Source organism: Opisthocomus hoazin, chromosome 28 (genome assembly GCF_030867145.1).
Source record: "Opisthocomus hoazin isolate bOpiHoa1 chromosome 28, bOpiHoa1.hap1, whole genome shotgun sequence".
NCBI lineage: Eukaryota > Metazoa > Chordata > Aves > Opisthocomiformes > Opisthocomidae > Opisthocomus > Opisthocomus hoazin.
The window spans coordinates 92,734-162,893 of record NC_134441.1 but is presented as its reverse complement, the minus strand read 5'-3'; the positions used below and the strand labels follow the sequence as shown (position 1 = coordinate 162,893).

The 70,160-nt window shown below is 52.5% G+C and overlaps 2 protein-coding genes across 2 annotated transcripts; one reads left to right on the top strand and one right to left on the bottom strand.

Moving 5' to 3' along the window:
- Nucleotides 1-13,908: 13,908 nt before the first annotated feature.
- Nucleotides 13,909-21,714, bottom strand: LOC142364631 (MAP kinase-interacting serine/threonine-protein kinase 2-like). Its single transcript, XM_075444544.1, is given in 14 exon segments — nt 13,909-14,027; nt 14,030-14,178; nt 14,448-14,491; nt 14,597-14,761; nt 14,855-15,055; nt 16,576-16,671; nt 16,823-16,878; nt 17,207-17,311; nt 17,401-17,474; nt 18,001-18,080; nt 19,063-19,160; nt 19,306-19,453; nt 19,547-19,585; nt 21,667-21,714. Coding segments are annotated over 14 exon segments (1,422 nt in total).
- A 21,381-nt stretch (nt 21,715-43,095) lies between these two features.
- On the top strand, nt 43,096-57,361 carry LOC142364630 (E3 ubiquitin-protein ligase RBBP6-like). The gene is made up of 7 exons (XM_075444543.1): nt 43,096-43,261; nt 48,680-48,779; nt 49,571-49,607; nt 54,027-54,071; nt 56,169-56,257; nt 56,375-56,471; nt 57,299-57,361. Exons 1-7 carry the CDS (start codon nt 43,096-43,098, stop codon nt 57,359-57,361), a joined length of 597 nt encoding a protein of 198 aa, XP_075300658.1.
- Nucleotides 57,362-70,160: the final 12,799 nt, after the last annotated feature.

Below are 70,160 nucleotides of genomic sequence, written 5' to 3'. Positions count from 1 at the left end.
GCGCTGCGCCAGCGGCTCTTCCCATCTCCTGCCAGGGGAGAGAACAGGCACAGGCAGCAGAAATAACGGGGTCAAGAAAACTACAGATCACAGCCTTGCCTGCACCATCCTCACAAACACCTGGGGAGAGAAAGGGTCTCTTTTATCCCTACAAGAACATTGGTACAAAGACCAGAAGAGGCACCCCAGGGCACAGCCAGCGAGCCAGGGGCAGAGCAGAGGCACGGCAGGACAAAACGACGGTCACTCAGCTCCAGCGCAGGAGGCCGAAGTTCAAGTCCTGCCCAAGCTACAACAAAAGCTGTCATCGTTTTAGAATTGTGTATCGCGCACAAAATATTTCTGGCGGCTGTAACCCAGAGAACCTAAGAGAAAACTTGTGAAGGCACAACTGCAACTCACGATTTTAATGCTGTTAGGGCATCCAGAAAGCTCTGAACACCTTCAGAGCAGGAGAGCTCTTCGAGTAAGAGAAATCTGCATAAATTGCAGACACACAGGGTTTCTTTTCGATTTTTTTTTCCTTTTCCTCACAGTAGAATGATACTGTAGGTGGGTGAAGTGCTGCATGGAAAGGGCCCCTGGAGGTGTCTGTGCCACCACCCTCTCCCAGCCACTAATGCCATCTGGCCCCCAGGGCACCTCCCAGGGCTGCACCACCCTCCTGGGGAACAAGTTCTCCCCAACACCCACCCAGAGCACAGCGAAGCTGCACATTCTGCCTTTTGCCCCATCTTCTCCACTGTCTGCCACAACTGAGAGGAATCCGGCTCCATTGTCCTCGCAATGGCCCTTTAAGCACCTGCAAACCACCATCAGATCACTCCTCAGGCTCCACGAGCCCGGCCACCCCAACCTCTTGCCTTTACTTGTCCACAATAACAGGCATTGATTGGAAACAAATTCAGGGTAACAGTGCCCACAAATTAACAACAGCCCTTGGATTTCTACTTGTTTAAGGTAAATGCAGGTTAAGGGCTTTTCTGAGAAAATGCAGAAAAAGCTCCAATCCGCTTGCTGTTCTAAAACAGACAACACACAGCTGAAATGACAAATGAACTACACATCTCTCTTCCCCTTCGCTACCTCCTTCTAACACGCAGACACTTTAGCATAGAGCGTACCTGTGAAGGAAGTATTCTGGCAATCGCCCCGCGACAGCCACGAGAAACTCCGAAACTGCTGCCAAGCTGCTCATTCGCAGCAGGTTTCTCCCCTCTGCTTCTGGAAGGGTCTCCTAAGGAAGCCTGGCTTGCAGCCCAGCAGCCCTGAGGGCTCTTTCTCTCCGGTCCCACACACCTCTCTCCAGCTTCCACTCGACCCTCCTCAGGCACGGGCTCTCTCACCTGTTCCGTTTGCTGCCTTTTCGCTGCAGGATTTGTCTCTTCTGCCGATTTCCTCTGCAGAGGCAAGCGGTCTTCTGGAGAGACGCTGTCTTTCTTCCCCTCACACCCGTGAAGGTTTCTCCAGGTGGAGAGAACATCCAGCCAATACCTTGGCTCCTCAGTGACAAGGCTTTGAACCTCATGCTGCATTTTCCCTGGAAGAAAAAGCAGCTTCAGGTTCAGTAGTTCAGGCTCAGCATTTGGTTTTCCTGCAGACCGAGAACAGCTGTTAGCAGAGACCGTGTTCAGATTTCATTGATGTGTGAGCCCAGGAACCGCAGCAGCAGCCATCACAGGCACAGCTGAGCTCTCAGCGCCCACCTACCCCCCAGCAGAGACCCAGCCCTCCCTCTGGTTACGAGCTCTGCAGAACCAAGAGTAAATCGTGCAGGGGTCGAACTCTGCACAAGAATTCAGCAGCCCTAGAAACCAGCCCAGCCCTGAGAGTCACTCCCAGGGACGGAGGACCAGCCTAACGCACCATCCTCCCCGAAAGCCCTTGGTCCAGGATGAGAGATGTGGGGCACTTTCCAGGGCTGAAACACAGACACGAACGGGAATCGCACTGATCCAGCCGGGGCCTCCCGCGCCCGCCCTGCCCGCAGCCCGGGGGGGCCGGGCCGCGCCTCCGCTCCCGGCCCCCGCCCGCGGCGCCGGCCCCGCAGCAGCGGAACAGCCGCTGCCCGCAGCCGGGTCTCCGCCGCTCCCCCGCCGCCCCGCGCTGGACAAGACCTTTCCCGGCCGCAGCCCGCCCCGCAGAGCCGCACACCCAGCCCCGCCGCCGAGGCGTTTCGGGCGGGCCCCTCCCGCAGCCCCGCAGCCCGCGGGGAGGGGGGCGGCGCGGCCCCGCGGCTCGGCCGAGCGGAGACGGCCCGGCCCTGGGGGGCCCTTCCTGCCCCGGCCCCGGCCCGACCCGCGGGACCCCCGCAGGCGGCGGCACCGCCCGCGCCGCGCCCGCCCGGCTCCGGGGCGCCCGGCGAACGGGGCCGCGCTCCCCGCCGCTCCGCTCCGCTCCGCACCGCAACGGGCCGGGCGGGCCCCGGCGCCCGCGGCCCCCGCGCCGGGAGAGGCTCCGGCCCCCCCCGCCGCCATCTCGGCCCCCCCGCCGGGACCGGGCCTTGACGGGCGGCAGCGGCCCCGGGGCGCGGAAGCGGTGTCCGCACCCAGGCGGCGGGGGAGGGCGATCCGCAGGCACCCCCACCCCCCCCGGGAGCGGGTCAGCAGCCGCGGCCCGGGGGAAGCGCCGGGAGGGCGGGGGGGCCGTCAGCTGCCCCCCACGGGCGACCTTCTGCGGCCCCGCAGGCACCTGCGGGGGTTTGACCGGGGGCAGGCGGGGGCTGGAAACCCGACGGGACAGCCGCTGGGACAGAGAAGGGGGGGACGGGCCGGCGGGGCGAGCACCGGCACCGCCGGCAGCAGCAGCTGAGCCCCGCGAGCGGCAGCAGGAGCAGCCTCCTGTACGGGGGGGGGGGGGGGGGGGGGGGGAAGCCCCCATCCCTGGGGCCAAACCCCTCCGGCTGCTGCGGCAGAGCGGCCGAGGAACAAACTCAGCTCCCTCGGCCAGCGGGGGAGATGGGGGGAGGCTGCGCGCTGGCTCGCTCCTCCTCTCCTGTCCTCAGTGCACAAATTTCACTGCCTTCCCGGCACCCAGCTCCGCCTGAACTTCACCAGAGCTCTGTCACAGCAATTCAATATCTCGTTTTTGAGGCGGGAGGTGGTAATTTTTTTGTGCTGGGTTTTTTTTGTTTTTGACAGCCTTTCCCCCCCCACCCCTTTTTTCCTCCTCTCTACTTCCAGTGACAGAACTTAACAGATGTAAATTCTGAACAAAAGCCTGAAGGTAATTCTTAGTTTCCTCCCACTGTTTTTGTTGCTGAACTTTTGCACTGAGGCTCATTATTTAATAGCCACAAAACATACCGAGAAATTGAAAACCTAACCATTAAGTACAGGATTTTTACCATGATTTGTAACAGAAGTCAGTACTGAGCTTTGATCTACTGATAACACAAGCCAATGGTTCTCTAATCAAGCTAACAGATTCCCTTCTGAAAGTCACTCCTCAAATGCGACATCAGAAATGCTCCCGGGGCCCGCGGGCCTCTGACGGCACGCTGATTAACCCAGCAGGCTTGTCCGTGCTGCCAAACACCCACCGGACTCACGGCAGCACTGGGCCAGAGGCTTCACCTCCATCCGAACACCACAAGCTTTGATTCAAGCTTCAGAACCCTCCACTCTTCAGTCTGCCAGCAAGAGACCCCGAGGGGGGGCAGAGTAACAGATACAGCGTTAGCACTGCGGAACAGACACCAATCTCAACACAAAAGTGCGGCAATTTCCAGGCACATTCACCTCATTGCTCACTCAAATCCCGCTGGAAGGTTACATTAGCATTTATTAAGCAAGTTCCATGGGGAGGGAAGGCCACGAGGCTCTGGGAGAACCCTGTACAATGTGAAAGCCGCGCAATCATACTACGTAAATATTCTACAAGTAAAAAGTCGGGGGAGGGGGGGGGTGTCCCCGCAAACCCACAATATCACATTTTTCTTACCACTATGAGCAGTCCACCATTTTGTTCCACTTCAGCTGTTTCCACAAGCAGTTCAATAGCTTTTCTCTTCCCAATTATTTTCACTACTCGGGCAATTAAATCTTTCTTTGGCTCACAAAGCCTGAGAGGAGGGGAAAAAAAAGATACACTTATTGTCAGCATAATTTCTTGAGTAAAACTGACCATGGAACTTCCATAATGAGTAGTTCATTCTGTGGGAGATAAAACTGTGCTAAAATGACAGAGTCCATACATTTCAATGTGTTTCAATGGCTCCTTGAACCAGATTTCTTTTTCTAAAGCATGCATTTTAAAAATTTGTTTCCATTAAAATGCACTGAGTGATTATTATTTTCTATTGATGTGTGAAAGATTAAACCAAATGAGAAACTCTAAAGACCTGTATAAATCTCTGAAATTGAACTATAAAAGTCTGCTGTGCATTTAGCAGTTGACAGTACAGCACCTTTTATAGTTAAATCTACACTTGCTGTAGTCTGTAGCTAGTTGTTGAAGTTCTCCTGTATCGTGTGCCATTCAGACAAACATACAGAATAAAAATTAAACCATTCTGTTGACTGATCTATGACAACCTACAAAATGCAAACAAGAACAAAACACTGCAATATGACCGAGTTAAATTGGGTTCTTTTGTTAGCAACAACGTCCTCGTACAAAAGTTCTCATCCTCAGTCTGCATGAAGGGAGAGGCTCTCACAGCATCAATTCATTGTGCCGAAGCACGTGCTCCCACTGGAAAACATCATCACCCCACACACCAACACCTCCTGTCCAGAGCAAGAGTTCAGATGCTAAAGTCTCATGTTCTCAGTGGCAAAGCTCCTCACTAAGCACAGTCCCGAGCACGACAGCTCAGTGGTTTTACACTTCAGGGACCAACAGGCCACCACCACCTCCTAAGTTTCTTGAAGACTGCTGTCTGGCCTCCTTGCTTCCGATGACATTGCCATGCTCTACAGCTGCATACATTACAGTGACTGCATAACAGAAGGGATCTGACCGCAGATGTGAACAACCAGCCTAGCTTCAACCGTATGATTGAAGTTACCTGAAATTAAATGTTAAAACTCACATTTTAGTGACAATTGTCCTCATCACAAAAGGATTACCCAACCCGCTCAACTTTACACTTTGTGTTTAGTCTCACCGAGTTCAATGAATGATCAGGCACCAGCATGTACATGCTTTCTTAAATATTTATAGGATTGAGTTCTAAATTATGAATTATTGGAAGAGATGGAAGCATTTCTCAAAGATGGAGAGAACTTTAAGATAACCAGGAGTCCTCAGAGAGCTGGTGAAATAGACCTTCTGTTAGTAGCAGCAGCAGCTTAAACAGTCAAATCCCCACCCTGCGCTCATTCTGGCCCTGCGCAACCCTCCCGTACGCTGCTTTAAACAAGCAGCTGTGCACTGCAACAGGAAAACAAGAGAAAGGGCAAAACATTGCAACAGACAGTCAGAAAACCCCTTTGATTTCAGTTCACTGTGTGGGCCACCACAACAAAAGGTCAGGAATCCAGGCACAGACGGTGCAGCACAGATCAAGCAACAGTGCCGTGATGCCTATAAACACAATCCTACTGATGCTATTCAGTGCCACTACTGCGATAAACAATCAGAAAAAAAGAGCCTTCTGCCCTATTTTGATGAAGCTCAATACAACAAAGAAGAGTTTATTACAAGAGACATACTCAAACTTTCCAAATCCATAAAGGAGAAGCTACCGAGAACTGATAACAGCATCAATAATTCAATAATGGTCTAATTGCTGTATTTCAGCATCTGGCAATACTATGTATCCCATGTAAGAAATCAACAATGATCAATAAACCCAGCTTTCATCTAAACATCAAACTTAGGGTCAGTAAATCCTGTAACTGCTTTTCCCCTGTTTAACATCATTTTCTTCCCCTGAACCACCGAAAAAGGATTGCGTGGCTGTTTAAGTCAATCTAAGGAAGAACGACTGCAGTCAGGTGCCCTCTCTCACACCACCAGCGCTGCCAGTGCCAGCTCTAAGGAAACTGTACAGCAAATTGGGTAAGGGAACAAATCTCTCTCCAAACTAACTCCTTAAAAAAAGCAACAGGCTTTTGGACAGTCAGTTTTCTGACTCAGCTCAGTGTACAACAACTCAATAGCAGGACTGTGAAAAAGAATTGGAGCGCGGCAAGCGCGCACACGGCTGGAGCTTGGTAACCCCAACAGCGGCTTCCATGACCTAGCACAGAACTGCAGCTCAGCTTCTCAACAGAGCAGAGGCAAGGCTGGATTTCAGTTCTGCTGTCTCATCCTGGTGCAGCCCTTCATTACTACAGCAGCAAAACATTTTGTTCAGACAAGCAGGTTCCACGTAAAGAACAGGGATTTCAGAAGCTGTGCTCTCCAAAACAGTACACAGGCCCAGTCACCTACAGTTCCAAAGGTTTATAACTTAGCCAGACTTTCATGGTGACCACTGCAGGTGTTCACTGGTGTCCAACTCCAAACACACATCTTTACTCACGGGGTGTTTCCTAAAAATGTCACTACTAAATCTGTATCGTGACAAACAATGTTTTTCCTTGCCACTGTTCTCAAATAACAAACTATCTGGTGGATCTTTAAAAAAAAAAAGAAATTAGAACAGTACTATTGGATGCTTCTACAAGGTACCAGCCCTAATGCTGCATTTTAATCCCAGATTTTGGAAATACACACAAGGCACTCACACTTTTTGTAATCTGGTAAGACACCTTACATATTTAGCAGAAAGAAAGCTTTTTTCCCCCAAGAGGGGGAAAACTACTACTCCATCAGCAGCTTACCAGTACTTAAGGAAGTGAAGATATGGGGTTACTAAACTTACCGATAAGCCATCTGCCACTTTTTCCTCTGAATCTTCTTCTGTTGTGTCATACCTTCCTTTATATTTCATTTCTTGTCTTTCACCCAGTCTATCTTTCACAGGCCGCTCCCGTTTGAGAAAGCCTTGCCCATTTTCCTCTTCCACTGGCAATGTTGTCTTGTCATCGTGCATGTATTCATCCAGTTCTTTACCTAAAGTGTCTGCCTCCTTTTGCTGAGCTTCCTTCATCAGCTTTTTAGCCAAGAAATAACTGTAAGTCTCAGGCTGCCTGCTTCTGTCAATACTACCATCCATGCCTAGAATCCCAAGCTCAGTAGCCACTGCATCCCGATTCTGCTCCTGGAGCACCACACCCACCGAGAGCAGTTTGGTTTTGGTGCTTCTGGCCAAGCTGAAAAGGCTCAGATTTCGCAGGAGGAAAGCTGAAACATTTCTGCCGTTTTCCTTTCCACAAACAGCTGTCATCAGCAGATTCAGAAAAGCTTTCATCACTTGAATCCACGCTTTTGGTTGTCCGATGAGCAACACTCGGTGCACACGACGAAATGCTGCTCTGGAATGGTCTGCCGGAATCATGGCCATCATGCGATTGCTGAAATGAAGAAGTAAACGTCCATTAATTTAATCACTCCCGTAAACTACAAGAGCTATGAAGTGAAGCCAGAGATTTGATTAGCTAGTAAACTTAATTTGGACTCATGCGATGGTTTGGGCAGTCCTCCACGAGCATCTTTTGGACTGCAGTCGACAGCAGCACGCTGTGAAACTTGTGTGTTTTGAATGCTTGTACACGAAAGGCAGCACGGCTGCTACAGAAAACACACAGTGACACGAGTCACTAATCTACTTCACACACCCTTTGCTAACTGAAATTACAATTATTACCAGACCAGAAAAGCTATTAAAATTCCCAAATCAGACAAAGACACAACATGCACAGCAGTTCTAAGAAAGATTAAAAAAACAAAACACCACGGCCACTTACCAGGAGGTTTTTCTAACAGCACAGAAACTCATATTCTCTCCGGAGTCTAAAAGGGGTCAAGACTAGTGGCTTGCAACCACAGTAGCGTTCCCAGAGACTCAACCGAGAAGAAAAAATGATGAAAAACCACAAAAACCAAGCGCACAAAACTGGGATGCAGCTCAAACTTTGAAAAGCTAACGGTGTATTGGGATTCTGGTTCAATCCAGACAGCACATGAGCAGCTTTAAACCCAGAAGACATCACGGACTCACTACGGCTTCTCATTAATTAGGACAAAAACCCTAAAGGCTTCAACGTGCCTTACAAAAAAAAGTCCCACTGATATAAAAATATTCAAGAAATACTGTTTCCCGTGCACTGACAGATAAACTACAACACGAAAGCCAGACCTGCTCAGCTGTACATAACCTACAAAAGCACCACGGGGAACTGAACCCCGAATTCTTCCTCCCAATTGCTGGAAACTTCTGGCCGTGCTGTCTGTGCCGACCTGCGGGAAGCATTTTCTATACTCGCAATTCCAGCTTCTCCCCCACTAATCTGCTATCGTTACGTTACCTTATCCTCTGATCTTTAAAAATAAGATCTCTTCCTCCAGTTTCAGGTGAAATAAGAATCCTTTCTTCAACCGCACAGCTTTCACCGCCATTATGGCACCATTTCTTCTTCCTCCTATCAGCAAACAGAAAACAGAAATCTTCATTTTGCTGCATTACGGAGTACAAATTTTTAATTTAAAATGCATTCCGTAACGCTAAACACTAACAACTCCATGAATTTAAACAATCCCCCCACGCCTGCCGTCACTTATTTTGCCCTACACACCCCAGGACCGCACCGCAGATCAATCACCATAACTCGAGAGCCCCGCCAACCCTCGCCCCTGCGGCGCCCACCCCGAACCATCTCAGTTCGAAACCTTTTCCCGCCCCCCCGCACCGCAGACGCCCCGCGCCCCGCACGCCGGCGGGAACCGAACCCCCCGCGGCAGCGCGCGGGGCCGGAAGCCGCGGGGCAGCGCCCGTCGCCGCTCGCCGCCTTCCCGCGCTCCCGCAGCCGCCGGCCGCACCGGCGAGCGCTCCCCCCCCTCACCAAGCCCCGGGCCCGGCGGCAGCGAACGCCTCCCCCGCCCCGCCCCGCCCGCGGCCTCCCCAGGCGAACGGGCCCCGGAGGAACACGCCGGGCCCGGGGCACGGAGCCCCCGCCGGGGAAGGGCCCCCCGGCCCGGCCGCCCGGCCCTCGCCGGGACCCGCTCCCGCAGGCGCCGCGCACCGCCCCGGCTCGGCCGCCCTCGCTCCCCGCCGGGCCCTCCGGCCGCCAGCCGGGCCCTCTCGCCGCGCGGCTCCGGCCGGAGCCCGGGCCGCCCCTCCCTCACCCGCCGCGGGCCCCGGGGCAGCCGGCGCCGGGCAGCCGCGGGCCGAGGCGCAGCGCCCGCCGCCCGGTGCTATTCACGATGGCACCAGCGCTGCTCCCGCCCCCTCTTCCCGGTGCTGCGGTCTCCAGTGACCTGAACAACAGGCTTCAGCCTGCGGCCAGCCCTGCAGCGGTCAGGCAGCCGCGTCAGATGATGGTTTCAGCTTCCTTTCCAGCCGGAATTATTCGATTATATTCTATTTCGAACTTTTGTAGGGGGTTGCGGGAAGATCCTGGTGATTTCACTCTTAGCAATTTCTTGGACAGGGACAAGAGTCCTTAGACATCACACAATCATAGAACCTTTTGGGTTGGAAGGAGCCTTTAAAGCTCATCAAGTCCAAACTCCTGCAATGAGCGGGGACATCTTCAGCTGGAGAAGTTTGCTCAGAGCCCAGTCCAACCCAGCCTTAACGGGTCCATGTCCTTCTTGTGCTGGGGCTCCAGAGCTGGATGCAGGATTCCAGGTGAGGTCTCACCAGGGCAGAGTAGAGGGGCAGAATCCCCTCCCTCACCCTGCTGGCCACCCTTTTTTGATGCAGCCCAGGACACGGTTGGCCTTCTGGGCTGCCAGCGCACACTGCCAGATCACGTCCAGCTTTTCATCCATCAGGACCCCCAAGTCCTTCTCCACAGGGCTGCTCTCAATTCCTTCATCCCCCAGCCCGTGTTGATAGCGGGGACTTGCCCTGGCCCAGGTGCGGGACCTTGCAATTGGCCTTCTTGAACCTCATGAGGTTCACACAGGCCCACTTCTCCAGCTTGTCCAGGTCCCTCTGGACGGCATCCCGTCCTTGTGCCGTGTCAGCTGCACCACTCAGCTTAGTGCTGTCTGCAACCTTGCTCAGTGAGAACTCGGTCTCTCTAAGTCATTGATGAAAATATTAAACAGTGCCGGTCCCCGTGCAGACCCCTGAGGGACACCACTTGTCACCACTGTGCATTTGGACATCGAGCCATTGACCACCACCCTCTGGTTGCAACCTTCCAACCAACTCCTTATTTACCTGAACGGTCTACCCGTCAAATCCATACCTCCCCGATTTAGAGAGAAGGATGTTGTGGGGGACCGTGTCGAAGGCTTTACAGAAACCCAGGTAGATGACATCCCCTTGTCCGCTGATGCAGTCGCTCCACCATAGAAAGACCAACCACTAGGTTGGTGAGGCAGGACCTGCCCTTGGTGAAGCCATGCTGGCTGTCTCAAATCACCTCCCTGACCCCACCTGCCTTAGCATAGCTGCTAGGAGGATCTGTTCCATGATCTTCCCAGGCACAGAGGCGAGGCCAACAGGTCAGTAGTTCCCAGGGTCCTCCTTTCTACCCTTTTCAAAAAAGGGCACCATGTTTCCCATCCTCCAGTCACCAGGGACTTCATGTGATTGTCATCACCTTGCAAATATGATGGAGAGTGGCTTGGTAACTACAGCAGCCAATTTCCTCAGGACTCTGGGATGCATCTCATCAGGTCCCATAGACTTATGTCTGTTCAGGTTCCTCAGGTAGTCACGAACCTTTCCTCAGAGTGGGGGGGGCTTTGCCCCTCCGGTCCCCGTCTTGCAGTCCATGGACTCAGGACAGGCAAGGAGAGAGGCTGCCAGTGAAGACTGAGCCAAAAAAGTTGCTGAGTACCTCAGTCGTCTCCTCGTCTGTTGATACGGGGTCACCACTCTTGTTCATCAGGGGGGTACGCTTTCTTTAACCTTCCTTTTCTGGCTGGCGTACCTGTAGAAGCCCTTCTGGTTATTCTGTGCATCCCTTGCCAAGTTCAGCTCCAGCCACACCCTGGCCCTCCTGACCCCGTCCCTGCACAACCGGGCAGCATCCCTATACTCTTCCCAAGACACCTGTCCCTGCTTCCACTGCCAGGGCAGTTCCCTCTTGCCCTTTGGTCTGACCAGACGGTCTTGGCTCAGCCATGCCGGTCCCTTCCCTTCCTTAAAACTTCTCTAGAGATGCCGACCCTGGCCCGCACGCCGGAGCTGCCAGGAGCTCGCCAGCCCCGCGGCACAGGTCCCCTCCAGACCCCGAGTGCCACGCCAGGAGCGCCGGGTCCAAAACCGACCCCCCCGAGCCGCAACGCAAAGCCAAGCCTGGGCCGAGCGACCAGCGAAGAGCTCGGATGCTCGCCGGCACGTCCACCGCCTCGCCGCAAAGACCCGGCCGAGGATGCCCACGCGTGGGCAACGCGCCCACGGGGACGAGCTCCGGCCCAGCGCGCGGCCCCCCGGCCACGCACCCGCCGCAGGCAGAGCGTGTACTGCATTTCTCTGTGGAAGAGCTCGGCCTTACGCACGGGAAGAGAGGGAAATTCAGTCTGCCAACACCAGCACGGGGGCCAAAAAAACATGGGAGAGACTTCCCCCTGCCATCCCCTTCCCGAGATTTTTTTCTTTTTTAAAAAAGGCTGCGGCGTGCAGCATTAACAACAGCTTCCACAACACCAGCTCAAGGCACCGCGTACTGTACAGCGTTCGGTATTTCTTACTATAAGACAATAAGGAATTATCGACAACTGATAAGACAAAATAAGCTATAAAAAGTAACAATGTACAATCAAGATGGATTTCTTTTTTTTCCTTTAAAGGAGGCTTCTCTGGGGTGTCGCGGTGCCTGTGCTGGGGGTCTCCCCTCGCCGCTGCCCTGCTCCTCCCCACCCTGTGTGGTGGGACCGGGGGCACCCAGGGGAGAAGGCAGAGGCGGTTTTGGGGGGAGCACCCTCCCAACCCACCGACGCCGCTCGGCAGAAGGGCCGGGAAGGGCCAGAAAAGACGGTCCCTGCCCCAAGCTCCATCAACACCCGAGATCACCATGTCCCAAGCTCACTCACACACACCTCCCTGAAACAAAAAACAACAGATATTGCATAGTTTTGCTGTCAGCAGTCTTCAAACAAAAAGGAGAACTTTGTTTTGCTTTCAGAGACAGTGACTGTCCTCGGCTGAAGACCTGGGGGGAGTCTCTTCCCCGGCTCACAGCAAGCTCCCAAAGCCTTCCCCTGTGCACGCCATGGGCCGAGGCTGCTTTTTCAGAGTATACAGCTCAAAGCATTCAGCTGGAAGGGAGAGGAGATCGCTAATGAAGGGGCACCCTCCCTCCCGGTGAGGCGCGGGGACGGCGGCGGGCGCAGCTCGGTGGCACGACGCGCGGCAGGCAGCGGGGCTTTGCCCCTCCGGCGTGGTGCCAGGGGGGGTTCGGACGAGCTGGAGGCCAGCCCGGCCCCCAGCACGGGCGCTGCTGGCTCACCCGGACAGATCCGGCCCCGCTCCGCAGAAACCAGCCAAGGGCCTCGTCCCAGTTCAGCACCCCCAGGCCCTCCCCCGCGAGCATTCCCTCCCTTCCCCAAAGCAAGCTCCGAGGAAAGCGTGACTCCATGCATGAACACACATGAACACGGATGCACACACATGAACACGCATGCCCAGCTCTCCCCAGCCACCCGTCCCACCCTGCACTGCCGCCGCGACCCCAAACCCTCCGGCCCCGCATCCCGAGCCCTTCCCAAGCTGCTCCCCAGTGCCGTGGCCCTCGGGTGCTGCCACCAGCCCGGCCGCTCGCCCACCGGCACATCCTGGGGCACTCGGCACCCTCGGCACCCCCAGACCCTCCGGCCACGGCAGCCTCGGGGACAGCTCGAAGCCACGCCAGGTCACACTGCCCTGCAACGAGTCCCAGTGCTCTTTAAAGGGGGGTCCTTCCCTTCCCACAGAGCACCCCGCTATTCCCGCAGGGGTAATATTTTCTGGCTGCTCCAGCCCCCCTGGAGACCTCATCCTGCCCTGCACCTCCACCAGCCACTGGTGAGCCCCCCCCTCCACAAACAGGGGTGCAACGCCCGACCCAGCGCAAGAGCACGGCCCCAGGCGCCTGAGCATCCCCCCGGCTCTGACCTTACCCCCGGGGAGCCGCCGGCCGGAGCGCGGGGGGAAAGGAAGACATTTCTCCATGCCCTGCAGAAAAGCACAGCTAGCAGTTTAAAAACATTAAAAAAAAAAAAAAAAAAAAAAAAAGAAAAAAAAGGGGTGCACAGCTTACTCTGAAAGCAGGCTGCCGAGGAGAGAGGGCGGCTCAGTGGGACGGGGAGCTGCTCCCTCGCTGGCACCGTCTCTCCCCGGCCCGAGCTGCTCCCTGCCCGCCGCAGCCCCTCGAAGCGCAGCCGCGGATGCCCCCGAGCACGGGACGGCGGGGGTCCCTGCGCCCGGGAGATGCCTCCCAGACCCCCGGGAGGGGGGGTTTGTGGGATCGACCCCAACATCGGAGAAAGACCCGCAGCTCCGAAGGGAGGGACGAGGTTAAAACGCAACTCCCGTTGTCGAAAACGCGACCGAGGGCCTTTTGTTCACAGCATGAAATGAGCTGAACTCGGCAAAGCGGCCGCGGATACAAAGAGTCCTTTGGTGTCAGGGAGGGAGGAAAAAATCTCAGAGGAGAAACCAAGAGTCGGGGAAACAAAAGTCCGTGTGTCAGTCAGATGTCCTGGGTGAAGCAACCTTAATGATTTAATACCTTAAAAAACAGATCTTCAAGAAACCCTCCCAACCCCAGACCTACAAGATCAGCAAAACCCTGGAAACCAGCCACAGGGACGAGTCCTGATCTTGTCACTAGCCAGAAATGGTGGGGGCTGGGGGGGGAGGGAAGAAAGAAGGAGGATGGGGGGGACGTGGGGTACAGCAGGTCCGAGGGGTGCAGCTCACGCTTGGTCAGCCACCAGGACCACGGGGGCTACCAGGTGCTGCCCAGCAGCCACCGCCTTGACCAGGTTGCACTTCTGCCACTGCTTGGCCACCAGCTTGGACTCAGGAGGGGGTAGAGCTGCATGGCCCATGAGGTAGCACTGATGGTGACGGGCCGTGCTTCCTCCTCCGCCTCCTCTTCCTCATCCTTGTCACACCATGTCAGCTGGCGGCTGACGGCGACGGCCTCTGCGGCGAAGGAGGTGAGCTCTTTGGCACTGCTCTTCCTGCGGGGAGAAAGCGGCTCAGGGTGGGATGCGGGGGGCTGGAGGGAGGTTGGGGGGCAAATATCGGGGTGTCCCCTCACGCGCATGCCACGCCAGATGGGTCAGGCACCAAAAACACGGCTCCAGCCCGAATCACGTGCTGCAACCGCTGCCCAGATGGCGAGAGCCGCAGCCAAGCAGAGCTGAGAGCAGCTCACTGGGGAGAGGAGCCAGGATTTGGGGGGCTGGAATGTGTCCCCCACCCCCACCCCAGGGCCACCCACGCTCACCTCTGCAAGATGATGGGGGTCAGCAGGGTGTTATCCAGGGCACACTGCAACGAAACGCAGCCAGGTCAGAGCCAAGCACCCCGCAATGGGGTGTCCCCCCACCCCGGCATTGGGGAGTGGAGGGGGGGAGGGGGGGCAGCAGCACTCACCCCCTGCACCCAGGGGTGCTCCAGGACCTGGGCCGCACTGAGCCGCTTCTTGGCATCTGTCACCAGCAGCCTGGAAATGAGATCTTTGGCCCCAGAGGAGATGTGCGCCCAGTCCTTGTCGGGAAACTCGTACTTCCCTTCCTGGATGCTCTCCAAGAGCATCACCTGGGTGGGGGGGTAAATAAAAAAGGGGCTGAGCTGGGAGGGGTGCTGCCAAACCAGCGGCGGGTTTCGGCACTGCCGGGGTCCGCCACGCACCTCGCAGGTGTAGCACGACTTGCCGCTGTCCCAGTCGCAGCTGGAGCTGCAGCGGCCCACGAAGGGGGGGTACCCGCTCAGCATGAAGTACAGGACGACGCCCAGGCTCCACAGGTCGCAGCGCTTGTCGTAGGTGGGCGCATTCTTGTTCCTGTAAAAATTTTCCACCACCTCCGGGGCCATGTACTCGGGGGTGCCGCACTGCGGGGAGAGGCGGGGGTGAGCCCCAAAGGACAGGGGAGCGATGGGGCAGAGCTGAGAGACAGGGACGGGGGGGTGTCTGCCAGAACTAAGGGGCTACCCCCTCCAAAATGAGGGTGCAGACACGGCCGCTTCCCGGGTTTGGTCCTGGCAGGGCAGATCATCCCGGCCAGGTTTCCCATCGCCACGCGGGGGATGTCACAGCCCTGCCACCCCGAAAAAAATAAAACCCTAAAGGGGTGCAACACCCCCCCGGACTGCCCCCCAGCACTGCCGCCACCGGGCCGGCTCAGCGGGGCAGCGTCCGTCCCATCGCCCGGGACATGGCGGGCGGGCGGCGGGGACGGAGCCGGCTCTGCCTGTTCCCCCGCCTGACGCGGGCAGGGCCGCCGCAGCGGGCGCCGGATCCGGTGCCGGAGGAGTTAACGCTGGCGCGAGGAGAGAGCCAGCAGTCCCGTTCCCCCATGGTTCCCCCACAGCTCCCGGGGCTCTGGGGCTTTCCAGCGCACGTGACCCGACCCGCAGCCCGCACCACCTCGTGACCAGGGGAGAGCAGAGCTGCAGCCAGCAGATAATCACCCCGTAACATAACGAGAGGCCTCCAAACGAGACGCCTCGCCGGCCTCGGCAGCTGATGCCACCGCAAGAAGAAGAAAAACACCCACGCAAGCCCAACCCGCAGCACCCTGCATGGGCTTCCACCCGGCAGGGACCACAGCACCCACCCCCCTCTGCCCCCGCTGCTGAGAACGGGAAACTCGGGACACCTCAGAAATTCAGGTCCTCCCCCTGGGGGAGGGGAAACGCGGAGGAACGGGGGGGGGGGGGTGTTTTGGCCCCCCCTCTGCTGTTGGGCACCCCGCGTGGGCCAGGGTCTGCCCCCCCCCAGCACGTGAGCACCCTGGAAACACCGTGAGCACCCCGAAAACAGCGGGGCACAGGGCAACACCTGCGCGGGGGGGGGCCCTGCTGCTGGTGATAAGGGGAGCAGGGCTTTCTGCAGGGGGAGGCAGGCTTGGTATGTGCCCCCCCCCAAATGTGAGACAGCTCCTTGCAACGCAGGGGCACCCCAGAAGCTTTCGGGGTGCCCACCCTGCAGGGGCTGCACCGCACGCAAGCAGCCCCAGCCCCCTCTCACCCACAACCGGAGTGGGGGGGATCACAGTGGCCCCCCCAGCCCCTCACCTGACCCACTTCTCCCCGAAAGCGCAGCCTCTGCACAGCTGCCTCCGCCGGGGCCGGCAGTTGCTAAGGCTCACGGCAGCCCGGGCTCTGCGCCAGCCCCCCCTGCGCTGCCCGGCCCCCCCGCGTTACAGAACCGCATCTCGCCCACCGCCGCCGAGGGGGGTCCCGCAGCGACGGGAGCGATGAGCAGCGGGGGGCTGCACGCAGCCCCAAAGCCTGGGGGAGCCCCACCAGGGACATTCCCCCCTCCATGGACATTCCACAACACCCACCCCTCCCCCAGCACCCCCCCCATCAACATTATACCCCCCCTGCCCCATGGTCTGCACGCTTACCGGCGAGAGCAGCTCCGGGGTGGAAATGGGGGAGCAATTCCCCTTCAGTTTGATGCCACTTGCCAGGCCGAAGTCACAGATCTTCACCGGGGAGACCTGGGGAGGGGGGGAGCAGCGGTCAGTGACCCCCCCCAGCAGCCCCCGGGTACCCTCAGCCCCGCGTTCGCGCCCCAGCTGCCGCAGCAGCATCCCCCGCGGGGAACCAGGGCCCCCCCAGCCCCGGCACCACCCCCTGCTCCCCGCTCACCTGGTCCAGGCGCTCGCACAGAATATTTCCCGGTTTTAGATCCCTGTGAGCAATTCCTGGGAGGGGGGAGAAGAGCCGATGAGTGGAAAAGCCTGCCCCCCCCCCTCCAAGATTTCCACAGCAGAAGGTCTGGGGGTGGCGCAGGGACCCCTCCCTCCCCACCCCAAATCACCGCCCGCGTCATGGCGAAGGGCACAAATTGCTGCTGGCCCAGAGTCCCGGCCAAACCGGAGGAGCAGACTCCGCACCACGACAACACGACGCAGCCGGGCCTGACCCTGCGCGCCCGCGGCCTGCACCGGCCCCTGCTCCCTGGGCAGGAGGGGGGGGCAGCACCCCCCGGCTGGGGGGGGCACGGCTGCACCCCGGGGTGGCTCGGCTCACCTCTGCTGTGCAAAAAGTGCAGGGCGCTGGCGATGTCCCGCACCACCGTGCTGGCCTCCAGCTCGTTCAAGCGGCTTCTCTGTTGGATGTGGGTCAGGATGGAGCCTGCGGCCGGGCGAGAGCGGAGTGGGGGCTCGTGGGTGTTGGGGGGGCTCCTGCCGCCCCCGCTCCCCCCGCCCCGGCACCGCACTCACCTCCCCTCATCTTCTCAAGCACCAGGTAAAACCTCTCCTCCTCCTCGAAGAACTCGATCAGCTGCAGGATGTTCCTGCGGGGACAGCGGCGTCAGCCTGGCATCCCCCCAAAAAGATCGCGGGGTCCCCCCCTCCCCGCAGCCCCCCACCCCACACGGCTCCCCGGGGCAGGGCCAACGGAGGAGAAAATCGGGTTTCCAGCGACTGAAACCACGCGGCTGGGGCCCCCAGCCACATTCCAGTGGGGAGAGGGGCTTCCAGCGCCGGGCCCCGCTCCCTAATTGCTCGCAGACCCTCCTGGCTCGCTCGCCCCGCTCCAGAAACAGCCCCGCTCAGCCGCTCTCCGCGGCGGGACGGCGAACGCCGCGGCGGCAGCTCGGCTCGCCCCTCGGCACCGCTCCAACTCGGCCGCCGCGGCCCCGTCGTCATGGCAAGCGGCTCCACGTCGCCTCGGGATGCTCCCGGCGAGGCCACGCGGAGGGAGAGCCGCGCAGGAGGGCGGCCTGCCTGCCGCCCATGGGTGTCTCGAGCGCCAGCCCGGTCTCAGCCCGCGCCCTGTGCCCACGGTGGGGGATGGGGACGGCGGCTGCCCTGCGGTACCTGTGTCCCTGGCACAGATTCAGCATCGCCACCTCCCGTAAGACCCCGCCGCAGACGTCGAACTGGTGCTTCTTGATGATCTGCAAGGCAAAGCAGGCGAGACTCAGGGAGAGGCACCGCTGCTGGGGAGGGACCGGGGCCAGCAACCACCGCGCCCCAACCCACCCGGCGCTGGGGACCCCCGGGGCCAGGCAGAGGCAGGCGGGGGATGCCCGAAGGGGTTAAAGAAGCAGAACAGGCTGTTCCCGGCAGCGGGGCCAAGCCGCTCCCTCCCGGGGCCCGCAGCCAAGGCGAGCTCTGCGGCCGAGCCCCGGCGCAGCCGCCCCGGCAGCGGAGCACGGCCCTTCGCCCCGCTGGGCGCTGGCACAGTGGGTGCCTGGTGGACGTGCCATGGGGTGAGCAGGGGGTCTCCACCCACGGGGGAGAGCTGGGTGGTCCCACTGACCCCCAGCCCTTTGGGGCACACTGAACACCCAACCACCATGCAGCCCTCCCCCTGCCTCAGTTTCCCTCCTTGGGCACCCAAAAGGGGAAGCCAAGTGCCCCTTGCGTTTGGACACAGGGCCTGTCCCAGCCCCCCCACGCCGTGACTGGGAGCCTGTGGGGTGCAGGGATGCGGCACCACCATCCCCAACCCCAAAAGCAGCTGGCTCACCCCCTGACCCCTCCATTGTTCGCGGGGGCACGAAGACCTCCCTGAGGCGAGCGGGGGCTGGCCACCCTGCCGCACCACATGCCCCTGCTTGCCCCAAGTCCCTAGACGCGGCGCAAGCGTTAATTTAATCTCGCGTCTGCCCTAATTTACAGGGATAGGAGCGTGGCTAAGGGGGTTGACCAAGGTCCTGCAGCTGGGCGGTGGCAGAGGACAGCGTGCCACCTGCGTGGCCTGGCCCTGCCCCGCTCCTGCCCCTCTCCATCCCCTCTACCCCGTGAAACCGTCGTCCTGTGCCAGCTCCGCACAGCCAGGAGAGCCAGGAGCCCAGGATGTGGAGGGCAGAAGGGGAAACTGAGACAGGGGGTGGGCAGGAGCCGGCTCTGCAGCCCCAAGCCGCAGAGCTTTACCTTCACTGCGTACTCCTTGTTGGTGACGAGGTTAACGCAGGACTGGACTCTGCCTTGGGCCCCTTCTCCCAGCACCTCGTCGTGCAGCCAGTAAACATCTGGCAGGAGAGAGGGCGCCTGAGCTGCCGGCCCCACCGCGGCACGGGACACCACAGCTGTCCCCGAGCCTGGGGACACCAGGAGGGCCCCAGCCCTGCCGCAGCCCGGGGGGGACCCCTGGGGTCCCTGGGCAGCCCCGCTCACCTTCGAACCTGCCGGAGAAGCTGTCGGTGGCTCTGCAGTGCTGCTTCTTGTTCCTTTTCTTGGTGCTGGGGATGTCGATGGGCTGACTCAAAGGCACATCTGCGCCGGAGCAAAGCCACTGGCCTGAGTCACCCCCAGCCACCCTGCGCTCCCCCCAGCATCGCCACCCCTGGGACAGCCCCTCAACGCCTTCGGGGGAATGCAGAGGGCCGACATCCCGAGGTCCAGGGCACTCGAAGACGGGCTCCAGGTCAAACGCCAGCTCGAAGGGGTTTTGTTCCTGCAAGGGCCAAGAACACGAGTGAGACGGCAGTCGCTGGACCAGCCGCCGCCGCCCGCCCGGCCCAGGCACGCCGCTGGCCTTGGCACACGCTCTGCTCGTGCAGGGCACCGGCTCACGGCACTGCTGCCAGAGGGATGCAGCAGAGCCGGAGGAAGAGGAGGAGGAGGAGGAGGAGGAGGAAGGGTTTGACCACGTCTCCTGCCGGGGATGTTGCCGCGGGGTCATGCCTCTGTGCCAGCAGCCCCAGGCCGGCACGCGGGCGATGATGAGAGGGACTGGGGCTGCGCGTACCAACCCAGCCCCGAACATCCACCCTGACCTGAACTACAGCGAGGGGGGGAGGACGAAGAGCCACAGGGCAGGACGGGCTCTGGAGCCACTGCACCGCGTCCTCCCACCTCCCCGCAAGGTCACGGGGGGCCGGAGCCCACTCAGCGCCGCTCCGGTGAGCGCCGTGCCCGTGGCTGCGTGATGCCTGTGACCTGGCAGGATCGGGCCCCGCTCCCAACCCTCCCTGCACCCCGCATGGGTGATGGGTGTGGGAACCACTGCCTCCCCCACCCCAAACCCAGCGCCTCCGCCCCCAGCACCCCAAAGGGGACATGGGGAACTTCAGCCCCCCCCGAGCCACCCCACCGCGGGACGGGGCAGTGCTGGGGGCACCCGGCCGCGAGGCGAAAGGGCCCCGTCCTCCGCGGGGTTACGAAATCTGTTTGGGTGGAGGCAGCAGCTCCCGGCGGCGTTCCCCAACCCGCCCCGGTGCCCCGGTGCCCGGGCCGGCTGCCAGCCCCAGCGCGGCGCGGGAGCAGCCAGCCCCGGCCACCGCCGCCAGAAACAGCCCGAGAGCGCCTGTTTGCTGCCGGGGCGGCTCTCGAGGGGCCGGGGGGTCCCCATCGCGGTGCAGGGATGCCACGAGCATCTCCCCCCAACCAAGCACCACTCCTGATGCCTGAAAACGCTCCTGCGCAGCGTTTGGCCAGATTCCCCCCTCACCCCCCTAAAAAAAGTCAGTATCAGGGTTTGCGGAGTGCGGTGTCACCCTCCAGCCCCCCCCAAGGCCCCCATGTCATGGCGGGGATGAGCGGCTCGGGCCCAAGTCCCTGCACCACGGGCAGGATGAGGCCTCCCGGGGGGGGGCACCAGGGGTGTACACGGGGGACAGGGGGCCCTGCCCGCTGCCGCAGCACCGGCGCACAAAAGGTTTGGGGGATGGGACACACAGGGCAGACGCTGCGCGGCGGCTCCGGCAGCGCATCCGAGGTGTCCCCCGTGTCCCCCCCGTCCTGGTCCCCAACCACCCGGGGTGGGGGAACGGAGGGGGGGATGGAGGGGGGGATGGAGGGGGGGCCCAAACCCCAGCCAGAAGTCCTCAGAGCAGGATTAGGTGTCAGCTAAAATAAGCCGGGCAGGTTTCGGGTGAGGTCCCAGCATCCCTCGCAGCCCCGGGAGCCAAACTAAACAAAGCTCCCACGAAGGTGCCCGGCTGACGAGAGCGTTTGGGGGACCCAGACCCCCCCCTCGCACCCCCCTCGCCTGACAGTGACCGGGAGGCACGGGGGTCCTGGTGCCCTGGCTGCAGACCCCCTGCCAGGATCTGGCCCTCGCACAACAGGTCCCGGGCTGGGCCCGGCAGCCCCCCACCCCCTGCTCGCAGACGTGCGGTGAATGAGTGCAGCTGGGGGGGGGGGGGGGAACATGCAGCCCACCCTCTGACCCACCCCACGGGGGACACCCGTGGGAGCTGCAGCGGGGTGAGCAAAGCCTTGCTGTGGGGGGGGGGGGGGTGTGTGGAGTGTCTGACCCCCCCTCGGGGAGCACCCCGACCCCCGGGCCGGCGGGACATGGGGGTCCTGCGGCCCGGGTTGGGTGGCATCACCCTGGGCGCTCCCCTCTCTCCTCGGGGGGGGGGGGGAAAGGGGAGGTCGCTGATGTGTGTCCGTGCCCCCCCCCCCACCCCGGGCAGGGGATCCAGCCGCCGCGGACCCGCACCCCAACCCCGCACCCTCCCATCCCCCCCCGGAGCACCCCAAACCCCTACCCCCTCCGGAGCATCACGGGGGCGGGGAGCACCCCCTTACCTTGAAGGAGCGGTGGAAACCGGGGATCTCAGATTCCTTCTGCACCATCTTGCTGCGGGCAGGGGGAAGGGAGAAACAAGGGAGGGGCGCGGGGTAGGAAAAAGCCCAACCAACCAACCAACAAAAACAGGAAAATAAACCGGGAGGGGGGGGAGGGATGCAGAGGGGCGGGCAGAGCCATCGGGGGGGGGCCGAGGGTAGGCCGAGACCTGTGGAGAGAGGAGACCGGGGGGGGCGGGTGTCAGGGGGCTGTGGCCCGCACGGGGCCCGCACGGAGCCCCCCTGGTCCCAAAACCCCCCCGGCGCTCACCGGCCCCGCAGAGCCGCCGCTGCCGGGGGTACCGCAGCCCGCTCCGCTCCGCATCGCTCCGCACCGCCGGGAGGGGACGTGCCCCCGCCCCCCCCCCGCAGCTTTATGGCGGCGGCTCCGCCCCCACGCCCCGCCCCCGCCGTGTGACACCGCCCCCCCGCGGGGACACACCCCCACCCCACCCCCCACGCTGCGCCCAGGGGCGGGGACCCCCACAGCCCCCCCCTGGCTGCACCAGGCGGGGTGCGGGGAGCCCCACGGACACCCCCTGGGTTCCCCCCCCCCCACAGCCCACACATGTCACGAGCGGGGCGGTGCTCAGCCGCGAGGCCTGCGCGCGGCAGGGGGTCACAGCACAGCCCCCCCCACCCCGGCCCCACCCCGGCTGGGTGGCACCGTGGGAGCCTGTCACGGCGCGGGTGTCCCCCCCTCCCCTCCCCCCACCCCACGTATCGCTTGACGCCGACCCGGGCTCAGAACGCACGCGCCGAGCGGCGGCGCCTCGGCCAATGGCTGCGCATGACGTCACCGCCTGCACCGCCTATTGGCTGCTCGCCCCCTCCCGAGCCGCCATCGCCCCGCCCCCCCATGCCCCGCCCCTCCCGGGCACGGCGTCACGCTCCGCCCCCCTCCCCGCAGTTCGGGTGTGCCCCCCCCCCCCCAGAGTGCCAGTGGGGCCAGAGCGGGGGGGTCGGGACCCCCCAAGCCCCCCCAAATCCCGCGCCCCTCGCAGCCGGGGCAATCAGCGCCCTGCTCTACATTAGCGCTGCTAACGAGGGCGCCCCAATTAGCGACACTCCTGCTAATGCACCCCAGGATGCCATTGGCCTTCTTGGCAGCCAGGGCACGCTGCTGGCTCATGGTCAGCCTGTCGTCCACCAGGACACCCAGGTCCCTCTCCGCAGAGCTGCTCTCCAGCAGGGCCGCCCCAGCCTGTACTGGTGCCTGGGGCTGTTCCTCCCCAGGGGCAGGACCCTGCATTTGCCTTTGTTGAACCTCATCAGGTTCCTCTCTGCCCACCTCTCCAGCCTGTCCAGGTCACGCTGAATGGCAGCACAGCCTGCTGGTGTACCCACCACTCCTCCCAGTTTGGTGTCATCAGCAAACTTGCTGAGGGTACACTCTAACTCTTCATCCGGGTCACTGATGAAGAAGTTAAACAAGGCCGGGCCCAGTACTGACCCCCGGGGCACACCGCTAGTTACCGGCCTCCAACCAGACTCAGCGCCGCTGATGACAACCCCCTGAACTCTGCCATTCAGCCAGTTCTCAATCCACCTCACCAACCACTCGTCCAGCCCACACTGCCTGAGCTTCCCTAGGAGGATGTGATGGGAGACCGTGTCGAAAGCCTTGCTGAAGTCGAGGCAGACATCACCCACGGCTCTCCCCTCCTCTACCCAACCAGTCGTGCCATCGTAGAAAGCTCCCTGCACGCTCCTGGCCTGTCTGCACACTCACTGCACGCTTAATGCACACTTACCGCATGCTCCTTGCATGGTCACTGCTCACGCTCCACGCTCACGACTTGCTCCCTGTGCACGCCTGGCCTCTCTGCACACTCCCTGCACGCTCCCTGCACACTCAACTGAACCACGGAACCACGGAATGTTTGGGGGTTGCCAGGGCGCTCTGTGAGTCACGGAATCACGGAATGTTCGGGGTTGGAAGGGACCTCTGTGGGTCACGGAATCACGGAATGTTCGGGGTTGGAAGGGACCTCTGTGGGTCACGGAATCACGGAATGTTCGGGGTTGGAAGGGACCTCTGTGGGTCACCCAGTCCAACCCCCTGCCCAAGCAGGGTCACCCAGAGCAGGCTGCTCAGCATCACGTCCAGGCGGGTCTGGAATATCTCCAGAGAAGGAGACTCCACAACCTCCCTGGGCAGCCTGGGCCAGGGCTCTGTCACCCTCAGAGGCAAGAAGTTCTTCCTCGTGTTCAGCTGGAGCTTCCTCTGCTCCAGTTTGTGCCCGTTGCCCCTTGTCCTATCGCTGGGCACCACTGAACGGAGTTGGGCCCTGTCCTCCTGACCCCCACCCTGCAGATATTTAGAGGCATTTCTAAGGTCCCCTCTCAGCCTTCTCTTCTCCAGGCTGAACAAGCCCAGCTCCCTCAGCCTTTCCTCGTAGGAGAGATGCTGCAGTCCCCTCATCATCCTCCTAACCCTCCTCTGGACTCTCTCCAGTAGCTCCTCATCTTTCTTGAACTGGGGAGCCCAGAACTGAACAGATCACTCCAGATGAGGCCTAACTAGGGTGTAGAGGGGAAGGAGAACCTCCCTCGTCCTGCTGGCCACACTCCTGCTAATGCACCCCAGGATGCCATTGGCCTTCTTGGCAGCCAGGGCACGCTGCTGGCTCATGGTCAGCCTGTCGTCCACCAAGACACCCAGGTCCCTCTCCGCAGAGCTGCTCTACAGCAGGGCCGCCCCAGCCTGTACTGGTGCCTGGGGGAGTTTCACAAACCAAGACAGAATGTCTACAACAGAAAGGAAGACCAAAAAGTGAATGTCAAAAAGTGAAAAACCGACAGAGATTAAAGAAACAAAGGAAAAATATAGAACAATACAAGTAAGTACTAAGGAATGACACAAAACTCTTGAAGAAAACCAGATTTGAAATCCTCACACTTCACACAAACATTAAAATAAGGAAGGAGATTAAGGAAGTAAAGGGCAAAACTTATAACCCATGGCAGCAAAGTAAATCCGCTGCAGAAACGCAATGTAGAAAGCAAGGGCACTCTGGAAACCCTTCGACTTAGAAAGAAACTTAACTAGGGAGGAAGATTAAGGAAGTGAAGGCAAAACCTAAAAACCTGAGGGCAGCACACGAACACAGACATAGCAAGGCTATGCAAAAAGCTAGAGATCTACAGCAAAACAAGCAATACCCACAAATACAGGCAATGATTTCAAAAACTTAGCCTTCAACAAGATCTCAGTAGGGAGGAGGATGAAGGAAGTGAAGGGACAAACGAAACAAAAGAGTGGCAGCAAACTAAAATGAGATATAGAAAGACAATGTAAAAGCCAAGGTTCTTAAGGTCCCAGTATTTAATGTCAATGTCTCTGTATTTCAAGGTCAGGACTGCAACAGTTCTGCTGTCTGTGGACACCAGTGAGAGATGACCTGCTTTTCATTCGTTCAGGCACTGCACCTACACTTAGTCACAGATCTGATTTTTTTTTATGTTTTCCTCTCCAAGATGTAATAGACAACAGGGCACTCTTTAAGTGAAGTTAAATAGCAGTTCTACTGATTTAAATACAAAAAGTTTTCGCCTGTGGTACATTCATCCACAAGAACTTTAACACCTCTTGATAGAAGGAATAATAAGAAACATGACACTTTACCAAACTAGCTGCAGTGGTATTTTCTAGTTTTAAACAAAGCACCTGTGTGGAAGTTGCAAGCTCTCCTTATAGATTAGCAAACTTAGCAAGGACAAGACTGTGACAAGAGCAGGAGCTGCGACCAAGAACCAGCGAAAAGCAGCTTTGCAGTTTTGCAACGAGATAGAACGAACCGAGCATGCGCAGCGCCCCGGATGTAACTCACGGGCAAATGAGGAAGACTACTGAAAGAGATGAAGTAACGACCTAAGACCACCAGAGACTACCCAGGAGCTCTAATACACCTGCTAAAGGAGAATTGGAATAGATTCATACGCTCTCGGAAATATAACGATTAATATGCATATTGTAGTTCTATTTAACCTGAAATTAAAGGGTGTTTGGCGCACACGTTTGGAGGAGAGATCCCCCCTGTGCCCGGCGCCGTAATAAAGGACACCTGGTTAACAGCATACATTGTACTGTTAGGTTATTACCGGATCTGTGAATCACTCTAACCAGCGTTTTCCCTCTTGACTAGAAAATGAAAATCTTCAACAGCAGATAGCCCTGAAATAAGCTTCAGTCAAATCTGGACCCAATACAGGGTGTGCGTTATGATATGCCACAGATCGGGACTTGACTCTTCAAAACAATCATGCACTAAGGAAAATTTTAGGTTGTTATGCAGAGTTTTAACTCGAGTCTTGGCAACCGCATTTGGGACATGAAAGGTATCAGCACTACAGTACTACGTGCAGTAGAGAAAACTGCTCTTGCAGTTCAATCCCAACACCGCATCCTCAAACAAACTGAAGCTGCTGTGTTTGAGCAACATGGGTGGAAATCTCACCTGCCACGCTGAAGTGACGCTGGGGTATTTCTTCACCTTGTAGTCTCTTTCCTCAGGCTTAGTGAATCTCTCCCAGAGTCTGAGGCAAAGCCCATGGATTTCTCCTGTTTGCAACAGGGGATGTCTGAGCCGTCACATGGTGGTTTGTTGTGGGGTACCACTTGTACCCTGGATTTGCCTTCATAAATGCATCCCTGTACTAGAAAGAAAAGGAAAACTTCCAGTCAGGTCACTCATGAGAATGCAGTATCCACAGGGCAACACAGTGCACTGCTTGTAATGGGATTTAAGACAGTAAAGAATCCTTAAATAGCTTGATTTTTAACAGTTTAATCACATGTTTAGAGTCTGACTGCCAACACAACCGAACAAAAGAAATACCATGATAGGAAGAGTTGTATTTCAAAAAGCGAGGTTTCTCTTTACCCACCTGAGGGTCTATCACCCAGAGCAGGCTGAAGTTCTGATCCTGCAAACTGCTCTCCACTGCTTCTCTGCTCACCTTGGCGAACAAGGACAGCTGTTCCCATTCTTTTGCAGGTACAATATTTCCAGTTTTACACTGCAGTTTCAATGAAATGAAGACATACATTTAGCAATACATGCAGAATGATGCTCCCAGAACAGGCAAAGAAATAAAACCTATGACCAGGATTACCTCATTTTCAGCAACTTCGGATACATCATCCCCGTGTTCCCACCAAAATGTACCACGCTGCATCAAATCAACCAGGAAAAAAAATCTTCAGGTAACGCTGACCCACACACACGCTGTATCTTCAGAACCGGGCGTCTGTATGAAACTTGCACACTCAGGGCTGCGACCCCTCCCCCCTCACCCCTTTTCTCTCTCCCTCAGCCCGGGCTGGGAGCTCACCTCACCAGGGAAGGACACCAGGGAAGGACACCAGCCTCACCGAGGGACAGGGAGGGGAGAAGGGAGCAGAGAGAAAGGCAACACACAGGGAGGGGAGAAGGGAGCAGAGGGAAAGGCAACACACAGAGAAGCAGCTCTGCCTTCCCTTGCTCAGCCCACAGCCCGCTGGTGCCTGTGCCCGGGGGCTCCGTCTCCGTCCCCTGCCCCTCCCCAGCTCTGGGCTCCCCCCCGGGGCTGCCCCGGCCGGGCCCGGCTCCAGCGGGGAGCTCCCCCCCGCCCCCCTCGCGTGGCCAGCAGGCAGCACAGCCCCCAGTGCCCGCCCCACGGCCCCGCTCCCCTCACGGGCAGCCCCACCCCTCACCTCAGCCGGGGCCTGGAGTGGATCCTGTCCCCGCCACACCAACATGGCCACCCAGCAGCCCCTGCCCCGGGCCTGCAGCTCCCAGCATGCCCCGGGAACCAACATGGCCACCCAGCAGCCCCTGCCCCGGGCCTACAGCTCCCAGCATGCCCCGGGAACCAACATGGCCACCCAGCAGCCCCTGCCCCGGGCCTGCAGCTCCCAGCATGCCCCGGGAACCAACATTGCCACCCAGCAGCCCCTGCCCCGGGCCTACAGCTCCCAGCATGCCCCGGGAACCAACATGGCCAGCAGCAGCCCCTGCCCCAGGGCAGGCCCCAGGACTACAGCTCCCAGCATGGCCCGGGGCGCCCCCCCACACCCTGCCTTCCACCCTCTGGAAGCCTTTTCTTTCTTTCCTAACAGCTGAGCATTTAACTGACTAAATCTCAGAGGTACTCTTGTTTCTTCTCAACAAAGCAGCCATCTCCATCTGCTCACATCTGCCAAGCACACATCCAGGCAGGCCAGGAGAGCACGGGGTCCCATCTGCTCCCTGTCCCTCACACAGCAAGGAGGGTGACAGCCACCAGCCCCTGTGAGCTGGCAGCTCGCCAACAGCCACCGCGCGAAGGGACACAGCCCCTGCTCAGACACCATGGGCCTCTGGAATGGCTTTCCAGAAAGGTACCCAGGAGAGGGACAAAGAAGGACCGAGCTTCTGCAAGATCAGAGCAGAATGAGAAAGCCCAGAGTGTAACTTGGCAACACTCCAAAAGTGAGAAAAGACACCAAACTCTTCTGAGGATGTCACATCATCTTGGCAGACCAGTGCCCTTGCCCACATGCCGACAGGACCCACCAAAGTCGTACTCCTGAGATTTTCACCATCTGTGGTGGAAAGCCACTGGGTTTAACTGACGCCTCCAGCCCTTGGGACAGACAGACAGACAGATGAGACGCTGTAAGGAAGAAAGAACCCCATGCTACGTCTACATCACCAAACGTCTCCAGGCACGTCAGACCTCAGCACGCTTCCCAGTTCCTCACAGCTCTACTTGGCTACTGCAGAAATAACTACTCCATAGCACTGCCCATGGCCGACAGCAGCCTGCTGCAAACTCCTTCCCGTAATTCCGCCCACTGAATACAGTCGTGTGTGCACACAGACAGGACCCAGGAAGGAGTGGCACAGCCAGGAACGGGATTTTTGCCAAACTTGACAAAGACACCCTGTGAAAATGACAGCCCTTCTGTCTGAAAGAGCAACAGCAGCTTTAGTAGCGGGGTGGGGAGGAGGGGAAGCTGAAAGAGATTCTGTAGCATTTTTCAGTACTTTCCCTTGGAACAGCTTGAATGAAATCAAGGTGCAATCATGCCTTGTGACTTTGGCCAATGAAATCCACTAAAACTTTGAGGAAATAGTTTATACTCTAAAAAAAAGCAACAACCAAACCAAACACCACAGTTGCATTTCTAGCAATTACTGGAACTCTCCTGACATAAATGTTGCACATTGCAAAGCTAAAGCACAGCCACACAGAGCTGTTTGGTGGTTGGAATAACCACCAAATAACACAAGAAGAGGAGAACATTTTGCAACTTCCAGCACTACAGCTGATTTTGATGGAGTCAAGAACTAAAGCAGCCACAACAGATGAAGGACATCATGTAACATCCATCATGTTAACACATGCAAAAACTTTAGTTACTGCGACGCTGGTTCAAAACTGGGTGCAGGCATGACACATCCCTCCATTGCTGCTGAAACCAGAGCTCCATCACTGCTCCAGGGTTTCCACCGTGTTCCTACACACGCGCTCCTGCACCTACCCAGCTGATAAACGATCCAGGACCATAAACCCAACCAGAACGAACAAAGAAAAGCGTGAATTTTAGTGGAAGATTTCTGATTTCTCTTTCAGCTGAACATCAGATGCTTCCGAAAAGGAAACGCTGGGGCAGACAGCCCTGTCACAAGAAACTCACCTCCACAAGCAGGAACAGTGACGGCTGCTGGCAAGCTTCCGTCGGATGAGTCGCATCAGACTGGCGATTACTGGAGGAAACCTGGAACAGGGAGAGGGGAGAAAAACACCTCTGGGTTACTCCGACATCATCCTCTGAAGGAATTGTGTCACACGGGACGCACTCGTTAACTGTCACAGCACATGTCACTAGCAGTCACATGCCAGCTCCTCGTTTTATTTCACGTTCCTGATTTCTGCGCTGCGTTCCTGTGCACTGCGCGGTGTGCAGCGTGTGCTGCGCTGTGGGATTCACTGCCCTGTCTGCTCTCTGTCGCGTTCCCTGTGCTGTGCTGCTGCGTTCTGTGGTACCGACTGCCCTGTGCCCACGGTCTGTGTGACACTGTCGGTGCTGTGCTGGCTGCTGTGCTGTGTGGGGCCCAGGGGGCGGGCCCCCAGCCCCGGGCCCAGGCCGCGGATTGGCCGAGCCAGCACTGGGTGGAGCCACCAATGGGAACCGCCCACAGTGGGCGGAGCCACCAACGCCCACCAATGGCCACCAGCGGGCACTGGCCACACCCGTCGGCACGGCGATGCCCAGGGACGCGGCAGCGCAGGCGCCGGCAGCGGGTGGAACGCGGCGTCCTTGGCTTCCCCGGGGCTGCCTGCGCCCGGCAGAGCCCCCGCAGCCGCCCGGCCCCAGCGCCTGTCCCCGCAGGCAACCGCCCGCCCGGGGTCCGGCAGAGGGGTGCGCGGGGCTGTTCCCGGAGGGGTGACAGCCAGCCGGCCGGGGTGCCACAGGCAGACGCGGGGCTCTGCCCGGGGGCCGAGCTGCGGGAGGGGGTGGGCAGGCGGAGGGGTGTCCGGGAGGGACCCCAAGCCGCGGAGCTGGGCTCTGCCGTCTGCGGCACGCACAGCCCAGCTCGGCGTGGGCACGGCCAGCGCGGCAGGGCCAGGGGCCGTCTGTGTGCCGGGAGCAAGGCTCAGTGGAGGGCTGGGCAGGGGCGGCAGCAGGGCACTGCTCGGGGCTGTCGGCGGAACCCTCCTCACCCTCCCAGGGACCTCGGTGGGATCGGGAGGAGGCCCCGGGCGTGTGGGTACGGCCCTGGTCAGCCGGCGGGACGGACGGAGAGGGCTTTAAGCGGGAATGGAGGGGTCGGAGGACACCCACGGGAGAGCTGGAGGTGAGCTCAGGGCTGCCACGGCGCTGTTTGGGACGGTGTGTGTTGTGTCCTGTCTTCTGTGGTGTGCGCTGTACCCTCTGCTGCGTGTTGGGTCTGCTGCATGGTGTGGAGTTTAGTGCATGATAAGGTATTTGTGGTGTGGATGGCATTTTGGATGGTGTGGATGGCATTTTGAACGGTACAGGACGCTATAGGATGGTAAGCCTTGTATGGTGCAGTGTGTGCTCCATGGCATGTATTGTGTGGTATGTATCGTGTATTATTGTATTTTGTATGGTATGGTTTCGTATCTGGTATAGTACGGTTTTTTATTTGGTATGGTAGGGTATTTTGTCTGGTAGGGACGGTATGGTCTGTACTGTAAGAATTGTATTCAGTTTTGTACTGCCCGTGTGGCACAGCGCTGGGCATGGTATGGGGTATGGTGCTGTGCTGTCTGCGTTACATTCTGTGTGGCGTCAGATTTTGCATTGCGTTCAATGTATGCACGGTGTGGTGTGTACAGCGTTTCTGTGCTGTGTATTTTGTACAGTGTGGTGTATTTTGTGGTTTTGGTGTTGGGGGTATGGTCTTGGGGATGTGGCATTGGGGTGTATGGTGTTTGGCATGAACAGTGTGCTATATATCGAAAGGCAAGTTTTGTTATGGTGTCGTATTGTCTGTGCTGTGTGGTGTGTATCTATTGTACTGTATGTGTTGTATATGTTGTGTGGTATGTATTGTGTCATAGAGTGTGTATCGTATTGTGTGCATTGTACTGTACCGTATTTATTTTATTTTTTGTATTACATCCTATCATGTATTTTCTGCTGTATTGTTTATTGTTTTGTGTAGTGTATTGTGTGTATTGTGTGGTATGGTAGGCATGGTACGGTACTGTGGGTATTGTTTTGTGTTTTGTGTATTGTAGGGCATTGTCTGCATCACGTTGTATGTTTCTAATTTGTATTTTATTTTTCTATTGCAATTGCACTGTATTTATTGTGTAGTATGCTGTTGTGCTCTATGCAGTGTGTTGTCTAACTGTTTCTATTGTATTTATTTTGGATGCTGTGCTTCGTTTTGCATTGTATTTCATATTGTATTATATGTATGGTGTGTAGAATACAGAATGGTACGGAATGTATGGTATGCGGTGTATTACACTGGGTTTTGTGTTGTACTGGGTTTGGTCTGTTCTGTGTGTTGTGTTGTGTGTATTGTGTGGGGTTTGATTCTCTTTTGTATTGCATTGTACTGTTTGTATTGTAAGTCTGGTGTTCTATTTTATGGTATGGCATTTATTTTATTATATGCAATGTATTGTAAGGTGTGGTATTTATTTTTTGTAAGTATTGTCTGTATTGTATGGTTTGTTTTTTATTGTATTTTATGTATTTTTTTTGTATTATATTGTAACATACGGTATGTAATGTATGGTATGGTAGTGTATGGTATGGTAATTTATGGTCTGACATTGTATGGTATGGCATTGTACTGTATTTTGCATTGAATTTTATGTATTTGATGTACTATACTGTATTTTATGTGTTTTCTTTAATGTATGTTACGGTATTTATTTTATTGTATGTATTCTATGTATTATTTTGGGTGTAGTACATGGCATGGTATTTATTGTATTGTATTTTCTAGTCCAGTGGGAATTGTGTTGTATGGTACGCATTGTATGGTATGGTATGTATGGTATGGTGTGCATTGTATTTTATGTTGTGCATTGTATCGATTGTATTCTATTTTATGGTATGTATTGTATTTTGCCTGCTGTAGGTGACCCTGCTTCGGCAGGTGGGTTGGACTAGATGACCCACAGAGGTCCCTTCCAACCCCTACTATTCTCTGATTCTGTGATTCTGTGATTGTATAGGTTGTACAGCCTGTAGGTACTGTATGTACTGTATGTTGTGTACACATTGTATTGCATTGCGCGGTGTGTATTGTCTTCTCTCTGTTGTGTGTTTTGTGCTGTAGGTACTGTAATTTCTTTTCTACTGTATTTTGTATTGTATTGTGTGCATTTGATAGTATGTAACATATATAGTGTGTGCTATAGTAGGTGTTGTGTTGCTTGTGTTGTATTTTCTATTGAATGTATGTGCTCTGTGGTTTTTGCGTTGCGTTGCATTGCATGTACTGTACGTCATGCTATGGCATCATTGTAATGCACGTGTTCCATGGTGTGCATTGTGTGTGTGGTGTTGTATGGTATGTACTGTAGGGCATGGTGTTGTATTTATTGCATTGTGCGTACTGTATTTTGAATTGTATTGAATTCTGTATTGTATTGTGGGGGTTTTGTATCGTATTTTATATACTGTATTCTACTGTACGATATTTATTGTATTGTACGTATTGTAATGCATTTTGCGTTGCAATGTATTTTGCAGTGTGTTTTATGTGTGGCGTGGCTTGTACCGTACAGCCTGTAGTGTATGGCTTGCACTGGACTTTGGTTTGTGTTGTATGGCCCTGCGGTATTGCAGGCTGTCTTGTACAAGAGTGCACACAACGTGTGCTGTATTCCATCACAGATCCACTGGCATAAGCGAGACACGGCGGAATGAGTCCCACAGCTGGAGTTCTGAGATGGAGGGCTATAGGCTCCATTGTACGTGTTCTATTTTGTATTGTATCGTATTTTTTTGTATCGTCGTGTTTCTATTGCATTGTGTGTAGCGTGTTTCATACAGTATTTTGTGTTATTCTGTATGGTATGGCATTTACAGTGTTGCATTTTGTAATGTGCTGTATTTTGTACAGTGAGGGTAGGTAGGATTGTCTGGTATGCACTGCATGTGTGGTGCGGTTTCCGTGGCACGGTTTGTAGGTATGGTAGGCATGGTCTGGTACTGTATGTTCTACTGTTTGTCTGGTACATACGGTATGGTATGGTATTTTGGTTGTGGGTATGGTATGGCATTGGGTACGGTACGGTATTGTTTTGAACGTCTTGCGTTACATTTTGCATTGTATTCCATTCTGCGTTGCATTTGTTGTATGTGTGAGGCATGGTATGGTACATACAGTGTTTTGTTTTGTAAGGTGTGGTGTCTTTTGTACTATGCAGTGGGTACGGTGTGATGCTGTGGGTATGGTATGGTACGGTATGCCATTGTATGGTCCTTAGGGTAAGCTACGGCATTGAGGTGTCTATGGTATGTATGGCTTTGTTTGGCGTGTATGGTATTGTATGCATGGTAGGTATGGTATTGACACAGGAGAAGAGTCAGAGATCACTCAGATCTGAGCTAGCAGTTAATTCATTCAGTTCTAATCACTACATTTCGGTATGCAAAATATTTAATAAAATACAGAAGGACTGGTGGTCAATACTCTGCTATCATCTGCTACACTGGAAGTCAGTATGGGAAACAACGACTATTGCGTAAGCTTACTAAGTGTATCTTAAATGTCACATGCATGCACAAAATGTCACTTACCAAGCCACCGGTGTGTGGGGTCAGGTCAGGGACCTCTCAGCCCCGAGGAGTGACCTTGGGAGATCCAGGGGAGGTCACGGCCATGCAGCCAGCTGCTGTGGAGGGAGAGCTCAGCGGACCCTGATGACTGCAGATACTTAACGGCATAAAGTGGTTGATTTGTGGTCAGATTTTCTGCTGCGTTCATGCAGTTTCGGTCCCTTCTCAGGCAAGTCTCCAGCCAAACCACTTTTTTTGGTTTGGGTGCTGAGCTCCCACTGACCGCTCACACAACAGGAGTAACTTTGGCCAGGCCGACTTGCTGAGCATCTGCGTGGACCAGAGTTCAGTTAGGTCAGACAGGAGGAGGGCATCCGTCACAGGTAGGGATGGTGTGGTCTGGTGTGGTGTGGTAGGGTACGGTATGGCACTGTATGGTACAGCATGGAAATGTATGGTACAGCATGGTATGGTACAATATGGCATGGCACTGTATGGTATTTTGCTTTGTGTTATACGCATTGCATTATAGTTTGCATTGGGTTGTATGTATTGTATGATATTTTGCACTGTATGGTACGGTATTAATTGTATTTCATGCATTGTGTGTGTTGTGTTGTACACACTGTATTGTATGGTGTGGCAGTTATTGTTTTGTATTGTGTTCTGTGGCATATTGAATGTCTTTGTGTTGTATTTTGTACTGTATGGTATGTATTCTACAGAGTGTATTGCACTGTGTATCGTATGTATCATATGACGTTATCGTATTTATTGTATGTATTGTATTGTATTGCACTGTTTGTGCTCTTGGATTGTATCTACTGTACTGTATGCGTTGTATTTTATGAACCGTGTGGTATTGTAGGGTATGGTATGTACGTAGCTTACTCTATGCAGTGAATTGTATGTACTGCACTGCATTGTCCTGTATGGTATGTATTTCATGATATGTATTGTATGGTACGGAATGTTGTGCTATGTACCGTGTGCTACATATGGTATGGTGTGTCTTGTATGGCATGTATGGTACGTATAGTGTTCTGTATTGTATGTAATGCATTTTGTGTTGTTTGCACTGCACTGTATATTTTGTGTTGTTTAGTGAATGACATGGAATGTATGGTATGTGTTGTGTTGTAAGGGATGGTATTTATTGTACCGTATCTGTGCATTTTCATGTCCTGTGTGGTATTTTGTTATTTTACGTATTGTGTTATCATACAGTATTTTTTAAATTTGATGTATTCCACTGTGCATTCTATAGTATTCTGTGCATTGTATTTTGCATTGCTTTGGTATTGTATTGAAAAAACGGTACTGTGTTTTGTATTGTTTTGTATTGTCTTGTATGTACTGTATACCATATTGTAGGTATTGTATTGCATGTATTGTATTTTTTCTTGCATTGCCTTGTGTGTATTGTATGTGTCCTGTCCTAATGTATGGTATAGTATTTATAACAGTTTATTCATTCTAGAGTATTTAGTTTTCTAAGGTATTTTGTTTTATAATATGTTGCATGTAGTTTACTCTATGTAGAGTATGCATTGCACTGTACAGTATGTATTGTATAGTATTTATTGTTTTGCAGCTATTGTGGGTATTGTGGGTATGGTAGGTATGGGACTGCGCTATACAGTTTATTATTGTCTGTATTGTATTGTACCCTGAACGGGATGAACCTTTTCCAGAACCACCCAATGCTCCTGCAGACCCTGCAGCCCTGGGTCCATCAGGAGCTGGAGCAGATCTTTGACAACAGGGGGTTGGAGGCAGCCATGGTGGAAGACACCATCATGGCCACGTTGACCAAGATGCCCCCGGCCCCGCTGCCTCCTGAGGAGGGTCTCTGCCTCCCCCGGGAGCCCTGCGATATCCGGCACAGACGAGCTCCTCGGCACCTCATCCACCGCTGTTGGTGGGCACCCGCCAGCCACCCCGCTGCTCCTGCTGCCATCCCCACGGAGCAAGAAGAGCCCCAGGAGGAGTCCAGGGAGGCTGTGCCCAGGCTCTCCACTTCCAACCGGGACAGGGAACTCTCCTGGGGGGCCACGGCCACCCTGAAAGATGAGCACCAGCAGCTCTGAGGACTCTCCAGCCAACAAGAGGCCAGCACCACACCAGGGACACTGGAGGGGCCCTCACCAGACGACCAAACCGGGACTGGGCCATCAGCTGCGGCACGCGCTGGCCCTCAAGGGCTCCCAGCCCCCCAGATGCAATTATCCGAATAAAAAAATTTCATTAAAACGACAGAAAAAGCCTCAGTGTTACCAACAGTGCAGATGGCATTGCTGTCTTCACCCTTTTTAGCTTTCTTTTACAGGGAGGGGTGGGATGTGAATACTGAGGGGTCCTTCTCTGTGTGCCAGGCAGTGTTTTGTTGTTCTCCCCCAAGGCAAATGCTGCTCAGCTCCGGGCCTGCAGCTCTCGGCTGGTCCCTGGGCCAGTGTCTCCAGCCCAGGGGTCTCCAGGGCCAGCCTGTGCCTCATCGCTCACCACCCAGCCCATCCCCCTCTTCCCCACACCCTCTGCCCCCACATCTCGGGGCACTGCTCCCCAACCAGCCTGCACTGCTGGGTGCAGCCTCGCGACGGTGGCACCCAAACCCCAGCTCCTGCACGGAGTCATGACGTGGTGCTGCTCTCTGCACCAGCCCAGGGTCACACCCTGCCCCAACAGAGCCCCAACAAGTGCAGCCCAGGAAGCGCAGAGTCCTGCCCCTGGGGAGGGACAACACCAGGCACCAGCACACGCAGCAGGCTGCCCGGTGGGGAAAAGCCAGGGAGAGGTGCCCGTGCTGCTGCCCTCCAGCCAGCCTTGGTGCCACCAGCATTGCTTCTCCTCTGTGGAGAAAGGGCCCGGCATGGGCAGATGCTCGGCAGATGGATGCTGGGCAGCTGAGTGCACTGCAATAGTCTGGTTTGGAGAAAAAGAGCCTGAGGGGCCACCTCACCACTCTCCACAGCTTCCCGAGGAGAGGATGTGCAGAGGGAGGTGCTGAGCTCTTCTCCTGGGGATCCAGCGACAGGATGCGTGGGAATGAGACGGAGGAAGAGGAAGGCAGAGGAGGAGGGAAGAGGAACAGGAGAAAAAGGAGGAATGAGAGAAAGAGGAGGAAAAACAAGGCAAAGAAGAACAGAAGTAGCAGGATGTGGAAGAACAGGAGAAAGAGGAAGAGGATGATGAAGAACCAGAGGAGGAGGAGTAGGAGGAGGAAAAGCAGAAGGAAGAACAGAGAAGAGAAAGAGGAGGAGAAGGAGGTCAAAACATCTTCAGATTCACTCTAGAGTGGCAGCACATCAAAATCCTTGGAGGAAACACATTCTGCATTTGTTTGTCCATGGGCATTCGCTAACCCCAAGCCTACTGGGGAAGCCGTTACTCACGGGAGTCATTCAGCGCCGTGGCCATCGCTCCTCTGGGCACAGACAGGAAAGCTCTGGGTGACAAAGGCTCTCAGGTCGCGCTCCAGAAACAGCAGAGCAGCACCAGAAGATCCCCAGCACCTGATCACACAGACACAATTCCAACTCAGTGACACCATTACTGAAAACAAAACACCCAGAGCAGCACCTGCCATTACAACTCCTTCAGGGCAGCTTCAGCTGCTGCAGAGCTGCAGGCTGACGACCTTCCCACCGCTGCCACAGGCCCCCACAGCAATAACGACCAGCAAAAAGCACCTCTGCCCGCGGCCCACACCCACCCAGCCTCCAGCGGCAGCACAGCTCAGCCCGCAGCTCTGAGGCACCAACCAGCCTGTGCTCACAGCCCGTGCCACCCACGGGACGGTCTGTGCAGAGTCAGCTCACCATGGCCTGCGAGAGAGGGGGGTGGGGGGGAGAGAAAACTCTGGGGAAAAGGGAAGGTGTGGGCAGGAAACCAGAAATCCCTGACAGGGCTGGGAGGAGAGGCCTGGGCCGCCTGTGCCTGCCCACTGGCCACAGCTGAGCCAATCAGCGGAGCTGTGAGGACAGGCCCGGACTGCCTGTGCCCGCCCACTAGCCATGGCTGAGCCAATCAGCGGAGCTGTGAGGACAGGCCTGGGCTGCCTTTGCCCGCCCACTGGCCATGGCTGAGCCAATCAGCGGAGCTGTGAGGAGAGGCCCGGGCTGTCTGTGCCCGCCCACCAGCCACAGCTGAGCCAATCAGTGGAGCCGGAGGCGGTCTGTCAGTCCCAGCCGGGCTGGGGCAGGGCCGGGGGGGGGCAGAGGCTGAGGGGCCTGAGGAGAAAGAGGTGAGAGATGGGGGGGGGGGGGGGGGGCAGCCGGGGCGAGGGAGAGCAGGGCTGGGGCAGGGCCGGGCTGGGGGAGCAGCAGCAGCAGCAGCAGCAGCAGCAGCAGCAGCAGCAGCAGGGATCTCCCCGTGCGGAGGGGCCGGGGGAGGGAGCTGGAGCCCTTCTCCCCCCAGGCCCGGCCATGGCCCCGTTCCCAGCCCTGCGCCCCAGGGCTCAGCTGGTGGTGACAGACCGGGGCCTCTGCTGTCCCCAGGCTGTCGTGTGGGGCTCATGCTCGTGGAGCACCCCTCTCTGCTGACAGCCTGTCATAAACGGGGATTTCCAGACATGGGAGTGGTTTCTCCCTCCTGGTGGGAGCACGCCCCAGGGCTGAGCTGTCAGAGAAGCCAGTGGGGAGCGCTCCTGGCTGGATGCGGCTCCCTTGGCAGATGTTTGTGCCTGAGTCTCGGCCCCAAGGTCTGATTTGTGCCTTTCCCCCCACCCAAGCTGTGCTGCCAGCTCTTGGGAAATGGGGGTACCGAGGGTGGGTGGATTTATAACAGCCGGGATGCTCCAGTCAGCCTGTCAGGGATTTTTTACTTCCTGGTTCCTGCAATAACAGTGAGATTTCACCCAGGAAAGTACGGTGTTTAGCTTTGGTTACTCCTTGTGTGGATTGTGTCAGTCCTCAGCCAGGTGCACAGTGGCTGTCAGAGGAGGAATGAGACTGTTCCAGGGTGAAGTAAGCAATGGGGATCTCAAGCCTGTTTTGTTTAAGGCAATCAGGTGAAAAACTGCGGTTAGAGCTGTCTGCGTTGCTTACCCTTCTGATTGCAGTGCTGCCCTCTACTTCTCTGTAATACTCACTTCTACTACTCAGTTCCGTCAAGTTTAAATTTCTGTAAATTGGTACTACACTTTGCCATTGCTTCTACTTGATTCATCATCCATTTGAAAATTCCCTGTTCAGGTCTCTCTGCTTTCTTCTCTCGCCTGTCCCCCAGAACGGTATTTGACTGCAGGGCCTGCAGAGTCTGTGTTTCCTCCTCATGGTGAGGAAAATATGGACATGAAAAACAAAGAGGTAGTGATTGTGAGAAGACGCCTGCCTTTGTGCTCATTTTCACATTCAAGTCCCTGTTGTGTGTTCTTAAATGATGTGGGTTACTCTAAGTGTTAGCAGCCCCTTGTCTGCATCCCTGTGCTCAGGAGGTGCATCAGAAGCTCTGTCTGGGCATTGCTGGTGTCAGACAAGTAACCGCAGCCCTTTCTGAAGAATAGCTGCTGGGTGAGTTATTTCCTAGGCCGTAACAGAAGGGTTTCTGGTTACATCTGCAGGAACTCAGGAGCAAACCCTGCTGACGGAAACCCTCAGAAGAAAGGGAAGACAGGAGAGAGAAGAGCAGGTCAGTAGAGTTGCGCTGCTTTACCCCAGATGGTGTCACACCTGCTGGCACAGTGACTGTGGGTATGGGTGCTCTCAGGGTGTTTTCTGATCTTTTCCAGTGTTCACCACCAGAGAGGACCTATGGCCCTAGGGGAAGGACGGCTCCCCCTTCTTTGTGCACCCCAGGATCTCATCGTGATGCATAACCTCCTGTGCAAACAGAAGTAGCCGATAGTCGAGTTCTTTAGGGAGGCTGTTGTGGGCAGGAGGAAGATCCCGGGAGCAGACTTCATTCAAGTGGTCAAAGGGGTATGGAGGGAGCAGAACGGGAGTGAACTGCTGCCACTGCCCGATGTCCTTGTGTGCAGACCTGGGGTGGTTCCAGTGGGGGAAATGGTGGCGGTTCAGCAAGGGGCACTTTCTCTTGTCTTACCCTTAGAGGACAACTCCCACAGTCTGGAAAGCTGGAGGGGAAAGGGAGAGCAGGGATATGAGAAGTGGGATGTCATTGAGGGCCAGTTGTGGGAGTGAGGGTCCCCGTTGCCTTATGGTCTCCAAAGAGAGTCACTGCTAAGTTCTGCAGCTGCCTGGATCCTGCTGCAGACACTGAACTGGCATCATGTTTCCCAGTGTCGATACTCGACCTTTTCCCCACCAATCTCATATATATATTCCCATTGTGCTGCCATCAGCCCGTATCTGTGCAGCACTGTTTACTCTGAGCCTCCCTTCCCACAGGGTGCAGGGGACAGAGCTGTGAGGAGCACACTCAGGTCAGCGAGGGTTCAGCAGTGCAGGTGTTAACTGATAGCCTAGTCCAAGCCAAAACAAGCCATCTCACATCCTAGGGGGCTGGGAAGTTTGGCGTGTTAACAGCCAAGAGGTCTGCAGAAGGCAGCAGAAGCCTGTTAAAGCCCAGTAAAGTTGTAAATGCTTAAACCTCACCAGGTTTCTTTGTGCTGTGCTTCCCTGCAGAACACCAGAAAATCTCACCCTGCCTACCTCTGGGGCAAGCCTTGATGCTTTTGTGATCACACTGCCATTTTCTGTATTGGCTGTCCGACTGAAGTTCCCATGAGAGACAAGGACCTGGAGAATGTGGTCATTTTGTTGACTTCCTTGAAGCGAGGGACTGTTATGAGCAGTGTGAATCTGAGGGAAGGTCAGAACCTGTGGCAGGAGATCAGAAACGGACAATGCAGAGAGACCAGAAGAGGTGAGAGGAGCACAGTGTGCTGGGAGAGCATCTCAGTAACGTTCTTGATGGGAGATGCCAGAGTGGGTCCTGAATATGGGTCCCTGAGACCCTATGGCAGCCTGTAGCAGAGTGGCCAGGAGGGGACTGCTGGGGAAGAGCTTGAGAAGCCAGGGCATGTGCAATGCTGCAGTCAGCCCGATGGCCAGAGACAGGTCACTCAGTCCTTCAGGCTGGGCTCAGAGTCTGCAGCCTGAGGTGTAATGTCCTCTTCTGGAGTTTGGCAGTGAGCATCGATCCTTCAGCTGATCAGCACCAGACCCTTTCTGCAGCTGTTGGCAGCAGCTGGAAAACAGAGGTGCAGAAGACTTTGCTTTTTAAAACCTGACTCAGACCAGAAGACTGGTCATGGTACCTGTGCTGTCTTTACCTGCACTTTTCACATCTTGGAGAGAAGAGGCGTTTGGCTGCCTGTTTGTAGTGTTGTTTTGCAGGTTAAACATACTCTGTTAGCGTGGAAGAGAACTGGGCATAGACAACCAAAAGCTTCAGGCAACTGCAAAGTTGAGATGGGGGCAGTCTGTGATATTTCTGTCCAGATCAAAAGCTCAGGGGTGTTTCCATTCAAACAGTGGAGTCTGCTGGGAGCTCCAGTCTCCTGACTTCCAAACCCTGTGTCGTAAACAGTGACCAGCCACGATGTTTCTTTCTGCCACTCTCTAACGCAGTGTCTCTGGGCTTTTCCTTTGGTTGGTTTTTAATCTCTGGTAGGTGTACAAGCTCAGTTCTATCCAACCTCTTGCAGACCTGCAGCCTGCCTGCCTTCTGCTGGGGGCCAAGCCAAAGGGGTGAAGTCTCGTGCTCGTACCAAGTCCGAAGCAAAGTTCAAGCACTGAGAAGTTCCCCAGTCAGCCCTGAGCCAGAGTGCAGCTACCTGAGCTGCGACGGGATGGAAGAGCCTGGAAAACAATTCATCGGCGCGAGGCGATGGAAGAAGGTGCGGTGAATGTGGCACTTGGGATGAAGTGACACGCTGGGGTTCGTGTCTGGGTTAGTACTGTACCTGCACACTGACTAAGGCCTTGGTGTCTCGAGTTTGGGTATGGACTCTTGCAGAGTACCAAGTTAATCTGTCTGTGAATAACCACGTTGTCTCAGGGTCGGCAGGGCCTGATAAACTCCATCCAGGAAGAAATCGACGGCGAGATGGCTTATCACAATAGGTTTTGTGTAAGGGCTTCTGGAGCATCTCCCTTCCACGTTCAGTGGATCTGGGGCATAGCAAGGTTTTGGAAAAATCTGTGGAGGAGTACCCGTTGCCGTTAGGCGTAGGAACAGATCTGTGGAACATGCCAGGCATAAGATTCCCCTTTTCATCTGTGTGCTCCTAAGACCAGAACTGTACCTTTCCATCCATTCTATTAATTTTAAGGGTCTGTTGGCATTTGCAATTCGCAGCCCTGCAGAGCGGGTAAGCTGGTCCATAGGTTGGCTTTCCAGGCAAATGCAGGTGTCTCCTTTCAGACTACAGACAAACCCCTCCTGGCATAAGGGCGGTATGCTTGCTTTCTTCAGTGAAGATTCATAATGCAGTACCTGTCCTGGTCCCACTGAGACTTTAAGGGGACAGATAGCAAGGAGAGGTGGTTTCTGGTAGAGGGTGGGCTTTGGTGCATATCCAACAGCCAGGCTTGTTTGCCTCTGCTGCTGGAGTTTGGACTGTGGCTATGGCCGACTTCTGGAATGAATACGTATAATCCGTATTCCGCCACAGGCTTATAAGCCAGGCTACCATGTGAAAACCTAGGCTTCCAAATCCCCATTAACAGGAGAAACAAACAGACACAAAGAGCAAAAACCTCTATCCCTTGGTTAAAGAGGAAATGCGGAGGGTTTCCGGACTCTGGCAGCCCAAAAGGCATTGAAAGATGTAAACCCAGCAGTCGTGGAAGCTCCCTCGTTAGCCCTGCCAGACTACAACAAGCCTTTTTTATTATATTTAGGTAATATGGCTCTCAGAGGTGTTAGGAGGAAGAGGGCGGGACTCCCCGCCCGTGTCACGGGGCCTTTTGTCACAATGTGCTGGGTCACATGAGGTGCGGGGGGTGGTTGCCGTGTGCCATTGTGTGCACAGTGACGTGCTTGCGGCTGTCGGCCGGGAAACCCCTCACTGGAACCCTGAGGCAGGGGTTCTGTTGGTGCCGTCGCCAGCGGTCGTGCCTGGCAGCGCTGGGTGCACGAGAGGGAGCCAAGGCTGAGCCGGGGCCGTGGAGGCCTCTCCCCGTCGTCCTCCCGCCCACCAGCAGACGCCGTCGCGGAGCAGGCACCGCCTGGCCCCAGCCATGCCTGGCGTGCACTACAAGTTCTCTGCCAAACTGGACTTTGATACCATCAGCTTCCACGGCCTCCACATCTCCCTGCATGACCTCAAGTGCCAGATCATGGGCCGCGAGCAGCTGAAGGCATCCAACTGCGACCTGCAGATCACCGACGCCCAGAGCAAAGAAGGTGAGTGGGGCGGCGGGCACGGGGCCTCGGGGACCGCCCGGCTGGTGGAGTTGCAGACCACCGCATGGGGCTGCAGCCTGCGGGAGCCCCGCTCTGCTCTTTGCAGCTCAACTCAGCGTAGCGTGAGTCAGCCTGGGGCTCGTCCCGCCAGCGTGCGGGGGATCAGGAGGGCCAGCGGCACCGGGGATACGTGGGGTGGGCAGCGGTAATGCCATTCAGCCACGACCGGTAGCTGTGACTTGTGTTGAGGCCTCACAGAGCTGTTTGTTTGGGGTTGCTGTTCTGACGACGGCCTTTGGATCCGTGCTTTAGAGCAGAGCTAGGCATGGAGGAATATGTGGTTGATGGGCGACATTTAGCGCTCACAGAAGCTTTGGTGTCCTGGAATTCTTCTAGGTAAAATGCTAAAAAGGTTTGGGAGGATATCTGTGGGGATAGTCAGGATCTGTTTTAAAAAGTGGGGGTGTGGGGGTTTGGCGTGCCCTCTTCCCTGCTTCCTATAGACGCGTGTTCTGTAAAGGCAGAATTCCCTTCCAAAAGCCTGTTCTCAGGAATGATGCATTTTAACTTGCCTCTATTAAATTTGATGTGAATTTCATGACCTGTCTTTTATAACAGATGTTTTCACATTATTGTGGAAGAACTGCAAACTCCGTGACTCAGGTTTCTGTAACATTCTGACTCAGAACACTTGGAGAATGTGCTGTTCTGCTTATCAGGCAAAATCAACAAACTGTAACACCAAAATGGGCGTCTGAACTGGCCTTAGATGAATAGTTTTAGGGAAGAACAGTGCTCTTGGCAGACTGTCTCTTGAAGTCAGCCGTTGCTGGAGTTCAGTGTTGCAGCACGCACTTGAGAGCTGTAGTAGTGCCACGATGTGATGTCTTCAGAAAACCTCGTGCTAACTCTGAGTGAAACCATTTGGCCTCACAGCTGCTGTCTTTAAGACTGCGCAAACTGAGCATTTCAGAGCAGACACTTCAGCAGCTTTTAAGGCTTGCCCTTCCCCGTGCCGTTTTGTTGATGTGCTAGTGTGGGGGATTTCTTTGGTTACGCCTCAGCGTGCAATTAATTCCTGGGCTGCCAGGCAGCATTGCTGTGTGGAGCCTTCCTAAAGGGTTTGGAGTTCCCCGTTTCCCTGGGTGAACTGAGGGTAAGCCGTGTGCCCATTCCAAAACCATGATGTTTCAGTGGAGCCCATGCAAGGTCTGTCTGGGAAGGAGCTGCTCGGGCTCTGTCCCCAGCAGGGCTGGGACCTCTCGGGGCTGTGCGGTCAGCGAGGTCAGTGTCCCTTGGCCAGGGGCTTAGGGCAGGTGTCTTTTAGTTCATTACCACGGGGTGTCCAGCTCGGCTTTCGCTTTCCCAGTCACACGCTGAAGTGGCAAGCCATGCCAATAAGGCATTAAGGCATCAGGCAGTCTGTGTAATCAGATTAATGACTGAAAGTATGTTAGATTTTATTGACTCATCCTTTCAAAGCAATGCAGGTGCTCTTTTGGAGCACAGTACTGTATAATCATAATGCAAATCAAAGTTCCATGAAGCATCTGGCCTACTGCACTAGCTAATTCAAGCAAGGATGAGATACCAACTGTGGTTGGGATCCTCTTTTGGTGGAAGCTGAAAATGCAGAAATAGCAGTCCAGTCTATTAATCAGGATGTTTCGAGGCAGTGCCAGCGACACAGAGGACTGGTTTGTCACAAAGTGTGCAAGTGGTGCTGATTAGAACAGAGTTGAAAAATGAGATGAGGAGAAAGCATATTTTTAAGCAGCAGGGAGAAAATGTGTTCTTGGGAAGTACCCTGTTTTCTGGTCGAGGCAGTCTGGCATGTCAGCAGTCATTTTGATCTCTTACTCTGCAGATCGCTTCCCCAGTCACGTAACAGCTGGTGAGCAAGACATCCAAGCCTAATAAAGGCTTTTCTTTGTCGTTTCGCATGTAGGCTTGCCTTCTGATGACTTCTGCTGAGCTTCTGTCCTTTATCGGAGTGAAAATACTTCTCTAGACAGTGCTCAGAGAGATGCCTTTGCAATGCTGTCAGCATCAAAATGGTGGATTAAAGCAGGCCATAAAAGAAAGTAGGAACTTTTTTCAGTAACCTGTTTATACCGTATATATGACCCAAATTATTAAAACTAGCAGATTTTTAGAATTATAGGTGAATTGAAAAATGGAATTTTTAAGTGGTGCATTAAATGTGAAGCAGTATAAATTTCAGAGCGTGGCTTGAGTTGTTTGTACTTTTTTGCAGGAAGAAGGTTGTGGATACTAATGCAGTTGTTAATTTAAGCTTTCTAAGTCATCATGAGGCAGCAGTCAAAGTAGCTGTTAACTTGCCTGCCTCCACTCGTTCCTTGAAATACTTCTTTCCTGACTGTTCTGTCTCTTCTGCTCCTGACTTTACTATAACATCCAAATCTTCCTTTGCTTTTGCAAGCTTGCTGAATTGAATCCTTAGTTTTAATCTCAGGTCAGATTGAGAAAAGCCCAGTAGCCACTCACTGTCCGTCACTGGCAGTAAAACAAGTTTTGTGCTCAAAGGGAGTAGGAATCACCCATGTTGTTACCTCCAGCTTGCTGAGTATTTCTGTTGGAGCTCTGCTTGGACACGTGTGAAAAGTCGCCTTGTTGCGCAGGAGGTCACTGCTCACTTTGCAGAGGTTGAGGTGTGTGGTGAGGCCGAGGGACGCTACTTTGTAGGTCCTGGGAGTTGCCAAGTCTCTGCCAGGGGATGCTGCTGCCCTCGGGGAACAGGTTCCTGCTGGGAGATGCCAGTAGGCAGATTACAAGGAATGGCTGCTGACAGTGCTTTAAAATATTTAGTCATATCCAGCTATCCTCATATATTCAGTCTCTTTCTCGGAGAGGTGCTACCCTTTGTAGTCATCCGCAGAACAACCACCATCCTCAGTCCGGCACAGGCACAGCAAACTCCTGTCTTTTTGTGGAGCCGCTGTTGCTTATCCTCCGTCTCTGGAATCTCAGTCCAGTGGTTTGTGGTGTGGACCAAAAGGAGTGCTCTGTGTGACTCCGTTCAGCAGGTAGAAGCAGCTGCTTTGGGCTTTGAGAACTGCAGCTGGCACTATCTCCTGGCAGTGGTTTGTCTGGGCCCGACAGCTGTTTGAGCTCCTGCTCCATCACACAGCCCCAGGGCAGGCCTTTCTTGACAGTGGCTGTGTGGTGGTGAGATTTTCCTTTTGAGAAGAGCTCCAGCTGTTGGCTTCAGGCTAGCACTTCTGTAAAAGCTTCTGTTTTTGTCATTAGTAGTCCTTTCTCCTATGATTTGAAACTGCTCCAAAGTCCCGAGGAAGCTTGCTGTTCGGCTCCGTAGGGGTTAAGATCAGAAATTAGTTTTGTCTCAAAGATTTCCCAGTTTTCTGAAGAAGGATTCCATCATTTGGAAATAGAAGTAAAATTTTCATTTCGTTGTTGAAATACTGTCTTCTGATAGGTATGTTTTGGTCTGAGAGAGGTTCCTGCCTGTAGGAATAATATGCTGAAAAATGGAGTGTAAATTGTGAAATATTCCTGTTCTGTGTGTGATCACTGAGTAAAACCACCCTGACGGAGCTTGACTAGACATACATCATCTTTGGTTTTCAGAGTATCGTTCCGATTCGTCTGTCAGGGTAAGGGCTTTTGATATTGAAGACCGTCGGCAGATTACAGGGAATGGCTGCTGACAGTGCTTTAGAAGATTTAATCTTATCCAGCTTGTGTAAGAACAAGATAAACACTGTTCTCGTGGAGAGGCCTTTGCATTTTAAGCTTATTCAGTCGAAGTGTCACAGGTAGTGTTTTTTTTTGTTTGGGCTTTATATAAAAGGTCACAAGGCTTCCCTCCTCTGCAGAAGACTAGCGTGGTGAAAGCCAAGGCAAAGCATGGAGAGCTTCAGGCACACTCTGTTTTCGAAAGGCTGTTAAAGCCTGTCTTTGTAAGTGATTTAGTTTGAGTGTCTCTGCTCTGCGAAAAGTGAATCGAAAGAATTCACATCCCTTTGGTTAATTCAAACTAGACGATTAGCTTAAGAGGGGAGAGACAGCTTTACTTTGAGCCAATTCTGCCTTCCTTGTGAAAGCAAGCTGAAAAAAGCCCCAACAAAAAAAAGCCTCTGTGATTCAAATCCTAGCACTGCAGTTTCATTACTGTCCTGGTTTTAGCTTGGATAGAGTTAATCTTCCTCCCAGTAGCTGCTGTGCTTTGGATTTAGTAGGAGAACAGTGCTGACAATGCGGATGTTTTCAGTCATTGCTATGAAGTCAGGGACTTTTCCAGTCTCCCATGCTCAGCTGACAAGCAGGTGCGCAGGAGCTGGGAGGGAGCACAGCCAGCCCAAGCTGGGCAGCGGAAATATTCCATGCCAGGGATGGCACGCTCAATTTGTAAGGGTGGCTAGCAGGGGGGTAGGCATCCTTTTTCTTTAATTCGCTTTTCTATGAGTTGGCATCCTCTCCTGTCTGGGAGTTCGAACTTTTGCAGGAGTTTGGTCTTCAGCAGGAATTTTGCAAAATTCATGAAATCTGCAAGTTCCAGGTTCTGTGATCGCTGCTGGGGAACTGGCTGGGAATCGGTCATTAGGTGGTGGGAACATTGTATTGTATAGAGTTTGTTTTGCATATTCAGTAGCAGTAGTAGCTGTAGTATTTCCTTTGTTGTCTTATTAAACTGTCTTTATCTCAGCCCCTGAGTTTCCCCTTCTGTCCATTTCTGCTCCCCATCACACTGGGGGGGAAGGGGAGGAGTGAGCGAGCGGCTGTCGGGACCTCGTTGCTGGCTGCTGCGTTAAACCCCAACAGTTTCCGTTGAAATGTGAAGCACTGCCCAGCTGATAAGTGTGGCTGTTGACGGATTAAGCTCGCAGAAGCAGAGTTGGCAGGCTCTCCTCTCTGTTCTGTCAGTCCTGAGCACTGGCAGCAGAAGGAAATCACTTTTAGTGAACACCTTGGAAGGCAATGGCACAGAGCTTCATGCTTTAGCCAAGCGCCTGTTTTGTTGCAGGGCAAGCCAGTCAGATGTTACAATCTGGTTTCTGCAGGGGAGACCTTGTTTTTCTCCAAAGATCTACTGGTTTTGTAGCCTACCAGAAGCAAAAGCAACTGAATCTCCATCAGGAAAGAACTTCATGCATTAGCAGACTCTCTTTTTGTGACCTCTGAGACCCTTTTGTTGTTGGCATTGAAACTACTTTTAAAAAAAAGAAAAAGATTTTGCTGCTTGTGTTTGATGATCAAACCCAAAGATTACTTGAAATGTACTGTTAGTGTGTTTGAGACAACAAAAGCGTGATGTTACATATAAAATGTTGCTTTCATAGCTGTAAAGGTATTCTCTGAAGTGCTATGTAATTACATACGAATATACATTCCTATGAATTCACAAAGGTTTTTTTTCTGAATTCATGTTTTTTTCAGAATACACTGACGATAATGCCCTGATTCCGAAGAACTCATCAGTTATTGTCAGAAGAATCCCTGCCAGAGGACTCAGAGCTATCAGCAAAACACATGCTGCGTAGGTATCTGTAAAGCATTGCCTGCTCGGTTAGGGGTTTCAGGGTGTTAACTTGGTTTATGGACGTCAGTTCACAGAGGCGTTCAGGTTGTACCTCTCCTGCTAAAGCTGCTGTTAGGTTTTGGTGGAATGAGGTGGATTTTAACCTGTGTCCACCAAAGCAGACAGACATTTTTAGGCCTGCTGGGACATGGGGTTCAAACTCCAACAATGGTAACTTTTAAGATGATGCTGTTGGGTTTGTTCTTGGGCTTGATTGTTCTGAGACCCAAGCTGTAGATCCCGTTTCCTCTGTGTGGAGAGATTCCTTATTCTCTGTGTTTGCTTTTACTGCTTTTGTAGTAGAGAGAGAGAGGCATTTGCATTGTAGTGTAAACTTACCATCTGCTCCATCCTCCAAAGAGTCTGATTCTCAGTGTTTGACTAGTTCTTGCATTTGGGGGAGGGGGGTGGGATATGGCAAGTGTTCTTACGCCCCAAATCTGGGTATTTTTGCACACGAGCCTATAGAGGAAAGACCAAGGCTTGCCAGCTGGTGACCCGTGCAAACAAGAAGTTTAGAACTCTTAGAGTAATTTGTGATGAAGTAGACATGTGACTTAGGGGTTTTGTTTTAGTTGCGCTGCATGTCCCAAGAGAGACCAGTTTCTGGATACAAATACATTTCGACATTCACTAGACTATCAGAACACATTGTTTTGGTTTTCAGGTTCTGTAATCTGCTTTCACTGCTTTAAGCTGGGTACAAGTGCTTTATTTTAACTTCTGATCACCTTTATTTCTTCTTCCAGAAGTCGAACTGAGCCAGGGAGTGGAACATCAAAAGCAGTACGTAAAAAACCAATCTCACACTTTTTTTCTGTAAAACTGCATTTAATTCTAAACGGTGTAGCCTTGTGCTAATTTTCCACACGTTGCCTTAAAACATGGTATATGCTGTAAATGCACTGTATTCGATTCAGCATAGTAAAAGCTGAGGAATGCCATCACTGGCACAGTTCTAATGTGAATATTGGTATTTGTGCCTACTGATGCATTGTATTTCATATTGAATATGCTGGAATACTTCCTGTATGATTTTGTGTTGCACAGATAATGCAGGATCATTTTTAGATCACATAGGTTCGAGGTTTGCACAGCTGAGCGTGGTGCCATGTTCTACACCTGTCTGTCTGTAGCTGGTTAAATGAACGCTTGCATAGCTTGTTGTGTGCTTTTTGTTTCTTGCAAGAAGAATTGTTTGGAGTGTATTTTTTTCCATTTTCATGTTGTATCACTTAGCTTTTGTTTTTAAATACTTTTTTTTTGCCTAATGTTTTTTGACAATGTTATCAAAAACCATGGAGAACCTATTATTGTTAAACCTGGTGTCCTGTTTCTTACTTCTACCTTGGGGGTTCAAACAAATACAAACCCCAACTTACCTGATATGTTTTGAGGCCAGTTCTTGCAGCTAAATGATTTCTTTTCACGTCCTTAAAAAGTGGGTATTTGTTCTTAAGCCTGTGTAATTGAAATGATATTGTTTGGGCCCCGCTGAGTACATCAATGTCTTTCATAGATTGGCGTGAATGTAAATGGGATTATCACGTTCTGCATCTAATCTTTCCACTTTATCTGATGAAGCAGTTTAGTTTCACAGTTTGCCTGCAAATGAAAGCATATAAAGCAGAATGTACAAATTCTGGCAGCAGGTTAGAGCCTGGTGCTTTTGTGGGTAAGAGCCCTGTCCTTTTTCCTAACTTCTGCCTGCTGTCCGTTTTTGGGTGTGGGTGACTTCAGGGTTGGACGCTGCTTTAATTTCCCAAAGGTTCAGCCTTTCTTTAGTATGCCACCGCTTTGAAGATATATTTGGAAAAGGGGCAGCATTGCTCTTCAGGTTTCAAAGCACTGTCGTTCTGCTGCTGAAATAGAAACAAGTAACACAAGGAAATATCGAACTGGTAATGGTCTAGACCTTGATTTGCCATTTGGCTCGACGACTATGTGTAACTATGCATGTCAAAACAGCCCTTATGGTAAAAAACTTACTATGTGGTGATTTGTATTTTTCATCTTTATTTGAAGTATGACTGCTTTTTCTTCACTAGAATCATGTGAGGCATTACACTAACCCTGGATCACTGGATCTGATCACTTGATTAGCTGTTAGGATAATTTAAATCAGAAACTCATGAACTCTGGGTCTATGTTCTCTGAAGAATACAGCCTCTGATTTCCTTGCAATGGTATGCAATCAACTTCATATGGAAAACTTTTTGTATGTAGGTCTAAAAACACCAAGTCTAAACCTGACTTCTGCAATTCTACCACTGGTGGGTTCAAATTCCTTTTTGGACATCAGTGCCTCTCTATTGTGACTTTGAGTAAGTTGAACTGGCCCTCGTAGTTAATTTCATGCATTTACATAAACCACGTTTATGGTATTTGATATAATTCAGATGGGGTTTTATTTCTTGAAAACAGTATTTTTCTCTTTGTTTACTGCCATGCCTATAAAGACAAGTCCCAAGCTCATAAATAAAGTTCACATTCTTTTAGCCTCGCGTGTTCCCTGGCATGTCCGTATTACCTTTCGAAGGAGCATTTTCCCATAAGCTAACAGAGACGTCTCAGAAAAAAACAACAAAAAAACAACCAAACAATCCTGGAGCGGGAGAGAAGACTTAGTGTGAGATAGAACTAATGAAAGGTAGTGAAGGACAAAGCAAAACCATGCCCTTCTTGTTCGCTCTGACTGTCCCTGATTTGGGTTGTCAAGCCAAGGTGCAAGCCGTGCGTCTCTCTTTACAAGTCCCCTCTCCCTCTTGCACTGTAAAAGCGCTGCAGCCTCAGGTGCTGCTAGTGCTGGAGACACAACTAGCTTTATTCTTAAAGTTAGCTCAGGTCTTAGTCTAAAGTGTGGGGTTTGGGGTTTTTGTTTGTTTGTTTGTTTTTAATACACATATTTCTGTACACATTTCCAAGGAGAACCTGCATCTTAGTGTGGTAGGAAGAAGTCACTGGACAGCTTGTCAATTACTGTAGAACAGTAAAGCAGCAAAATTAAAAGGAGTTACGATGTTTTTTAGAAGAGCATGCACAAGAACTTATACTTTGAACATTTCTTCCTTGTCTTGCTCTTCTGTTAGCTATCATTCTACACTTCCAAATGTGCGCTGCTGTCCCACTGTTACTACAGCCAGAGCGAGGAAGTGGATACTTGTTGATTTAGTGTTCCTATTTCAGACTGCGAGGATCTCGAGGTGGTATTTGTCCTCAGAGGCTGCAGAAATGCAGAGAGTCCTGGCCATTGTCTGAGCGCTTGTCAAGCACAACGGTGATCCTTCCTGGCTGAAGTTTGAGTGCAGTCAGGCTATCAGGTTTTAGGAAAGCACTGTAATCTAAATGTAGCCCTCCAGCAGTGAGGTTAGCCTTTTCCTCCTATTTTCTGTGCCCCTTCCCACTCGCTTTATGTCAGTTCCTTTTTAGCCTTCTGTTGGAAATGGGAGTTAATATATTGACTGTTGATTTTGGGTGTTTGGGGTTTTTTTCAAATTCTTCTGCAGTATTTTCTTAAGGTTGTATACAGCTTTCGCAGAGATGTTTTTTCTACTTGACTGATTGGAGGAACTGGCAGGAAATACTATAGTAGAAATTTCAAGGGAAAAAAGGCACAAGATTGTGGGATCATTGGAAGATGGCTGTTGGACAAACACAGTAAATAGTACCCAAGTTACCTATTTTCTGATTTTGAGAACTGTTTAGTAGAAAGGAGTGCTATTACCTCCTTTAAGAAATTAGACCATATCCTGCAGGCCACATAACAACTGCTTCCTGGCAAAAAACGCAAACTAGGTAATAGTTTATGAACAGCTGTGTTTCAATTACTGGTCAAGAGGAGACTGTTCAATGCTAGACTCCAACAGAGAGCTTTCCTAATTTCTTGTTTGCTTCTGAAAAACCACAGAATTATAATGGTTGTGCTTCCGTGAGAGAACATAGGCCTGTCTTTCCACATGTAAAAAGCAGTGTCATGTGGAGCGTGAAGCTTCAAAATACACGATCCGGCTTCCTTTTTAACAGAACTAGGTACAAAATGTTCTGAAGAGAAGGGAAGTCGAATCCTCTGGTCAGTCTTGAGATGGAAAGACGGTCTCTTTTTGCCGTTCTGCATGTGATTTGAGTGTCTTTCTGGCATCGTTTTACCAGTGTAAGCTGTACTGCTGCTGGTGGCATAATGGAATTCAATATCCTGGAAAAACAACCAGATAAGTGTTACCCTTGGAAAAACTGCACTTTGATGTTAGTTCTCAATAAACACCGCAGCCCTCAAGCGGCCTGAGGACTTCATTCCTGCAGCTGCTCCAGTAGGTATCTGGGAGAGAGGAGTGTGGTTGCAATGGAGAGAAAAATTCCAGGATTGTGCTCTGAATCCATGCTTTCATCATCATTAAAAACTGGTTTTGGTCTGACAGCAAGGAGAATAAGATTAAATTCTCCCACTTTCCAAACCAATTTGGGCAGTATGGCCCGTGGTCTAATAAAATACAGGAAATCAGTTTTCTCAGTTTTTATAGGCTACTCTGTCATGGGAAACACATTTATTTCAACACTTCGAGCAGTTTGTTTTTTTCTAGACAAAGTGGTGGGTTACTTTTATGGCTAATGTTTCGGATTGGTGCTTTTATTGGGGTTTTGTGGGGTACGGTGAGTTTGGCATTTTTACACTTACTGGCAGGAGGGGCAGCGTTCATGTCTCAGGGCTGATATGCCTGGACTTTGTTTTGACAGGCAGCTACTGTGTGCTTAGAAGCCTAACCTTGTGCATTTATGAATGATGAGACATTAACCGATTCATTTAAAAACTACACTGAAAAAAAGTTTCCTGAAGTGACGCTTCCTTCTCAAATAAACTTAATTTTTTTAAAATCCCTTTTAGCTGAATATTGACAGCTGCCTTACTCCTTTGACTTTTAAGCAGTGTTGAGCATTTGGCAAGGGTCTCTCTCCGAGATATTCTGGAGGAATGAGTAGATCTCAAGTGGCTTTGGTTGTTTTAGTTTCTTCTCCTTCATCACATCGGCACTCTCAGGCTGTCAAAGGTTTGGACTTTGTTTGGAACAAGTACAAATCACACCAAGTTGGAAATGCCTCTTTCAGTGACGCTCAGAGGATATAGTGCAGACTTTCAGACTACAGCAGAGGTTAACTATTGTTGTGTTTTGGTTGTAGAACTTCAAAATGTGTTTCATTTTTTGTGAACAGGTTGATGACTCTTCTGCATCTCTTCCTCTGGCCCAGCTTATTAAGGTACATATATATTCTTGTCAAATCCTTAAAAATCAAAAGAGTTTCCTTCATATTTTTAAATCTTATACTGTGATCTATAGCTGGATCACTGTTTCAATCTGAACACAACATTACTTTCATTTATAATAGTTTAAAATATTTATTTGAATCTTAAAATATGAGTATCTTTTGACACTGTCCTTTAAAGAGAAGCTCCCACTTTGGGAAGGTAGCAGGTGAGCACCTTGTCAGACTCAACGTGATGTGGCACTATTACTCATCTTCAAGACACAAAGAAGAAGAACCTCAGATGCCGTTTACCGTTTCTAACACTTTTCATTATTTTGCATTGGAAACTACCACAATTCTCAGCGAAGAATTCAATTCCTGTAAGTTGTGGACATTTCGGTGGGGTTTGCAAGAACCAAAACAGAGGCGTTTCTGTAACACAGACAACAGCGCTGTCGCGAAACCTGTCTGTGGTTCTGTAAACTCCTGTGAAGTTTGGCTCTAAAATGTGAAACACTGCCCAAGTGGTGTACACATTTCAGCTTTCTGGAAAATGCAAATATTTCCAAAAAGTGCAGGAACATAAGATAAAGCAGCTCAAAACTGTTACGTACTTGACCTCTTCAGTGCAGACCGGCTTAGCGTGGAGGCAGTGTGTTACAGTCAAAAGTTTTCTGGTTTATTATTACTGTGTATTAAAGGGCATACTTGAATTGTGGTCTATTCCTAGAAATATTTTGTGGGTTTTGGATGTCTTCTGGAAACTCTTTGGGTTCCAACAAATTAGTCAGGTATCCATAAAGTTTTCTGTAAGAGTTCATGGAAATGATTTCAAAGATGTTGGTCTGGATTATGTTACTGTTCAGAAAAAATTGTGTGTATGAAACAACCATTTAATACAACGCTGAAACGAGTGGGCACTTTTCTGAATGAACGCGTATAAAACCAAACCCACGAGTGACTGATCTCAGTGATAGGTGCTTGAAGGTCCAGACCATTTACAGTCGCTCCCTTAGAGCCTGCTTGTATCTGGAATCACAGAATCACAGAAGAGTAGGGGTTGGAAGGGACCTCTGTGGTTCATCTCGTCCAACCCTCCTGCCGAAGCAGGGTCACCCAGAGAAGGCTGCACAGGATCTTGTCCAGGCGGGTCTTGAATATCTCCAGAGAAGGAGACTCCACAACCTCCCTGGGCAGCCTGTTCCAGGGCTCCGTCACCCTCGGAGGGAAGAAGTTCTTCCTCGTGTTCAGACGGAACTTCCTGTGCCTCAGTTTGTGCCCATTGCCCCTTGTCCTGTCACTGGGCACCACTGAAAAGAGCTTGGCCCCATCCTCCTGACACCCACCCTTCAGATATTTGAACAAAGAGGACTTTAAAACAAATCAGCTGGCTTCACTGATTTGAAGATCTAGTTCTGCATAAGGCTCTATTACAATTTGTATATTAAAAGGGCACAATCAACTGGAAGAAAGTGCAGGTTTTTCTTACAGTAGTTCAAGAAGTTAGCAGGGGGGGAGCTTGGTCAAATTTCTACTGAAAAGAATCTTTTGTCTTGCTGAGTGACTTTAAAAAACTTGATTGTTTTTAATGCTTCCGTGTCTGAAGCTGAATTTCATCAAGCAGAAACAACTGCCCCGACTCTTCAGCTGGGTGTCCTTTCAATGCCGTAAAATGGAAATAAGGATACTTGCATACGTCTTTCTCAGTGAAATGTGCAGTGGATGTCTTCTCCTTCAAATAGTCTGGGGCTTAAAAACCGGTTTAAAAACACTGAATACTACAGGTTTTTCTACACACAGGTTCAGTCCACTCGGAATAGAATTGGATTGGTTACACAAGTCCTTCTGTAAGGCCCGAACAGAGCCTAAGGACTGGAGTGCCCAAGAATGCTCCTGTCAAGTAGACTGACAGGTACACAAAGACCATGCTGTGGCGTGAGGACTCCCCAGAACATCTCCAGGACAACTCTCTTTTGTAGAAGCAGCTGTCTTCATGCCCCCCACCTAGCGCTGTGCTGTTCTTTGCAGGATGGGATGAGTGATGTTGTCTTTGCTGTGTGGGCTGAAATGTGTTTCCAGTGTGTGTGCCAATAACTGTCTGCTCAACAGACTGCCAACCTGGCTGCGGCCAATGCTTCCGAAGAGGATAAAATAAAGGCCATGATGGTGCAGTCTTGCCAGGAGTACGATCCCATCAAGTAAGTGTTGAGAATGCCAAATCTTTTCTTTGGAGATTATGGAAAGGTTGTAGAGATGTTTGTTTTAGCAAGAGAGACATAGCATACCTTTTTCTTTTTTTCCCCAAAAATCTCCAGTTACATGAAAAGACCCGTGGGTCCACCTCCATCATCGTTCCCTTGCCGTTACTACGGAAAACCAGGCCACTATAGAAGGAACTGCCCGACAAGTGGGGTAAGGTGGTGGGGGACTGTTGCGGTGGGAACGAGGACTCGACCAATATGATCCATAACAGTCACCTTTATTAGCAGAGAATCTTTATTATATGGACAGCACTCGGTACAGCACTCGGTTGTGACTGGTCACTATTCATAGAGCGTCTATTAATAGAACACCCGGATTATATAGGCAGAACTTGACTATGATTGGTTACTATTCATAGAACGTCTGTTTACCCGCAGCTGGCCTTGGGGCATCTGTTTATCCACAGCCGGCCTCTCGATGGCCTTGAGGCCTGTGCTGCTGCAGAGTGATCAAGTCCATATTCAGAGTGTCTGGGCTGCTCACAATATGTCCCTGTTCTTCCAGAAATCCCACAGGGGACCTCTGGTGTTGCTCGGGTTTTCATATTTTCACCTTGGCAGTCACAGGGCAAATGCACGAAGACTCCTGTTAAGAATTGTTTCTCTTGGGGTGAAGTACAGAGGTTCTAGGGCAGTGTTGCAAAGCTCCTCAAAATTCAAGGGAAACCTGGAATGATAAAAGCAAAATTTTCTTTCTTCTGGATCATAGACATTAAAGATGAGCACAGATCTTTCTTGGTTAATTTTCATGTCTATTTTTATCTATTTCACTATTACTGTAAATTTTTCTGGTTTGAGCTCTTTTTAATGACAGTTCATGGTTTCCAGTGTTCCGTATAAAACCAAGATGATTCTGTTGACCCCATCCACTGAATATTTGCGTGTTTTAATTACACAAGTCTCTGCTTGAGTTTTCATGCCACTGAACGTTAGTCACTGACTGTACACGCGTGAGGTGTGAATCCAGCCCTCGTGTAGGGACGGAGAACAGAAGTTTCTCCGGTGACCGATTCAGGGCACGGAATTGAGCTCTGGCTCTGAGCTGCGCTTTGGAGGAGGAGCGGGTTTGTGTCTCTCCCCTGCGTGGATGGTGAGCTCAGGGATATTTCACGCTTAAGGAACCTGAAGTTAAGCCAAAGAATGTCGACTGAGTGCAAACCACTGCTCAAGCCTTCGGAACATCCTGGCTATATTCATTTAGGAAAAGAAGTATTTTAGTTGAGCAACCCCTACGCTAGGTGAAAGGAGAGGATTACAGGCTTTTGCTGCTTCAAATCAACATTGAAAGGTCATTTGAAGTGTGGGCCTTAAGATGAGATATGTCTGCATTTCTTTTCTGAACAGGACAAAAATTTTGTGCCTGCTCCCAGAATGAGAAGGAGCACAGGAATTCCGAGGAGTTTCCTGATTGAGCTGAAAGATCCCAACACAAAGGGCGCGATGCTGACAAAGACGGGAAAATACGCAATACCAATTATTAATGCGTACGTATGGCCTTAAGTGGACTGACCAAAAGGAGAAAAACCACGCGTAGATGTCTGAGTGGTAATGCAACCATGTTGGCCAGCATCTGTGATTACGAGGGAGGAAGCATTGTCGTCGTATCTTCACCTTAAAATCTGTGATACTTTCTAGTATTAAAATCGCGGGATCCTGCCCCTGGAACTTGGGTCAGCTTATGGCATTTCTGTATTTCTGCAAAACATTTCAGTAGTGTTGACAGTGGGAGTCGTTCTCTTGGAAAGCTCATTTTGCTTCTGGTTTATGTTTCAAAGGCTTCTTGCAAAATTTAACAAGTGGCTGTTGCACTGAGGTTTCCGCCCCCTCTGACTTTGAGCAAATCCCACATGTGAAAGAGACAAAAGTTCTCCTCTTGCTCTAAACTAAGAAAATACTACTACTGTGTACTGACAGGAGTGGCTGTTTTAAAAAGCACTTGGTAGCACTTCTGCTTTTCTGTCGTGGATCTCCTTGGGTGGAAGCTGTAACACAGACTTCCTTTGTTTATAAAATGTAATTACTCGGAGACTAACTTTATTGTGAGCCTGCATTTACTCTTACCCCCTGGAAAAAGAGAGGTGGGATTCATTTCACCTGCTCTCTAGCTGTCAAAAAATCATTTTTCTTGTCTGAGCTAATTTCTTAGTGGATCCAACAAATGGGAGAGTTCTGCAGAAGGAAAATTGTTCCCCCTCCCCCTTCTAGTCTTGTGGCTATAGAAAAGTAGTTGAAACTGAATGCCTACATTTCAGAAGGCTGATGTGGAGTGAGAAGAATTCCATCTATTACCTTCCTTTGATAAAATCCACAGCTTGGAGAAGTTTTCCTTTACCCGCCTTTAACTTTTTTCCTGTTTCCTTACCCCCTGCCCCCCCCACCCTCCCCTTCCCGCAGGGAAGCTTACGCCCAAGGCAAGAAGGAGAAGCCTCCCTTTGTGCCAGAGGAGCTGCCCTCCTCCTCCTCCTCCTCCGATGCCCTTCCGGATGAGCTGCTGTGCCTCATCTGCAAAGACGCAATGACTGATGCAGCCGTTACTCCCTGCTGCGGCAGCAGTTACTGTGACGAGTGTGAGTGTTACTGCCTTGTTTGTTAGCTCAGTGCATCGCGTCTGATCTTCTGAAGCGGAAAGAGGAGATAACAAAACTACTTGGTTCCCCGTTCTGTTTGATACTTAGGGATACCCTGAGTCGGGAAGGACTCTTCTTGTACAAAGGGGGAAAAAAGACAGAAAGCTTCTTCCCCTTTTCACCTGTCCAGTTGAATCCTCTTCACGCGCGGAGGGACGGCTATGAGAAGAGTGCACACCTGTGCAGGTGCTGACAGCGTTAGATACCCAATGCATTTAGTCTGTCCGCAGCCCTTTCTCTCGTAGAACGTTACATAGCCAGCTCTGGTGACTTTCTGCAGCCTGCAGCAAACGGATCACTGGGCATTTAATGACCATTCTGCTCCACGGGAAAGCTAGCTAAACCCTTCAGAATGCAAAGATCCTCATGGTCTTTTGAGATGTGTTTTCTTCATTAACCTTGAGGAGGGTGACTTCTCACTGTACGAGACAAGGGAAAACAGACCAGTCAAAACATCAAGGCACAGCCTGCTCTGCATCTTCAGATGTGACAACAGTGAAATACCAAAACTGTACAGTTCTTTGCTGCGTACTAGAAATCTTCTGCACTCTGGAACCTTTATAGCTTCATGCTCTGAACTGAAGACCATAGTAACTCATTAACTGTATGGTGTTTTTACAGCTGATTAGAACCCCCAGCATTTCCGTAGCTTTGCTAAAAACTATTTGGATGATTCTAATTTTTCACAGGTATTAGAACAGCATTGCTGGCATCTGAGGAACATACCTGCCCAGCGTGTCACCAGGCAGGCGTTTCTCCTGATGATTTAGCTGCCAACAAGTTCCTACGCCAGGTAACATGATGACTTTTAAATAAACTGTTTGTAAGCAAAGCCTGTCTGCAAAAAGCTGAAAGGGAAGAAAACATTAATTGACAGCTCCTTCAGCAAGGCTAAATTGAATAAAGCTAAATGTTCTTTTCAAATGCATCGTTTGTTGTTACAGCAGCTCACAACTCTTCAGAGATGCTCTGGCAAATTGAGGTCAGGCTTTTGGTTAACAGGATTGCCTCCCTTTCAGCTCGGTATTAACACTGAAGTACTGAAATGCAGACACTCGCGGTTACCAGTGATTAACATCAGTGTTTAGTGGGATGCGTTCCTCTATCTGTCTGTTGATGTATTTTAGGATTGATAGCATTTACAGGAATACACAAGGAATTTTACTCTCTGGAGGCTTTTGTGCGTCTATGTACTCAAGTTTTCTGTTACCTTTTTGTAAATGTTCTTCTGCCTCCAGGCTGTCAACAACTTCAAAACCGGAGCTGGCTACACCACAAGGTTCCTTCAGAAGATTCAGCAGCAGCAGCAGCAGCCACCACCACTGCTGCCTGTCGCACCTCCTGGACCCTTTCAGTAAGTAAATCTGTAGATCAACCTGAACAGAAAAGACACCAAAACGCTGCAGTTAGAGTCTTCTTCTTGAGCTCCCCCGCTGGCAGTTTGTGTGTCACTAGTGCCAGTCCAGATAATTGTGGGAGTTCTGGCTGCCGCTTCTGCTCGGAGAGAGGACACTTTGAGATGCTGGACGTGTGCCTCATGCAAGAATTTTCTTAGCAGTGTTGCTTGTGTGGTGCCCTTCTCAGTCCTTCAGTGCAGGTTTACCCTGAAGGAGGAACTTTTTCCACCTGATGTCTGGAATGCAAATAGCCGCTCTGTCCAAAGCCTGTCAGGCTCCTCTGTGCCGTTGAACGCAAAGGATCGCAATCCAAAAGAAGCTCTGAGGCAGCCCCTGAGCTAGCACACAAACCTTTCCTCGGAAAGCTGCTGTTATCGCATCTTCCAAAACGGAGATGCAGCGTGGGGGCTTTACATATTCTAATGCTTTCATGCGCAACTGGCTTAAGAAAATATCTGGTGTAGATTTTTTTTTTTTTCAGTTTACAGTAGTCAGGCTTTTCACACCTTGGACTTTATATTTCAAGTAGCTCTTCAAAACCCTGTGTGAATCATAAAAATTTGGTTGTTTGTTTGTTTTTTTTGTAGTGCTGCCAATACCGCTGTATCTTCTCCTGCTCTGGTGACTGCCACCGAACGTTCTGAATCTTCCTCTCTGTCAGTGAGCTGTTTGTTGGAAGAGGAGGTAAGTTGATTTCAAGAGATGCAGGGATTCCTCTATTGTAGTGGAGCTTATTTTCCACCCCTTTGCATTTTTTCACAAGGGCTATCAGGTTGCTGTCCTAAGACAAGCAGCATTACCGAGTCTCCTGGGCCCCCAAAGGCAATCAATCCCCACCACTGGTAAGTCAGTATTACTTTAGAATTTCTTTTATCAATGATCTTCAGGTAAAGTGAATGGGATTTTGTTCTGTTTCCTCTCCCCGCTCCCAAAGGTCATCCCACGAGAGCCGGTACAATTCGCCCAGCAGGTGCCAGACCAGGCTGGGAACTGTGAGTATGGACAGAAATTCGGTGTATTACTACTTGTAACCTGTGAAATGAGGCTGTAACACGTAACTGATGCAACAGCAGATTTATAGTGACAGAAGTGTGCACAGATAGTTGTGGAGAATACAGATGGTAATTAATTTTTAAATGGCTTAACTGGAATTGGCTTTAACAAAGGGGATCTGTGCTTGCAGTAAGATTATTTCAAGGAAATCTTTTTGAGGATCTCTTGAATTGGTGAAGGACTTTGACAGGAGGCGTGATGCTAATGAGCATACGCAGAATAATGGGAAATGATTCTTTAAAAAATCAGAACAGAAAAACTTGTGAAGAAAAAACTCAGGGTAGCTGACGTTTTCTACCCCCAAAAATCGCTGGGGCAGGAGTCTGGCTAGCTCTCTGCTGGCGATGCTGTCAGTCTCTTTCCGAGAGCAGTGGCACTGAGTCCTGGTACGAGAGGCCGAGTTGAGAAGCTTTTTGATACGACTCTTGTTGAAATGCGGTCACTGTCCCTGGGTAGAGCTAGCGGTGTGTGCAGCATTTTGCTAGGACAGCTGGCTGGAAGTGTTGGTTAAGTAGTCCTGTCTGTAGGAGCGCAGTGCAAGTATTTTACGTCCCGCACAGACTGCCAAAGAAGTAGTGAAGTTCAGCAGACTGAGCTGGCATTTTAAAATGGAGCTTTACTGACTTCAGGCTAAATGCTGTTTTCCTGATGTTTGATACTGCACTGTAGCCATTCAGAGTTGCTCTTTCTGCATCTCACTGCAACAAAAACGATTTGCACTGCGAGTAGTGGTGGAGTCGTTAAAAATGTGCGTGCTCACGTACCAGTAAGGCCAGTATACACCACCTTGAATCAATCAGTGGCTGTGGTAGTTCATGCGCCAGAGGGGAGTGGAAAAGACTGACCCTTCCTGCATGTTTTCACACTAACAAGCAGCAGCTGTTCTGTCTGGTGAGCAGAACCTTTCCCACGTCATCAGGTTCTGCAATTTGCAGTAGCATTATGTTGGCAGCTGCGTGAATCTTTGACGTGAGCATATAGACAGGAAAAATAAACCCTAACCGAATTTGGGAGGAAAAAAAACTGTCGAGAGTGACTGTTTTGAATGAACTTCTATTTTTTTTTTCTTTTTTTTTAAGGTCCAAGTCTCCGTATAATACTTCACCTTGCTGCAGAAGATCACATACCTACTCCAAGTCGAGATCTGCCCGCTCGTGCTCCTCCTCTCGATCATTAAGGCGTTCCCACTCTCGTTCCCGCTCACCATCGCCGCCGTATCCAAGAAGAGGCAAAGGGAAGAGTCTAAAGCATCGCTCTCGGTCAAGGTCACACAGGTCTCAACATTCAAGGTCACGCTCACGCCCATGCAGAGGACAGCTTTCACAGTCAAGGTCTCCAGGGTTTAGAGGCCAGTCTCCCGCCAAATGGACTGCAGCTCGAAGGGGAGGAGAGAGGGAGCGTTTTAACAGAGGCACAGAAGGTCCATCCTGCGATCTGAAGGCTTACTGTGGCACTGAAAGCAGTACTGTTATTTCCAGTTTGACTGACTTTAGAATGGCCTTACTCTTAGTAATGGAATGACTTCAGATGGTGATAGCAAGTAACTTATTTCTTTTGCCTTTAATAAAAATATTAAGACATGATTTCAAATAATAAACAACATACAACAGAAAGAAACTTGATTTGATATGTTTTTAATTAGATGTGTTGCATATTACAAGCCATGTCAGGTCACTGGTAATCAGCCTTGACTTTGCTGTTCAAAAACAACAGGGCTAAACTTGATCAGTTCCCTGAAATCATTAATTAAAATAATAAAAGTCCCTGGAAAAAAAAATAGCAAAGAGTCATTCACAGCTCCAACAGATACCGGAGCAGGCCATCTGCACAGATTCAGTACAGCTGTATTTTTCAGCCCTTTGGTGACATTTTTATTGCATATGCACACCCCCAGCTCGTCCAGAACATCACACCGCAGGCAGAGTCAGGAAAGAGAAAACGTCCTTTTACTGTGGACACCGAGTGCGGGAGCCTGGCAGTCACAGGGGCTCCTCCAGGAGCAGGAAATCAGCACCTGCAGCGACACGGTCAGACTGCACGGATCAACGCGCAGAGGCAGCAGCAGCCGCGGCTCGGTTCCCCTGTCTCTGGGAACACAGCGCACAGGGAGCTGTCGACAGCCCAGCAGACAGAGCTGCTGCCGGCAGTGGCTGCGCGGTGGCTCTGGCACCTTGTCCCCACGGGCGATGCCCTCGCAGAGCTGTGCGTGCGCAGAGAGGCCCCGTGCCCCTGTGCCAGGCAGCGGGGCTCCGTCGGGAGCCCCCGGGAGCTGCCGTGGGGTCCTTCCCAAACCCTGCGCAGCACCAGCCCGAGCTGCACTGCCTCAGAGCAGCGCTCAGAGCCGGGAAAGACGGGCAAATGAGCCCGGCACACACCTGGGCTTCTGCACTCGCTGGACCCTCCTGCTTTTTTCCACTCCCCGTCTTTTTCTCTCTTGCTTATTTTCTTCTCTTGCTGGCATTCCCTCTCCTCTGCCCACACCTCTTTTCTCTTTCTTTTTCTTCAGTGTTCATGTTCCTGGGGGGAGCCTGCAAACCTTTCCATCCCACAGTGGGATTAGATAGGGGAAACCAGGACCCACTGGAATCAGTTCTGCATTTCACCAGAGCTGACTCCTTTTACCTGCTTTCGTCCAAAGGCTCTTTGGTCCTTCCGCACATACCGGGGAGTCGAGCGGTGTCCCTGGGCTGGCAGGAGGCGAAGTGACAGGTGCCTACACCAGAAATGGCGGCGTCAGCAGGTGGCAAGGGGCGCCCGGGAGTCGTCAGTGACCGTTTGGCAAACAGGCTTTGCTTGGGAAATAGGTCTTGCTGTAGAAAATTTGGAGGTATTTCCTTTGATTAAGCACACGCCTAACACATTTGAGGAACAACCTTTCCAGTTTCACCTACAATGTATCACCCCAAAGAAAAAAAAACACCAAACCCACAGAAACCCAGCAGGGATGGAACGCCAGGAAGAGGCCCAGCAGCCACTTGGACTCATCAGGAACCACCCTCCCACACCAGACACATTGTCCCAGTGGTGGTGGAGCTGCCGTACCTCTGCCGTTTCCGATCCCACCACCGCTGTGGATGTGCCCATGGGCGCGGGCGACTGCTCAGCTGGGGGACCAGACAGGTCAGCCACCTCCTCCCCAAAGATTTCTCCGCAGTTCTCGGTCATAAACTCCACCAGTGTCTTCACCTGCACACAGCAAAGCCTTGCTCTAGGCGCAGGGGCAGGCAGGCAGCCTCTCCCACTCCTGACCCTTGCTTCCACGCAGCAGGCTGTCGCTGTGGGGCTGCTCTTCCAGGCAGCCACCCCACCAGCGTCTGCTGGAGAGAGGGGGCAGCCAGGGACCTCTCCACAGCCCAGCTCTGATCACCATCCGGCTGCAGCCGTCCCGCTTCAAGAGAGCGTACCTTCTCCGTCACCTCCAGCATGGCCTCCAGCGGCAGCAGCTCCTCGTTGGGTGGGCTCAGCAGGTTTGGCCCAACGCGGATGGCCAGGCTGATGACGCTCATCCTGCTGCTGGCTGCGTGCTGGCCGATGTGCTGGAGGAGGGACAGCAGCCGCTTCAGGAGGACAAGATTTGCTGCAGGCAATCTGCCGGCCACCCTGAGGGAACAGGAACACCACGATGACAAAGCAGCTGTTGCCCCAGCCCTCCTCCAAGCTTGCCAGAGGCAGCTGGGAGCCAGTGGCTGTGTTGCGCAGCTCTCCAGGGGCTCTCACAAAATCACAGAATCACAGAATGGTAGGGGTTGGAAGGGACCTCTGTGGGTCACCCAGCTCAACCCCCTGCCCAAGCAGGGTCACCCAGAGCAGGCTGCACAGCACCGCGTCCAGGCGGGGCTGGAATATCTCCAGAGAAGGAGACTGCACAACCTCCCTGGGCAGCCTGGGCCAGGGCTCCGTCACCCTCAGAGGGAAGAAGTTCTTCCTCACCACGCAGTGCACAGGAACACAGCGCAGAAATCAGGAACATGAAATAAAACGAGGAGCTGGCATGTGACTGCTAGTGACATGTGCTGTGACAGTTAACGAGTGCGTCCCGTGTGACACAATTCCTTCAGAGGATGATGTCGGAGTAACCCAGAGGTGTTTTTCTCCCCTCTCCCTGTTCCAGGTTTCCTCCAGTAATCGCCAGTCTGATGCGACTCATCCGACGGAAGCTTGCCAGCAGCCGTCACTGTTCCTGCTTGTGGAGGTGAGTTTCTTGTGACAGGGCTGTCTGCCCCAGCGTTTCCTTTTCGGAAGCATCTGATGTTCAGCTGAAAGAGAAATCAGAAATCTTCCACTAAAATTCACGCTTTTCTTTGTTCGTTCTGGTTGGGTTTATGGTCCTGGATTGTTTATCAGCTGGGTAGGTGCAGGAGCGCGTGTGTAGGAACACGGTGGAAACCCTGGAGCAGTGATGGAGCTCTGGTTTCAGCAGCAATGGAGGGATGTGTCATGCCTGCACCCAGTTTTGAACCAGCGTCGCAGTAACTAAAGTTTTTGCATGTGTTACATGATGGATGTTACATGATGTCCTTCATCTGTTGTGGCTGCTTTAGTTCTTGACTCCATCAAAATCAGCTGTAGTGCTGGAAGCTGCAAAATGTTCTCCTCTTCTTGTGTTATTTGGTGGTTATTCCAACCACCAAACAGCTCTGTGTGGCTGTGCTTTAGCTTTGCAATGTGCAACATTTATGTCAGCAGAGTTCCAGTAATTGCTAGAAATGCAACTGTGGTGTTTGGTTTGGTTGTTGCTTTTTTTTTAAAGTATAAACTATTTCCTCAAAGTTTTAGTGGATTTCATTGGCCAAAGTCACAAGGCATGATTGCACCTTGATTTCATTCAAGCTGTTCCAAGGGAAAGTACTGAAAAATGCTACAGAACCTCTTTCAGCTTCCCCTCCTCCCCACCCCGCTACTAAAGCTGCTGTTGCTCTTTCAGACAGAAGGGCTGTCATTTTCACAGGGTGTCTTTGTCAAGTTTGGCAAAAATCCCGTTCCTGGCTGTGCCACTCCTTCCTGGGTCCTGTCTGTGTGCACACACGACTGTATTCAGTGGGCGGAATTACGGGAAGGAGTTTGCAGCAGGCTGCTGTCGGCCATGGGCAGTGCTATGGAGTAGTTATTTCTGCTGTAGCCAAGTAGAGCTGTGAGGAACTGGGAAGCGTGCTGAGGTCTGACGTGCCTGGAGACGTTTGGTGATGTAGACGTAGCATGGGGTTCTTTCTTCCTTACAGCCTCTCATCTGTCTGTCTGTCTGTCCCAAGGGCTGGAGGCGTCAGTTAAACCCAGTGGCTTTCCACCACAGATGGTGAAAATCTCAGGAGTACGACTTTGGTGGGTCCTGTCGGCACGCGGGCAAGGGCACTGGTCAGCCAAGATGATGTGACATCCTCAGAAGAGTTTGGTGTCTTTTCTCACTTTTGGAGTGTTGCCAAGTTACACTCTGGGCTTTCTCATTCTGCTCTGATCTTGCAGAAGCTCGGTCCTTCTTTGTCCCTCTCCTGGGTACCTTTCTGGAAAGCCATTCCAGAGGCCCATGGTGTCTGAGCAGGGGCTGTGTCCCTTCGCGCGGTGGCTGTTGGCGAGCTGCCAGCTCACAGGGGCTGGTGGCTGTCACCCTCCTTGCTGTGTGAGGGACAGGGAGCAGATGGGACCCCGTGCTCTCCTGGCCTGCCTGGATGTGTGCTTGGCAGATGTGAGCAGATGGAGATGGCTGCTTTGTTGAGAAGAAACAAGAGTACCTCTGAGATTTAGTCAGTTAAATGCTCAGCTGTTAGGAAAGAAAGAAAAGGCTTCCAGAGGGTGGAAGGCAGGGTGTGGGGGGGCGCCCCGGGCCATGCTGGGAGCTGTAGTCCTGGGGCCTGCCCTGGGGCAGGGGCTGCTGCTGGCCATGTTGGTTCCCGGGGCATGCTGGGAGCTGCAGGCCCGGGGCAGGGGCTGCTGGGTGGCAATGTTGGTTCCCGGGGCATGCTGGGAGCTGCAGGCCCGGGGCAGGGGCTGCTGGGTGGCCATGTTGGTTCCCGGGGCATGCTGGGAGCTGTAGGCCCGGGGCAGGGGCTGCTGGGTGGCCATGTTGGTTCCCGGGGCATGCTGGGAGCTGCAGGCCCGGGGCAGGGGCTGCTGGGTGGCCATGTTGGTTCCCGGGGCATGCTGGGAGCTGCAGGCCCGGGGCAGGGGCTGCTGGGTGGCCATGTTGGTGTGGCAGGGACAGGATCCACTCCAGGCCCCGGCTAAGGTGAGGGCTGGGGCTGCCTGTGAGGGGAGCGGGGCCGTGGGGCGGGCACTGGGGGCTGTGCTGCCTGCTGGCCACGCGAGGGGGGCGGGGGGGAGCTCCCCGCTGGAGCCAGGCCCGGCCGGGGCAGCCCCGGGGGGGAGCCCAGAGCTGGGGAGGGGCAGGGGACGGAGACGGAGCCCCTGGGCACAGGCACCAGCGGGCTTGTGGGCTGAGCAAGGGAAGGCAGAGCTGCTTCTCTGTGTGTTGCCTTTCCCTCTGCTCCCTTCTCCCCTCCCTGTGTGTTGCCTTTCTCTCTGCTCCCTTCTCCCCTCCCTGTCCCTCGGTGAGGCTGGTGTCCTTCCCTGGTGTCCTTCCCTGGTGAGGTGAGCTCCCAGCCCGGGCTGAGGGAGAGAGAAAAGGGGTGAGGGGGGAGGGGTCGCAGCCCTGAGTGTGCAAGTTTCATACAGACGCCCGGTTCTGAAGATACAGCGTGTGTGTGGGTCAGCGTTACCTGAAGAGTTTTTTTCCTGGTTGATTTGATGCAGCGTGGTACATTTTGGTGGGAACACGGGGATGATGTATCCGAAGTTGCTGAAAATGAGGTGATCCTGGTCATAGGTATTATTTCTTTGCCTGTTCTGGGAGCATCATTCTGCATGTATTGCTAAATGTATGTCTTCATTTCATTGAAACTGCAGTGTAAAACTGGAAATATTGTACCTGCAAAAGAATGGGAACAGCTGTCCTTGTTCGCCAAGGTGAGCAGAGAAGCAGTGGGGAGCAGTTTGCAGGATCAGAACTTCAGCCTGCTCTGGGTGATAGACCCTCAGGTGGGTAAAGAGAAACCTCGCTTTTTGAAATACAACTCTTCCTATCATGGTATTTCTTTTGTTCGGTTGTGTTGGCAGTCAGACTCTAAACATGTGATTAAACTGTTAAAAATCAAGCTATTTAAGGATTCTTTACTGTCTTAAATCTCATTACAAGCAGTGCACTGTGTTGCCCTGTGGATACTGCATTCTCATGAGTGACCTGACTGGAAGTTTTCCTTTTCTTTCTAGTACAGGGATGCATTTATGAAGGCAAATCCAGGGTACAAGTGGTACCCCACAACAAACCACCGTGTGACGGCTCAGACATCCCCTGTTGCAAACAGGAGAAATCCATGGGCTTTGCCTCAGACTCTGGGAGAGATTCACTAAGCCTGAGGAAAGAGACTACAAGGTGAAGAAGTGCCCCAGCGTCACTTCAGCGTGGCAGGTGAGATTTCCACCCATGTTGCTCAAACACAGCAGCTTCAGTTTGTTTGAGGTTTCGGCGTTGGAATTGAACTGCAAGAGCAGTTTTCTCTACTGCACGTAGTACTGTAGTGCTGATACCTTTCATGTCCCAAATGCGGTTGCCAAGACTCGAGTTAAAACTCTGCATAACAACCTAAAATTTTCCTTAGTGCATGATTGTTTTGAAGAGTCAAGTCCCGATCTGTGGCATATCATAACGCACACCCTGTATTGGGTCCAGATTTGACTGAAGCTTATTTCAGGGCTATCTGCTGTTGAGGATTTTCATTTTCTAGTCAAAAGGGAAAACGCTGGTTAGAGTGATTCACAGATCCGGTAATAACCTAACAGTACAATGTATGCTGTTAACCAGGTGTCCTTTATTACGGCGCTGGGCACAGGGGGGATCTCTCCTCCAAACGTGTGCGCCAAACACCCTTTAATTTCAGGTTAAATAGAACTACAATATGCATATTAATCGTTATATTTCCGAGAGCGTATGAATCTATTCCAGTTCTCCTTTAGCAGGTGTATTAGAGCTCCTGGGTGGTCTCTGGTGGTCTTAGGTCGTTACTTCATCTCTTTTGGTAGTCTTCCTCACTTGCCCATGAGTTACATCCGGGGCGCTGCGCATGCTCGGTTCGTTCTATCTCGTTGCAAAACTGCAAAGCTGCTTTTCGCTGGTTCTTGGTCGCAGCTCCTGCTCTTGTCACAGTCTTGTCCTTGCTAAGTTTGCTAATCTATAAGGAGAGCTTGCAACTTCCACACAGGTGCTTTGTTAAAACTAAAACTAGAAAATACCACTGCAGCTAGTTTGGTAAAGTGTCATGTTTCTTATTATTCCTTCTATCAAGAGGTGTTAAAGTTCTTGTGGATGAATGTACCACAGGCGAAAACTTTTTGTATTTAAATCAGTAGAACTGCTATTTAACTTCACTTAAATAGTGCCCTGTTGTCTATTACATCTTGGAGAGGAAAACATAAAAAAAAAATCAGATCTGTGACTAAGTGTAGGTGCAGTGCCTGAACGAATGAAAAGCAGGTCATCTCTCACTGGTGTCCACAGACAGCAGAACTGTTGCAGTCCTGACCTTGAAATACAGAGACATTGACATTAAATACTGGGACCTTAAGAACCTTGGCTTTTACATTGTCTTTCTATATCTCATTTTAGTTTGCTGCCACTCTTTTGTTTCGTTTGTCCCTTGACTTCCTTCATCCTCCTCCCTACTTAGATCTTGTAGAAGGCTAAGTTTTTGAAATCATTTCCTGTATTTGTGGGTA

What these genes read in the sequence shown, in the direction of transcription:
- LOC142364630 (XM_075444543.1), top strand. Translation starts at nt 43,096, where the DNA reads ATGCCTGGCGTGCACTACAAGTTCTCTGCCAAACTGGACTTTGATACC. An exon ending in CGACGCCCAGAGCAAAGAAG is followed by an intron (nt 43,262 to 48,679) that starts GTGAGTGGGGCG and finishes TGTTTTTTTCAG; the next exon opens with AATACACTGACGATAATGCC. An exon ending in ATCAGCAAAACACATGCTGC is followed by an intron (nt 48,780 to 49,570) that starts GTAGGTATCTGT and finishes TTCTTCTTCCAG; the next exon opens with AAGTCGAACTGAGCCAGGGA.